We start from the raw sequence: 72,089 nt of genomic DNA, 5'->3' as shown, positions 1-72,089 counted from the left end.
GTAAACCTTCAGACCTGACTTGTAACAGGCAGCGCTAAACCAATTTATCACTGAATTATGCATCATTTAATAAAAACTGGTGTGACTCAATCTGCCATGAATGCTAAAAGCTTGAGGAAATGGCCTCCAAAGTCCCCTCCTCCTTTCAACCAAGCTCATCTTTAACCCTTCGATGACTGATGTTCTGATTAAAGTAAAAGTCTAAATTTTATAAACGATACTAAATAACTTTAGGGTAGTTTGACCTTGTGTTTCCTGGGGTCACTTACTTAAAAATTACTATTTCTGTGACTCAGTGGAGTGTGAATTAAGTGAAAAAAAGGCATTCTCTTTTTTGAACCCCCATTTTGAAATTGCAGTTAAAGTATATTTTCATATGCCAAAAACAAGTGTTGATTTTATTAGTTATTTTTAGAGTAATCATTAAAATATATTTTAATTTACTAGGTATATAGGTTAATAATGCGAATTTTGTAATCAAAGAAAACTCAATAATTTCAAGAGAAACATCAAAAGTGCTTTATTCAAAGTAATGTCCATCGCTAGCTACATATTTCCACCATCTTTCAGGTAATTTGTGGATACCGTCCCAATAGAAGTTTTCTTGTTTTGAGGCAAACCATTCAGAGACCCAATTTTCCACTTCTTCATATGTTTTGAAGTGCTGCTCAGAAAGTGCGTGTGCCATCGATCGGAACAAGTGGTAATCTGAAGGAGCAAGGTCTGGTGAATATGGCGGGTGGGTTAATACTTCCCAGGCAAGATCTTTTAACGTGTCTTTAACTGGTTTTGAAGTGTGTGATGGTGCGTCATCATGAAGCAAAATTACTTTGCCGTGTCTTCTGGCACATTCTGGTTGTTTTATGATCAAAGCGTGTTTGAAATTGATTATTTGTTGTCAGTAGCGATCAGTATTAATGGTTTCAAGCTCATAATACACCACACCTTCCTGATCACACCAAACGCAGAGCATTGTCTTCTTTCCGAAGCGATGTGGCCTTGCAGTCGATGTTGATGGTTGACCTGGGTCAACTCATGATTTTGTGCATTTGGGATTCTCAAAATAAATCCACTTTTAATCGCCAGTCACAATTTGATGCAAAAAAGATTTTCTTTCGTGCCGTTGAAGCAACATTTTACTGATGACTTCGGTTTTCCATTTGTCTTTCGTTCAGTTGATGTTCCTTCCTTTAAAATCTTCCCCATTGCTTGTAAATGATCAGAAATTGTTTGCTGAGCAACGTTTAATCTTTCTGCAAGTTGTTTTTGAGTTTGACACGCATCTTCATCCAATAATGCTTGTAATTGTTGATCTTCAAACTTTTTCAGTTGACCTGGACGTTCTTTGTCTTTCACATTGAAATCATCACTTTTAAAGGGTTTAAACCAGCATTCACAAGATTCTTGAGATGGAGCATGTTCACCATAAGCTTCCCAAATTATTCAGCAGCACTTTTCTTCAAAATAAAGTAATGAATTAAAACTTCCAGCAAATGCTCTTTTTTGGGGCATGAAATTCGACATTTTTAAGTGTAAAAATATCGATGATGTTAACTACCTTCAGAAAAATTGACAAAGTTTTTTGTTTGGGGTTTTTTTGTTTATTTGTTTGTTTGTTTGTTTGTTCATTAGATTCCACACGTAAGTGTGATCATATGGTACTTGTTTTTCTCTGACTGGCTTATATATATATTTTTTAATATATTTTATTGATATTTTACAGAGAGGAAGGGAGAGGGATAGAGAGCTAGAAACATCGATGAGAGAGAAACATCGATCAGCTGCCCCCTGCACACCTCCCACTGGGGATGTGCCCGCAACCAAGGTACAAGCCCTTGACCGGAATGGAACCCGGGACCCTTCAGTCCGCAGGCCGACGCTCTATCCACTGAGCCAAACCGGTTTTGGCTGACTGGCTTATATTTTAAAATTTTTATTTTGTTATTTAAAGTATTACAAATAGTAGTATATATGTCTCCTTTTTTTTCCCCATTGACCTTCCACAGCCTCCCCTACCCCCGGGCACATGCCCTCATCCCCCACCCACCCCCTCTTGCATCCATTGGTTATGCTTATATGCATGCATACAAATCCTTTGGTTGATCTCTTACCTCCCCGCCCTCAACTCTCCCCAGCCTTCCCGCCATAGTTTGACAGTCTGTTCAATGCTTCTCTGCCTCTGTATCTATCTTTTTGTTCATCAGGTTATAATGTTCTTTATTATCCATAAATGAGTGAGATCATGTGGTATTTTTCTTTCACTGACTGGCTTATTTCACTTAGCATAATGCTCTCCAGTTCCACCCATGTTGTTGCAAATCGTAGGAATTCCTTCTTTTTTACAGCAGCATAGTATTCCATTGTGTAGATGTACCATGGTTTTCTAATCCACTCATCTGCTGATGGGCATTTAGGTTGTTTCCAAATCTTAGCTATTGTAAATTGTGCTGCTATGAACATAGTGGTGCATATATCTTTTCTGATTGGTGTTTCTGTTTTCTTGAGATATTCCTAGAAGTGGGATTACTGGGTCAAATGGCAGTTCCATTTTCTAATTTTTGAGGAAATGCCATACTGTTTACCACAATGGCTGCACCAGTCTGCATTCCCACCAGCAGTGAAGGAGGGTTCCTTTTTCTCCACATCCTCTCCAGCACTTGTCGTTTGTTGATTTGTTGATGATAGCCATTCTGACAGGTGTGAGGTGGTACCTCATTGTTATTTTGATTTGCATCTCTCTGATGATTAGTGCCTTTGAGCATGTTTTCATATGTCTCTTGACTTTCTGAATGTCCTCAGTGTCTATTTAGGTCATTTGCCCATTTTTTAATTGGATTGTTTATCTTCCTTTTGTTAAGTTGTATGAGTTCCCTGTAAATGTTGGAGATTAAACCCTTATCAGAGGTAACATTGCAGTGGGCTATCTTGTTTTGTTGCTGGTTTCCTTTGCTGTGCAGAAGCTTTTTATTTTGATGTAGTCCCATTTGTTTATTTTCTCCTTAGTTTCCATTGCCCTAGGAGCTGTATTGTTAAATATATTGCTACAACAAATGTCTGCTATTTTGCTGCCTATGGCTTCTTCTAAGATTTTTATGGTTTCCCATTTTACGTTTAAGTCCTTTATCAATTTTGAATTTATTTTTATGGTGTAACTTTTCCCAACACCATTTATTGAAGAGATGGTGTTGACTCCATTGTATGTTCATGTCTCCTTTGTCAAATATTAATTGAGCATAATGGCTTGTGTCGATTTCTGGGTTCTCTTGTTCTGTTCCACTGGTCTACAAGTCTGTTCGTGTGCCAGTAACAAGCAGTTTTGAGAACAATTGCTTTGTAGTATAGCTTGATATCTGGTATTGTGATCCCTCCCACATTCTTCTTTCTCATGATTGCTGCAGCTATTCGGAGTTTTTTTTTATTCTAGATGAATTTTTGGAGAATTTGTTCTAGGTCTTTGAAGTATGCCGTTGGTATTTTAATGGATATTGCATTGAATTTATAGATTGCTTTGGGTAGTATGGACATTTTAATGATGTTGATTCTACCAATCCATGAACATGGTATATTCTTCCATTTGTTCATGTCTCCCTCTATCTCGTTTTTCAGCATCCTGAAATTTTCTGAGTACAGGTCCTTTATCTGCTTGGTTAAGTTTATTCCTAGGTATCTTAATTTTTTTGTTGCAATGGTAAATGGGATTGCTTTTTTAATTTCTCTTTCTGTGAGTTCATTATTGGTGTACAGAAAAGCCATAGACTTCTGGGTGTTAATTTTGTATCCTGCTACATTGCCGAATTCATTTATTAAGTCTAGTAGTTTTTTGATAGAGTCTTTGGGGTTTTCTATGTACAATATAATGTCATCTTTGAATAAGAACAGTTTTTCTTCTTCTTTTCCAATTTGGATGCCTTTTATTTCTTCTTCTTGTCTGATCACAATGGCTAGTACTTCCAGTACTATATTCTACAGGAGTGGTGAAAGTGGGCATCCCTGTCTTGTTCCTGTTCTTAGGGGAAATGGTTTTAGTTTTTTCCCATTGAGTATGATGTTGGCTGTAGGTTTGTCATATATGGCTTTTATTATGTTGAGGTATGATCCTTCTATTCCTACCTTGCTGAGAGTTTTTATCAAGAAAGGGTGTTGGATTTTGTCAAATGCTTTTATTCTGCATCAATGGATATGATTATATTTTTTTTATCTCTTAATTTGTTTATATGGTATATCACATTTATTGATTTACAGATATTGTAGAATCCTTGCATCCGTGAAATAAATCCCACATGGTCATGGTGTATGATCTTTCTAATGTAATGCTGGATTCGATTTGCTAGAATTTTGTTGAGAATTTTGGCGTCTATGTTCAGGAGGGATATTGGCCTCTAATTTTCTTTCTTTGTTTTGTCTTTATCTGGTTTTGGGATTAAGGTGATGCTGGCTTCACAGAAGGAGCTTGGAAGTGCTCCTTCCTCTTGAATTTTTTTGAAAAAAAATTTCTGAGAAAGATAGGTTTTATTTCTTTTTTGAATGTTTGATAAAACTCCCCTGTGAAGCCGTCTGGTCCAGGGCTTTTGTTTGTTGGAAGTTTTTTTTATTACTCTTCAATTTCCTCCATAGTTATCGGCCTATTCAGATTTTTTTATTCCTCCTGGTTGAGTTTTGGAAGGTCATATTTTTCTAGGAATATGTCCATCTCTTCTAGGTTGACCAGTTTGTTGGAGTAGAGTTGCTCATAGTATTTTTTTTTACGATTCTTCGTATTTTTGTGGGGTCTGTTGTTACTTCACCTCTCTCATTTCTCATTTTGTTTATTTGGGTCCTCTCTGTCTTTTTGTGAGCCTGGCTAGAGGTTCATCAATATTGTTTATTCTTTCAAAGAACCAGCTCTTGGTTTCCTTGATCTTTTGTATTGTTTTTGTTGTTGTTTGTTTGTTTGTTTGTTTGTTGGTCTCTATGTCATTTATTTCCACTCTGATCTTTATTATTTCCTTCCTTATGCTCTCACTGGGCTTTTTTTTTGTTGCTATCTTTCTAATTCTTCAAGTTGCAGAGTTAGATGGTTTATTACCAGTTTTTCTTGTTTTTTGAGGTAGGCCTGTCATGCTATGAACTTCCCTCTCAGGACTGCTTTCACTGTGTCCCTAAGATTTTGGATTGTTGTGTTTTCATTGTCGTTTGTTTCCAGGATGTGTTTTATTTCTTCTTTGACCTCTTCGGTAACCCACTCATTGTTTAATAGTATGCCATTCAGCCTCCTAGTGTTTGAATTTTTGTGTTTTTACTATTGTTGATTTCTAATTTTATTCCATTGTAATCTGAGAAGATGCTTGATATGATTTCAGTCCTCTTGAATTTGGAGAGACTTTGCCTGTGTTCCAATATGTGTTCTATCTTAGAAAATGTCCCAGGTGCACTTGAGAAGAATGTATATTCTGTAGTTTTGGGGTGGAATGTTCTGAAGTTGTCGATTCATTCCATCTGATCTAGTGAGTCATTTAGGATTGAAGTTTCTTTGCTAATTTTTTGTATACAGGATTTATCCAGTGATGTTAATGGGGTATTAAATCTCCTGCTATGATTGTGTTGCTGTTGATCTCTTCCCTGATATCTTCTAGAAGTTTTTTTATGTATTTGGGTGCTCCTGCATTGGGTGTATAAATGTTTACCAGAGTTATATCTTCTTGTTGTATTGATCCCTTTAGAATTATGAAGTGGCCTTCCTTGTCTCTTGTTATGGTCTTCACTTTGAGGTCTATTTTGTCAGATATAAGTATTGCTACCCCAGCTTTTTTTTTTTTCATTTCCATTTGCCTGACAGGTATTTTTCCAACCCTTCACTTTCAGTCTTTGTGAGTCCTTTGTTCTGAGGTGAGTCTCTTGTAGTCAGCATATATATGGGTCATGTTTTCGTATCCATTCAGTCACTCGATGTCTTTTGATTGGAGCATTTAATACATTTACATTTAATGTTATTATTGATAGGTACTTGTTTGTAGCCATTTCTGTACTTTATGCCTGTGTTCCTTCCTCCATTTCTATTTCTTCTTTTTACAGCATTCCCTTTAACATTTCTTACAGTGCTGGCTTGGTAGTGATAAACTCCCTTAGCCTTTTTTGTCTGCGAAGCTCATGATTTCCCCTTCAATTTTGATTGACAGTCTTGCTGGATAGAGTATTCTTGGATTCAGACCTTTGCTTTGCATCACTTTGAAAAAAATCCGCATTATTAACCGGTACACCTAGTAAATAAAAATAAATTCTATAGGCTTTTAAACTCTGCCCATAGTTTTACATTTTCAAGAAAAAAAAAATCCTGCTGACTCCATCATTGTCATAGAAACAGAAAAATCAACACATTCAGGGAAATGTCTCAATAGGAGTGAATTATTCAGGGCTGAGAATAGGGTCATCCACATCAATTTATAGACCACTGGAGATAAATTATTTAGCAAAAATTCAGCTGAAGTCAAGGAAATCCTAGCAATTTCTACCATCAGTTCCATACAACAGCTTTTTAGTAATAGCCAAAAAACACAGTTAGATATGGTCTCGAAAGTTAAGAAATGTCCCAAAATCTATACTTATTTTATTTCTCTTTTCCATACACATCATTTTTTTTTTCTTAAGAGAACAAATTTGTAGCACTGTAGAAACATTTAGGTGCCTTGAAAATTTTTTTCCTTGTCAATACACCAAGGATCATGCTTCTCTTTAACTGAACCAAAAAAGTGCATGAAGCCAAAATCCTTTATAATAAAAGGCTAATATGCAAATTGACTGAACAGCGGAACAACCAGTCGCTATGATGTGCACTGACCAGCAGGAAGGCAGACATTCAATGCAGGAACTGCCCCCTGGTGGTCAGTGTGCTCCCACAGGGGTAGCACCACTCAGCCAGAAGCCCCGAGCTGGGCTCACGGCTGGCGAGCACAGCGGTGGTGATGGGAACCTCTCTCACCTCTGCGGCAGCACTGCGAAAGGGCACAGGACAGGCTGAGGGACTCCCCCGCTCCCCAAGTGCACAAATTCCGTGCACTGGGCCTCTAGTGAATTTATGATTAAGTTCAGCAACAACAGATTACATTAAAGACTGAAGCACTTGTAATGTTTCTTCATCTAGGGCAGGGGTGGGCAAACTTTTTGACTCGAGGGCCACAATGGGTTCTTAAACTGGACCAGAGGGCCAGAACAAAAGCATGGATGGAGTGTTTGTGTGAACTAATATAAATTCAAAGTAAAGGAGAGGAGGGGAGAGCAAGAGAACCCTCCGCTCTTTCGGATCCGCAGGCCGGATAGAACAGCTGAACGGGCCGGATCCGGCCCGCGGGCCATAGTTTGCCCACGGCTGATCTAGGGAGACTATTAAAAATCTGCCCACTGTACTTTTGCATTTCATTCCTTCTTTTTCTTCTACCAAGGTAATGAAAGCATCAAGAGTCTCTGAAATATTGGATAAAGAAAATCAAAAGGAGCATTCACAGCCCAGAAACTGTTACTAATCATTAAGGGTTTGCCACCATCCATTTATTAACCTTTATTTTTCTTGAACTACTTTATTATTTAAGATATTTAAGCCAGGAAAAATATCTGGGATGAAAGACAGAGACTTTTCTAACCACTGTACATGTATTAACTCAATTTGTACCCACAACGACTTTATGATAAATGTCCTAACATTATTTCCATCTTATAGCTGAAGAAATCAAGGCAGGCAGAGGTGAAGTAATTGACCCATGGTCAATAGCTATAAGTGGTAGAGACCAGATTCAAATCAAGGCAGTCATACTCCAAAATCCATGTGCTCACTCATGCCATGCCATCTCCAGAAACAGAAAGGCAGTGAGGAAAACCTGAAGCTTTCATTTTAATAACAAACCAAAGAGAAATTCTTTAGTCTCTGTGCACTCTATTTGGCCCAAAAAGGTAAGATTACACATTTCAGTGAGTTTCTCAGAGTGAAATAATGGGGCTCCTAAATTCATTTTAGAATTTTGTACAAAATATGAAGTATTCTTTTCTAGAGTAAAGGTAGTTTATTCCTATTAAGAAGATAAAAACATAATAATGAGAAGAGCCAGGATGAGAAGCTCAATCTTTCAGCTTCATTATGGCTTTCAAGTACCCATAGAGATCCATTTTATAAAATAGATTATTATTATTTAATTACAAGTGTGTCAGGGTTTTAGTCTCATGTTTCAAAAATACCAAATCAGAAAGCCTCAAAGCAGATGACCCCAAAGCAGCTTTTCATTATCTCCATCCCAATCGTATTTGGGAGGCAAGCAAGATACAAATTTGAAGGAAACCAGAAAATAAAAACAATTTTTTTTTTTTCAAAAATTGAGTGAACCCCAGGCTACTAATTTTAAAATTCAAAACAGTGAAAAAGAAAGCAAAATAAAATCTAGTAGCAACAGGGGTCCTCTCTCTCTACTGCACTCTACTCCATGTGACCCATACCAACTCTTTCCCTCTGTGGCTGACCACCTAGCAGCTGTGATTTCCACTAACCATTATTTGTAAGGACTTACACATCTTTTGAGCATTTTGATTGTTTACATGGAAAATTGGAAATCAATATCTCTAGAGACTCTTAAGAAATCTTGAAGGGGAAAAAGGTCTAAAATTGACTTCTAAAAATAAGTATTTATAGGAAATTCCAGAGTGGAATAACTAAGTCAACTCCACCAAATAGAGAGTTGCTTAGCCTCTGTAGTGAATATTCTTTTCTTTCAACATTTTTCCCTTTTGAAAGGATTTGCCTTAGGCAGAAAAGAGCAAGAATCCCATTGAAGGCTTTGGGTCTTGGGGAAGTTGGTGGGTAACTCCTCTATTGGCTTCCATCTGGTACCTGCAGATGACCAGAAGTGATACTGGAGAGAACAATTTCTCTACAAGGGGCTGGAGACTTGCAGCAGTCTGTTCTTGATTTTACCTTCTTCAGATCAAGTCTGATGCTCCATATCTGGCAGGAAATGGATTGCTGTTGACTGGTTTATATTGTCTGGCAGTGTTAGAGGGAAATTTGAAAGTTAATGAACAATTTAATTCTCTAGAGGATGTTTGAATCATCTGGAGAATTTGGGTAGTATAGACATGACAGCCTTTGAACACAACTGTGATAAAAGTAATTTCAAATAACATTAGGGGTAGCTTAAAGCAGTTTCTTATCACACAAATCATTTTAGAAGGAATCTTAACAATGATCAGCAATGATGCATTATGGGTTGCATGCCAATAGAAGCCCGAATGTGAGATATCAACCATGAGCTAATGTTTCTCTGATAGGCATGATTTAAAGACAGACTATTATGGCCTTCAGGTACCTATAGAGATCCATTTTATAAAATATTATTATTATTTCATTACGAGTGTGGCAGTAGGCTCCAGGTTTTTATGGATGCCCTGGAGCTATCATTAAAATATTTCAGATAATGGAAAAGCATGTACCTATGTAAATAATAATAATAATAATACTGTGGTAGAGCAGAAAGTTAAAAAAAATAAAGTCAAACTGTGCGTGGGGATTCTGGTAATTGGAAGAGTCAATGACTGTATGATTCAAGAAAATAGTCTCCCTCAAGAAGGAGAGTGATTGTCCTGCATTTATATAGCAGCTAACCAACACTAAGCAGACTTTCCTCTGCATATTATTGGTGCCAGCCCAATGAGGCAGAAAATTGTATCGTGTCATTTAATTTCCCAATCTTTGTTTTCATTGTATTAATCTTTTGGCTTTGCTTCACTTTATAATTTGAAGGCTCAGCGAGAAGCAAACCAAATGGAAATTCAGCTTACTTTCATGTTGAGCTGAATGTGTTTGGTGCAGTTTCCAAAAGTTTAATTCTATGTAATACTGCCCATGAATAATAATAGGCTACTTCTGCATACAGACTTATTAGTGTTTGTTAAGGTTGCCTTAAAGTTTCTGGGATATGTGCCCAAAAATCAGGCACCAAAACATGATTAACAAATTGGTTACAGAAGGAGTACAGATAATTTTTTAAAACAGAAGTATATCATCCTGTCAAGAAATAAGAACTAAAACCCTCAAAAACTGATTTAACCTACATAAGCCTTTCTCTCCTTTTTACCTTCTTTCTTTCTTCCTTTTCCTTCCTTATCTTCCTTCCTTCTTTCCTTTCTGTTATTCCAATAAATTAAAAACATTAAATAAATATAACACAATGAAGAAGATTCAGATTCCAATGAGTTACACAAGAAGTTAGTATCCTGGAATATAAATAAAAGGCATTATATTTGGGGGGGAGGGTATGACAATGCAGTGAACAGCTCTGAATTGTTTGGACTTTGTAATCAGTTCAGCCTGGCTTCATATCCTTGCCATCTCTACTTGCCAGCTATGTGTCTTGGTGAGTTATTTAACTCTTTGAGCTTCACTCCCTCATCTGTAAAATAGGAAATATGTAAGGAGTGCCTGGGAGGGTTGTTAGGATGAGTAAATGTAAAATGCATGTCAACACCTAGTGTTGTGCCTGGCACCTTGGACATGCTCAGCAAGAGTCATGTGACATTGCTGTATGGATTGCCACCATCGTCAATGTGTACTCAATAATAAGTAAATGAAGGTGTGTAAAAAAGTCCCTTACCACAGTAACTATGGTGTTTGCATTTGAGATTGAGCTTTGGACATGTAGTTTTCTTTTACTCCTGACTTGTGTTATTTGTATGGCTGTAATGTATAACTGACCGCAAAAATGGAATATACCTACTATGTAACTTCCATTGCTGCAAATGTTATATTAATGTATCCACTTCACCAAAGATATTGAACTATTGATTCCTCTGTATTTGTGGGTCCATATAAAACATGGCTTATAATAAGGCATAAGCAATAAAGAAATACAAGAGAACCAAAGAGGGAGTGTGAAATCACTCCTGGAATGAACAGCAGGGTCAGTTAGCTTCTAGATCTCAAGGTCACTAAGTTAGCTTCTCAGATCTCACAGTCAAGATAACGTTTTAAGAAGTGCAGTGGTTGTTACAAACAAGGGTCAGTGGAAAAGAAATGTAGAGAGAAATTTACTACACTCTTCAAATAAAAATCAAATTCAGTCGGAACTCCCTTTCTGATTAAAATTGTCCAGTTCTTGACTGATCACCTATCTTTTTGAAAGATCTCTACTCATGTGACATCCAAGCCTATGGAATAAGTTGGGCTGCTATTATTTTTTTTATATATTTTATTGATTTTTTACAGAGAGGAAGGGAGAGGGATAGAGAGTTAAAAACATCGATGAGAGAGAAACATCAATCAGCTGCCTCCTGCACACCTCCTACTGGGGATGTGCCCACAACCAAGGTACATGCCCATGACCGGAATCGAACCTGGGACCTTTCAGTCCGCAGGCCGACGCTCTATCCACTGAGCCAAACCGGTTAGGGCTGGGCTGGTATTATTGACTCCATTTTAAATATGAGAAAAACTGAGGATGGAGAATGTTATGTGACATGTCCTAAAGTATATAACTACAAAGTAACAGATTTGAGGCTTGAATGAAGGTCATCTGACTCCAAATCCAGTGTTTTTTGTACCTTCATGTTGGTGTTGAACACTTAGCAACTTATACTCATACCATCTCTATTCAGAGGAAAACACAGTGTTTCAAGAAGCAGCCCTAGTATCCACAGAAATGGACCAGTCAAGGCTACCTTTTAAAGAACATAAACCTTCACTTAATTATTTGTGTTTAGTAATATATGAATCTGAGAAGAAATATGAGAGGAATCTTGCTGTTTACTTTTGTTAACTTTCCTTTAAAAATAATTGCATCATATTTTTTTTTTTAGTTAAAAAGATAGAAAAGAATTTTATCACTTTCCTTAGATTCCTATCATGCCGTTTGTGCCAACCAACCCATTACAAATCGCAGAAATGACATTTCTCCCTCACCTGAGCTCCCCAGGAGTCAGTCCATAAGGAGCAACTGAAAGTCCTTAGGCTTCCTCTGACTTAGACTTCACTTTACCAAGAGTTCCTGGAAACAATGTCAAATAATAAGAATTTGCACTCCTAGTCAGCTCAAAATACCTTCGAAGTTTGTTACTATACATTCTTCTCAAAGTGAGTCATCACTGTTATAAAATGAATCTGTCTTATATAAATGTCAATTCTGGGTTATATTTGTCAAGAAACTCAACCTGTTTCTGATACCTTGTTTGAAATCAGAGGATGGATGAGCTTCTGTCATATGGTATGACATGGTATAAATTTATCAAGCCTATTTTTTGCCCAACAGTAGAGGTGCCTTAGGAAGTTAATTACCAGCACTTTGTGCTGACAAGCAACTTCTTAGTTAGCTCCATGAATGCCATCCCAAATAGTTAATCATGAAGCTAGTACAGATAAGGAGGGGATAGGCATGCATCAACAGGACAAGCAATCATTATGGGTTCCACAGCTAATGTTTAAGGTTGTTATTTAATGCTATGACTAACTGTCTTTTCAAAAAATTTCCCCAAGATTTTTAACTGTTAGGTATCTTTTTATTAGCTCAATTCATTTCCTATTAGTCTTGGAATTTAACAAGACTCATGGCAAAGCAGGCCTGGAAGAGATCTTATTAACTTTCCCTCAGGATAATAAGTCCCATATGGAATAAAGAAAGAAATCCAACTCTCAAAAGACAGAAGTCATTAGAGTCAATGGAGGGTTAATGTGATTTTTAATAGGAGGCCCATTACAGTTCTCAGCACCCATAAAGTTGGTACCACACTGGGCATCTATTTAAATATAATCAGAGTAGTTCTTTTATTATCCTCCTGTAAAGAAAAGGTAACAACTTTCTCCCTATAGTCTCAAATTTTCTCAGGGAATTATATAAAGTCTGTCTCTTTTTTTTTTCTTGTAAATAATGAAGACAATTAATTATGCTTGTCTTCCCTGAAAATTTTTCACTAGTTAAAAAAAAAAGGAAAACTTTCATTCAGTTGCTCAATTAGAAAATGAATTCAAATTTGGAATTAAGATAAGTGGCTCTAGTGTGAACAGTAGTAATGTATAATTGACATTTTATATAATTTTATATCAGGTATGCATGCTTGTGATACATTAAAATATTTTCCACCATATATACTGCTGAATATACATACTACATCTGCAGCCTTCCCTGAAAAACACCAAACCTGGGAAGAAAAAAATTACAACCCAATTCAAACACTTAATTTGGGAAATTAAGAAAGATTTCCAATTTCCATCATTGAAACAGCATGAGAAAATAAAGACGGTCATTTGAAAGGGCTTTTGGAGGGTAAAAATATAGAGAAAAAAAAGTTGCATGGGGAATGATAGGACAATGCTAGTTTAGAATTCAAAAGACCAAGGCTTGGACCTCAGCTCTGTCCCTGACCATAAGAGTGACTTTGGCAAAATCATTTCATTCTTAAGAGCTTTCATTTCCTTGCCTGAGATGCTAAATATGATCAGAGACAGTAAATAGATTTCACCTGAAGTTCCATTAATGGTAATCTGGTAATGGAAGAAAGTGTTTAGATTCTCAGATTACATTCAGGCCCCACAGAAAAGAGGATTGTCCTCAATTAGTAATGTCTACCATTGAAGGAAAATGTGAGGGCCTGTGTAGCACAAATTTACCATCACCAGGTTAAATAATTTTTAAAATTACCTTTCAACTTTAACATTCTATGATTCTATTAATTAAAACATAGAAGAGATTTTTTTTTCTCATCCATGATTTTACTTGCCATAAGTTATTAAATGTCCATCTCAACTCGTAATGAAACAATCCAAGCCACTAACTTTGGAAATACTGAACAGAATGATGTCCATTTTGGCAAGAGAGACTCAAAATAAAAATAAGAATGTATACGAAAAGTTGGGCACAGTAGGCCGAAGACTTCCAATGAGTCTGAGAAGTTTCTAGATGGAAAAGAATGCTGTTACTCCTACTTGCCCTCTCTCACAGACTAACAGGCACCTAATTAATTCTGTAGAACAAGAAAATGGTTTAAGTTGGTGAAGATTTCACTGGAAGTGATTCATTTCCCCCAATTCAATGACATAGCAATATTCATTGCTTATAATGAAGTATAAAGACTGGATAATGCAGATTAAAGTATCACCAACCCTAAGGTTTATCAATAACCTTAGGGTTGGTGATACTTTAATCTGCATTATCCAGTATTTATACTTCATTATCAATAAGCTAATTTGCAAGACAGCAATATTTCATATCAGGTGCTGTAATATTATTTATCAACGTTTAATAAGCACTTCGCAGGTAAAGTTTTGGCAAGCAAATGAGATATAGATTAGCACAGAGAGATGATGAAATATTTATAATGCACAAAAGCTACATTGTAGCTGTCCAAGAAATATTAATAGTGAATTGAATGGAAATATAGTACGTAATGGATGTGGACGTGTTCAATCGGCCATTTGTAATGAAATAGGAAAGTGTTTAAAAAGAGTAAATACATTTGTAATGGTTTTTGATTAGCTATAACTACATATGATTCAACCATCCATTATGGACAATGTGAAGAATTGTGATGGCTTATGATTAAAGTGGCAGCCTTGGAGAAATATTTTGGGAATCCTTACATGTATTACTAACTTTCAATAATTCAATCTGTATCCTTACTTTGAAAAATTTTCTTTCACTTTCCTAAAATATTAATTGCATTTCTTTAATAAGTGGTCCTTATTTGTGATTAGTGGTACTATTTTTCATTTTTTATTCACCATAAATTTGAGCTCTGTTTTTGCTCATGTTAAGATTTTCTATTTATAGCAAATGGATCAAAAACAACAAAGAATTATACACACACACACACCAGGAAAGAAATTATTCTCTAAAATTAAGACAATTATATAGAATCATCAAATGTTCCAGTCTCCCTATCCTGTTTAGTACAATGACCATATTTGTAACTCAAACACCACTTCATTACTTCAACCACTTCATGCCTCAGCTTAACAATCTGCAATGACTTTCCAGTTGCTATAGGAAACAGACAACGGTTGCTACTGGGCTTACACAGCTTGACACTCCTGCCACCCTTGCAGCCCCATACCTCACTTTTCCATTCTGGCTCCCTAAGCTCCAGCTGCACCCACCTCCTTTCAAGGCCTCAACATAAGTCCATCTAGTTCCTGTTTCAGATTCTTCACACACATTCCCTCTGCCTGAAACACCTCTCCTGCCTCTCCTGCCCCACCAGCCCCATTCTTCCTGTAGCTCTCGCTCACCATCACTTTCCACAGGCTGGGTCAGGATCTCCTTCTATAGGCACTCACAGCACCCTCTACTTCTTTAAGCACTTGTCTCAGTCATCTATATATATAAAACCCTAATATGCAAATAGACCGAATGGCAGAACAACAAAACAACCGGTCGCTATGAGGTGCGCTGATCACCTGGGGGCATGCGTGGAACATGGCAGGCATCAGCAGCAGGCTGCAGAGCATGGAATGTGGCGGGTGGCAGCCACGGCAGGATGGTGGAGCAGGTGAGCAGGGGCACCAGACCAAGTCAGGGCTCTGGTCACTGTCATAAGGGCAAGCCTATGGTGGTTACTGAAAATTCTTTGCTTCCATGTGCCACAGTCCCGCCTGGTGCTCACACCTGCTGCCAGCACCTGCCCCAATAGCACTGCATTGTCAGCAGGTGTGAGTGGGGCCTGCACCATCAAAGCATGGGAGCAGCGGCAGTGGGAGCAGGGATCCCGGCAGACAGGGGACCGGGGCCTTGGAGGGAGGGGCTGAGTGGGGGCGCAAAGGATGGGTCAAGGCCTACCACAGCCTCATGGCCCACAGTTCATTTCAAGGTGCACAAATTTGTGCACTGGGCCCCTAGTAACTAAATAATTAATGGTATCTGCAAGTTGTCTCACATCTAACTCATTTACTAGAATGCAAATTCCATAATGGAGGTGCAACCTATCTTTTATGTCCTAATTATTTCCATCCTTGGGACAGAGTTATACACATAACAATGCTCAGTAAATATTAAATTAATGGATAAACAAACAAAAAGCCCACTCACAGACATTGTGTAAGTTACCAAGAAGGATGAACAAGGTAGAGCACAAAATCACTTCATTAAATCTGATTTTGGTTTGATAACGGCCAGCTGTTATAATATAGTCAGAATGTTATTCACAAGTTCAGGTATTTGTTTTAGGTTTGTGAACTGTTCCTTTTAGCAAATTGCCACTCAGAACCTATGACATTTTCACCTAACTCACCCATTTACTAATCCTTCTGCTTTGAACTCTGCTATTGATATGAGAGCCTGGTTCAGGATCTGGTCTATTTTCTCTCCTTGACTCTATTAATAACTAGAATTTCACTCTCTAAAAATAAGCCCTCCTAATACTAGAGAATTATTCTTGAATATTTTACCTCTGCTTTATGCTGGGCAAAGTAATAAAACAAAAAAAACAGAACAACAAAAACTACAGGACTATCAGTCAGGGATTCCAGAGAAATAGAACCAATAGATCCATAGACCTAGAGAGAGAGAGATAAAGGAAGAGAGAGAGAGAGAGATTAAGGAAGAGACGGGGGAGAGAGAAGGGGGGTGAGAGGGAGAGGGAGATTGAAATTCATTTTAAGGAATTGGCTTACTTATCTTAAGAGGTCAGTTGGCCCCTCAACTGTAGGGGTTGGCAGGTCTGAAATTTACAGGGCAGGCTGGCAGGCTGGCAATTCAGACAGGATTTATTCCCTCTTCTCCAGAAGACCTTAAAGCTTAAGGTCTTCAATCGATCGGATACAGCCACTCATATTATTGAGGATAATCTCCTTTACTTAAAGTCAACTGATTGTGAACATAAATCACTTCTAAAAAACACCTTCACAGTAACATCTAGATTAGTGTTTGACCGACAACTGGTAACTCCATGAATTGACAACATGATTTCTTTGGCAAATGGGACACATGCTCATTCTGAGACAAATTATTCGGTGTGCTTTTATGGTTTGATTTAGTTCAGTTTGGCTGTTCCCCACTGTTATGAGAATGAGGTTGTTCCACGTAGGGGCCTCTCGTTTATTTTAGACCCCAGAAGGAAGACAGCATGTGGAGCAGACTAAAATCTAACCACCAACCTGGATAAGAGTGAAGCATGAAGCAAAGCCAAGTCACTGACCCAAAGCCACTATAGCATGAGGAAAAACAAACCCTCTTTCTTTCATAAGCTACTGAGATTTGAAGATTTAAGATCTGTTTATTAAACAGAAAGATTACTAGCAAAAGCTGACTAATACAAGACACTTTTGTGAAGTCTGCCACATTTTTATAGTATATGGCATTGTATCCAATCCATTTATACTACCAATAATTAAAACATATTAGCTGTAGTGAGACTGAGCCTTACCTGGACAGATACACAGCATGGTCTCTGTCACAAAGATTTTATATTTTACCAAACATCGTATCAGCAGAGCTACTTAAAATATATTTAGGACTAGTATGTTTCAGACAATCTTCTGAGCCCAGCATATACAAAGGTGAATGGGACATACCCTCCCCCTTCGGAGGCCAATAGACTAGCAGGCAAAATGTATATGTCAATGTATAGAATAATGGGAGTTGGACATTAAATTCTACCTCGTAAATTCTCGCTAACCAAAGCCTTCTTCCCAGGCCTCAAGACTTGACTTATTACTACTTCCTTCTAGTGGCTCCTGAGAAAGATCCATTCCCTTAAAATCAACATCCATTTGCCCATCTTCTCAACTATAGAGAAAAATGGCTTTGCTAAGGGACATAACTGAATAACTACCATACAATCATGACTTAAGAGTCCCATCTTTCTCTCTAGTGTGAAATTCAAGTCTAAATGGCTCTGTGCACCATTGCATGTTGTCTATTATCTGTACCAGCCAACTGCTGTGGCGTTATCTCCCACCACACAAAACATGAGCATTCCCTCTGATCACATACCTCCCTGCTGCCCAACTGTGAGGCTTATGAAAAAGCTTTTGTCTCTCACCTTCACTCATCCTTCTCAACTTAGCTTTCTGGTGCTGAAACTTGTTCTCTGAAGATCACATTTCTGTTTGCCAGCTGGGTTCTGCCAGTAAGGGGCCTCAGGAGAAAGGACTGGAAAAGGAAAATGATCCTGCTCTTTCCTATTTGCTCCCCAAATCTGTCAGCATCAGGAAGAGTTCTTTGCCCTATAGGAGGCAATCACTTGGTTCTAGTTGCAGTGGCAGTTCTGGTTTGCTGGGTTTGGGATTTTGTTTGTTTGGTTGGTTGGTGGTATTTTTCAGATCCCAGAGTCAGCCTTGTCATGCCCCCTCAGAGATGCCAGCACCAGTCCTCTTTCTGAGGGTTGAGTCCTATTTCCTTGGGAACTCTTCCAAAATTCTAAATTCTAAGAATCCCAACTTCTCTTTGTTCCACCCTAAAGATGATTGCTGCTTTCTGCGGCTACTGACTCTCAACACCTCTTCATCCCCTTGAGCTTTTTCAGTTCACTAATACCTGCTTAGTAATACTTTATATGCAACTCCTCCTGCTAAATAAATGGTACAGTTTCTGTTTCGTGGCTGGATTCCAACTGATACATCCTAGTACAGCATCTTTGCTCAACTTTTTATTTGGTTTTGCTTTTGCTTTTATTCCATGTTTTCCCCTCACACCAAATAAATAGTTACCCCTCCTCTCATCCTCGAGGCTTTGACTCCAGTCATGTATCCTTAATGAAGACTTTGCCCCAACTGTTCTCTTCCTCTGAACTCCAACAACATCATTATCACAAGAAGATACACCAGAAAGACCTCGTCCAGGGTTCAGAAAGCCTTGTTCAAGAACAGCTCTGCTACTCACTGGCCCTGTACATTTGGTCTTTCTGAGATTCAGATTTCTCAACTATAAAAAGGAAAGTTGGATTAATTACTTTCAATGCCTTTATAACTCCACTCTTTCAGAAATCTGTATTCTCCGTTTCTCATTGGTAAATCCTATCTTTCCAATAACAGTATAACTCCCTCAAGGCCAAAAGCTTTGCCTCAAACTACCTCCCATCTTTAGTATGCCTGGCACAGTTCTGTGGGTTGAGCACACAGTAGGGGTTCTCAAATCCTTTCTTACTAAAATCTCAGAATTATATTGAAAATGTGTGTGAACCAGAAGTTGCAAATTGGTAGTCTAAGAACCAAGGTCTGCCCTCAAATATTACTTGTTTGGCCCATAGTAAATTTTTGTTAACTAGTTGTCATAATTTTTAAAACTGGGAGATTCTATATTTAATCTAAATTTGTCCTTCAGATTTCACAGATGAAAAAAATCTATAATGAGGAGGTAAAAGAAATTACCCAATGTCAAGAATTCCATCGGGAGTGAAATGGTCACTCAAATCTGAATCTCTCTTTTCATTTCTGGGGTCCTGAAGTGCCTGGGCCTCTGTAAAATGACACCATGAAGGGGGATGGTGAAAGAGTGCTATAACAAAGGGAAATTTAAATCTTGAACATTACCTTTGTCATTTGCCAAACCCTCTGATTTATCATTGATGTACAGCAGGTTTTAAGGCTGTCCTTAAAACTTTTTCATTGTAATTATATTTTCAAGTAATTATAAATGGTCAACATTTCATTTCATGAGTATTGGCATTCATAATTCACAGGATGCACTGTGATTGATTTTGAGGAAAACTGATACCAAGATATTTGTTCTCTGTAATGTAAAATTCATAGCAGATGCATGAGTGAGGGAAATTCTTTCCTGCTGTTTTCAGTTATCAAAAATCTTGGAATCTACTATGTTTCTATCCTACATACTATGCTGTCTCCCTTATTAATCTAATTCCCTGCAGCACTTAAAAGCAGGGTCTATTCTCTTTTTCTTAAAACTCATCGCTTTCTGCTTTGAAGAAATAACAGCCACTACCATTTACTGAGCACTTACTATATGCCATGTAGCAGATTAAGTGCTTGATAGGTTCTATCTTGATTAATACATGAGAGAGGTTTGAAAGTAATACTACACCCATTTGACAGAGAAAAACAGATGAGATTCAAGACGATAAATAGATTATCATCAATGACACTACTGGTGTCTGGCAGCACCAGTGTTCCTGACAGGACACCTTCCCTCTTGGATTTTTGTCTTCCTCTGTTTCCTCCCTTACAGCCTCCTCTTCCTCTGCAGGACCCCAATATGTTTGTGCTTCCCAGGCTTCCATCTTCTTCCATGTCAACGACCAATACAGGGGTAGGCAAAAGTAGGTTTATAGTTGTTTGTATGGAAAAATATATACTAATACTATCTAATAAAAGAGTAATATGCAAATTAACCATCACTCTGCTATACCCACAAGCAACGCCCACAAGCAACACCCACCAGCCAATCAGGAGTGAATATGCAAATAAACCCAACCAAGATGGCTATGGCCACAGAGAGCAAGAGGGAGGCTTGGGTTTCCCCGGCAATGGAGGAAGCCAAGCTTTCCGCCTGCCCTTGCCGGCCTAGGCCTCCACTCAAGGCTACAAAGTTTCAATGATAGAAGATACATAAACCCTAACAGAAATGGCGGCAGCCACAGAGCTGGAAAGAGCAGGAGGCTAGGGTTGCCCCCGGCGATGGAGGAAGCCAAGCTTTCCGCACACCCTGGCAGACCCAGGCCTCGCTTAAGGCTACAAAGTTTCAATTATAGAGGATAAATAAACCCCAGATACCAGAGCCTCCACTTGGGTCGCCAGGGGGCGTGGCCAGCCTGCAAACCACCACAGGCCCCCCGCCCAGGCTACCCCACACCCCAAGGGAACCCCCACCCTGATCCGGGACATCCTTCAGGGCAAACCAGCTGGCCCCCACCCGTGAACCAGTCCTCTATCCTATCTAATAAAAGAGTAATATGCAGATTGACCATCACTCCAACACACAAGATGGCTGCCCCCATGTGGTCAAAGATCCTGCCCCCATGTGGACACAGATGGCCACCACAAGATGGCTAGCAAGGGAGGGCAGTTGGGAGGGACCAGGCCTGCAAGGGAGGGCAGTTGTGGGCGATCAAGCCTGCAGGGGAGGGCAGTTAGGGGTGACCAAGCCATCAGAGGAGGGAAGTTGGGGGTGACCAGGCCTGCAGGGAAAGGCATTTGGGAGGGACCCAGGCCTGCAGGGGAGAGCAGTTGGGGGGGACCAGGCCTGCAGGGAAAGGCAGTTGGGAGGGACCCAGGCCTGCAGGGGAGAGCAGTTGGGGGGGACCAGGCCTGCAGGGAAAGGCAGTTGGGAGGGACCCAGGCCTGCAGGGGAGAGCAGTTGGGGGGGGACCAGGCTTGCAGGGGAGGGCAGTTAGGAGTGACCAGGCTTGCAGGGGAGGGCAGTTGGGGGCAAACAGGCTGGCAGGGGAGCAGTTAGGCATCAATCAGGCTGGCAGGGGAGTGGTTAGGGGGTGATCAGGCTGGCAGGCAGAAGCGGTTAGGGGCAATCAGGAAGGCAGGCAGGTGAGCAGTTGGGAGCCAGCAGTCCTGGATTGTGAGAGGGATGTCTAAACGGGCCTAAACAGGCAGTCGGACATCCCTCGAGGGGTCCCAGATTGGAGAGGGTGCAGGCTGGGCTGAGGGACACCCGCCCCCGTGCATGAATTTCTTGCACCGGGCCTCTAGTAAGTAATAATACAAGAATATTTTGTGTTTTGTGTACTCACAACTGTAAACCTACTTTTGCCCATCCTTGTATAATATGCCAAATGTACATGTCCAATCCAGACCTTTCTGCTAAGCTCAAGTCAGTGGCCTTAGACAAGGTACTTAATCTTTCCAGGCTTCATTTTCTCATCTAGAAATAGGATAAGAAAGCTATTCAAAGGGTTAAATGCGATAATGCATTTAAAGTAACTGGCACTTAATACATATTCAATAAATATTAACCAGACATTACTTTCTATAGAACTGTGGTAGGCAGTTAGACAGACATGAGCAGAGCAAGGACCATGGGCCAGTTACAGAAGGTCACCAGGGCAGAATGTCCCAGACACCTGGCAATGGAAAAAACTGGTAGAGCAAGTGTTGGAGATAAGTACCGTTAATCAGGACCTCGCCCCTAAGACCCCCACGCTAGAATGCCTCCCGTCACACAGGTGGGATTCTCCTGACCTCTTCTCCTCTGCACGTGGTGAGCCACGTGGTAGACCCCCACCTTAGAGGAGAACAAGGGGCTAGAGGAAAGCCCCATCTATCTTCCATACAAGAACAGAAGCCCCTACGTGTTTGAAGCAGAGAGCCATTAAGCCCCCTCCAAAGGGTTAAAGGAGCCCTGAGCCCACTCCCCAGGGCAGCTCTTTGAAATTTCTCTTCCAGTATACTTTCTCTTGCTTGCCTAATAAATCTTCTCTATTGAGCCCTAGCCAGCTTGGCTCAGTGGATAGAGCGTCAGCCTGCGGACTGAAGGGTCCCAGGTTCGATTCCGGCCAAGGGCACATGCCTGGGTTGCAGGCTCGATCCCCAGTGGGGGGCATGCAGGAGGCAGCCAGTTAATGATTCTCTCTCATCATTGATGTTTCTATCTCTCTCTCCTTCTCCCTTACTCTCTGAAATCTATAAAGAAATACACTAAAAAAATCTTCTCTATTGAATAAATAAATAAATATTAGCCAGTAGTAGTAGTTGTTGTTTAAACTGTCCGGTCATAAGTATTCTAATAGCCCTTCAAACTCAACCTGTTTTCAACAAAGACTTCATTTCTTCTAACAAGCCAGCTCCTCCTCTCCATTCTTTTCTATGGTGAATGGTGGTGCCACTCTTAATCAATTATCTCAAGTCAGAAATCTAAGTAACTTCTAGGAGTTACAATTTTTTAGCGAGCCTCTAGAATCTATGACCCATACTTATATAAGAGGGGTCACTTTCTAAATTTCAAATCTGTTCATATCTGCCCACCTCATTTAAACTCACTCAGTGGATCATGATGATCTTTACAATGACGTCCAAATGTCTCCATAGAGCACACACAGCCCTTCAAATCCAGTGTCTGCTGACTCTTCAGTCTCACCCTCCTCCCCCATTACCCTAAGGAACAACATTACTACTGCTGTCCTGAACAGAAACAAACCTTTCATATTATAGTATGCTAGCAAACACAATTCCCAGGAGCCAAAAGTACCCTCCTGGCTAACTCCTTCCTGTGCTCCCAAATGCTCCTCACACCCCTTTCTTTCCAAGTCTTGAATGGCTCCTGAAATCTGAGTCTGACTCCTCCACTGGGTGGCCCTTGCAGCCTGACCTCACCCCTCCCTTAGTGCTTTCACAAAACCCTCGGTTTGCTGTTCTACCTCACTTCCTGGACTCTAAGAGTTTAAAACGTCTTTAAAATAACCTTGTGTTTCATAATGTCATTTTGTATAATATTATTCAATGAAGTCCCAAAGCCTAAAAAGGGGAAGTTCAGCAAAATTGGGGAATTGGGTAGAGAGCAAAATGATATGGGCAGTATATTCATTTCTCTATACAAAACAAGCTCTGTGCTCCACGAGGGCAAGCAGCCCCTGTGTTGTTCATTGTTGTGTTCCTTTGAACACTGTCTGCCAGAGCAGAGCTCACTGGTCCAAATGTTCAACCAAAAAGCAAATGTCTCAATCTACATAAACAGTGCATTCCCCCGTCAGTCAAGTGAGAAAGGTAAAATGTGAAAAGTTACAGCTTTTCAAGGCAGAACCAGGTTACTGACTGGAACCCCAGCAAACATCAGTTCCAGGCTCTACATTGGTATGCAAAGAATTTGAACAACAGTTTCAGAAGAAACATTTCAAGTTTGCAGTTAATACTAAATTGGAAGAGACAGCAAATAATGAGAAACAAAGCAGCCAGATAAAAGGGTTTTAGATATTTCAAGTACCTACCCAGCTAATAAATGCAAATTAAGTTCAGTGCAGATAAGCATAGAATTATGAGTCTGGAAGCAAAGAAGAAAAAGGAGGACTATCTGCTAATGGAAATGAGCTGCACGGTGCTGACCAGGAATGAGATCTGGGAATTATTGCAGGAGAAATCCCTCAAGCTTTCAACCCACTTTGCTGCAATGGAAAAGCAGTACAATGATGAGCTGTATTAAACCACAATACACAACTATCAAGTCATGCTTTACATTGAGGGAAAATTAAGCCAAAGCAAAGAAAGAATAAGATTTTTTTTAAAAAAATTTAAACCATCGTTCTGTTCAGGGCAAGATCCTCAATTTTTTTAAAAAAAACCTCAACCTTAAGCAATCGCCTTCTACAGATATTTTGGAATCTGTTTTCTTATAATTTGCTTTTATTCTTTGTCATTTTCCATGCAGTCCCACAATTATTTGAGGATCCCTAGAATATGGTCATCACATCTGATAGCAGGAGACATCACTGTAGAAATCAGAAGACACTTGAATTGCAAATATTGTGTGCTCTTTCTGTCAAAGCCTACATTTTCTTTTTCTTTTTCGTCGGTCAAGAAAAAAAAGAATCACACATTTATTGCTTTTAAAACTAGAAGTACACCTCTATGAGCCTCCTAACTAAAGCAGCTAATATTAGGACCATGTTACAGTTGAATTTCTCAGACTCAAAGGGCCAGTAATGTCATAGCATAATCTACTCTACAACTATTTGAGTCTAACAGTTGAAGGATTGAGGTGTGGTGGAAAGAGAACCTAAAGGCTTCCCTGGACAGTTCTCCCTATTCCTGCTTTGGTTCCTGAAATTCCATATTTAGTCATTCAACAAATATTTCTTAAGTACCTACTATGGACTAAGATATGTTCTAAGCATCAATGATATAACAATAAACAAAAGAGATAATATCCATGCCTTTCTTCAGCTTAAATTCTAGTGAGAGGGGAGAGTCAATAAATACAGAAATGAGGTGAACATGCTCAAATAATGGGAAGTGCTAGGAAGGTAACAAACTGAATGGTGTGGAGAATTAAAAACAGAGAAGCGTATGGGACTATTTAAGGAGGATGGTGGAGAAAGACCATTCTGAGGAAGTGACATTTAAGGGCTTGAAGACTTGAAGAATGAGAAGTCTACAGGGAATTTCCATGACAAAATACAATTATGACCTAGATAAGTGAAGGCATTTAAAAAGCATCATTTACTAAAATATCATTCTGAATTAATTTCTCAGATTTTAAAAATCCAATTACCTTATAGAATTATGTAAAAAAAAAAACAACCAAAAATGAGATTATAAATTATACTTAATATGGGGAAGGATACGATAGGTTAAAAACATAGGATTCAGACTAACAAGTAGGTCCTCGACCTCAGTGAAGGAAAAATGTTTACTGAAAGTGTTACAACACTGAAGAAATAGGAAGTTCAAACACAATTGCAGAGCATGCACCACTAGGTTTGGCCACATTTCCCCCAGTAATAACCTTACTTCAGACCTGTCCTTCACCTACTCAGTGACTTCTACACAGATAACAACTTACATAAATGATAGTGACTCATTTTTTCTTTGAAATAGGAAAAGCCCCAATGTAAAGTGTACGCAGCCTCTAAGATGACCTTCAATGACTCCAGCTCCTGGTATTCATGCCCTTGTGTAATCCTCCCTCCTGAGTATGGTTTGGACCTAGAAGCTTGCTTCTGTGAATGGAATACAGAAAAAGTGATAAGATGTCACTTCTGAGGTTAATTCGTAAGGAGACTGTGGCTTTCGTCTTGCATGCCCTCTCTTACTCACTTGCTCACTCTGATAGAAGTCAGATGCCATGCTGTGGGCTGCTTTATAGAAAGACCCACGGGGCAGGACACTGAAGTAGGACTGAATCCTGCCAACAACCACACACGTGAGTTTGGAAACAGATCCTTTCCCAGTTGAGCCCTCAGATGAGACTGCATTCCCAGCCAGCACTTAAATTGCAGTCTAATGAGAGAAACTGAGGAGGTGACTCCCATGTCTGGATTCCTGACCCATAGAAACTGTGAGATAATAGATGGTGGTTGTTTTAAGCTGCTAAATTTTGGAGTAATACATAACTCACATAGACCAATAATTTTCAATCATTTTCATCTCATGGCACACATAAATGAATTACTAAAATTCTGCGGCACACCAAAAAATATGTTATATTTTTTTTGCCGATCTGACAAAAAATAGGTATAATATGATTAATTCGCAACAGGTGGCTACTGCTGCATTGGCTGCTGTTATTTTTTTATTTGACAATCTCAGGGAAAAGAGGTCAGTGTCTCTGACTAAATAGTCAGGTACTGCATGTTTTAAAAATTATCGTGGCACACACACTGGTTAAAAATCGCTGATATAGCCACCAAGAAAGTTCTTTCAAATTTTGACCAGCCTCCTTTTGACATTTTCTGCTTCCAGTCAGTCCTACTTATATAATAACTAGAGGCCCGGTGCATGGATTCGTGCACCAGTGGGGTCCCTCAGGTTGGCCTGCGCCCTCTCGTAATCCGGGACCCCACAAGGGATGCTGGCCCAATCCCCGCAGGCCACATAGGCAGTCCAACATCCCCCAAGGGATGTAATAGTGCACTAAGCAGCAGGCGGCCAGGGAGGAGCCTGAGCCTGGGTCCTGCTCATCCCGGCCCCACTGCTCCTGCTGCTGCCTGCTTGGTAGTGCTGCCACGGAGGCAGAAGAGGCTCGTGCCACTGCAGCTGTGCTCACCAGCCGTGAGCCCGGTGTCTGGCACCTGTCGGTCAGCTGAACCATGCTCCTGCTATGGGAGCACACTGACCACCAGAGGGCAGCTCCTGCATTGAGTGTCTGCCCCCTGGTGGTCAGTGTGCATCATAGCGACCAGTTGTTCGGTCATTCAGTCATTCAGTCATTTGGTCGCTTAGGCTTTTATATATATAGATATGCTGTCTCCCCGTGAGCCTCTGCTGAAGGGACTGGGATGAGACTGCATGCAAAGGTAGCAAGCTAGAGGACAATAATAACAGTTGGCCATTAAATTACATTTTATTCTTAATATAATCTCATAATAGCAACACAGGGGATATTAACAAACCCTAGGTAAGTGTCTGTTGCCTATAATTTTAATTATTTGCTCAACTGCTCAAAACGTGATGGGGTTAGTTTGAAGCATCCCCAAGCTCAGGGATACTGCATCCACTCCATCTAAAGAACAGAAGCACATCACCAGCCACCCACCAATTGGGGGTACTAAAGCCAATCTCTCCTTTAGCAGCTCTTTTCCCTGGTAGCCCCCTGAAGTTCCCAGCTGGACTCCACAACTCACAGAGGTAAATAAAACGTGATAAACTACCAACTAATACCAGCAAAGAAAATTATATCAATTAAGGTTTGTGATTCAAACTGAACTACTCTTGGATTAATCACCATTGTTTCTCTAACATAAACTCAAGCCTACTTAGGTGAGCCAAAAAGGAGCTCCCATATCAAAATGAATAACACCTCATTGCTTGTCTTTGAAAAGCTAAGGAATTTCTCGGGAACATTGTACAAGGTTGCTTCTATAATCCCAAAGTAAGTAGAATACTAATCAAAAGAGACAGCCCCTATATAACACTGCCACTGGCTATTAGTACAAGGCACTACACAGTAGGTCTTCTTGACCACGGCAACCACAATGATATCAAGCTTTGCAAATTCAAAGAGGCAGTTCTGGACTACGGAGAACTTCCAAATATAAAGACAAGAAACATATTTAAACGACCTTGGAAAGCATCCCTCCCTTGCCCCGTGGCCTCACCATGAGAGGGACCAGTTCAACAGAACCAACCCAAAAGAAAGAAGCCTCAGAGAACTCCCCTACCTCCAGCTCTTTGTTTTAATCTCTCCACAACACTGGCCTACATAAAAATCAATAGGGATGCCAACCTTTCATCACCAACAGTTCTTTTAAATAGGCTTCCTTTTGGGAATAGCCATAGATTTAAGGCCAAACTCCCTGCTCTGGCACCACTGAATGCCAAGTAAGGAGACTTAAATTGGAATTTGGCCCGAACAACACTGATCCTCCCGCCACCACTGAAAATTTACCTTCCAAACGGAATTGTATGGGAAGCAATGGGAAAACATGCTTTTCCTGTAAACCTCTCCTTGATATACACAGTGGGGCAACAGTAGGTTTATAGTTGTGAGTATGGAAAATAATACAAGAATAAATAATAATACCAGAATAAACTATTTATCATACTCACAACTGTAGCCTACTTTTGCCCTACCCTGTATTTCATCTACAAAAGAAGAAATGTAATTCCAATTTTAAGGTTTCCCTTGCCAGATTCAATAAAAGCTCAGGCCCAGATATTCCAATCTATGCCCCTAACATTCACACTGATTACCCTCACTTTCAACTTCCTGAGTATCCTTTCCAGCATTTACCTTTTAAAGCTCTTATTGAAAATCACAACATATCTCCTAGGGTTAAAGTTTGGGAAGTATTTTATATTCGTATGTACTTAAACTTCACTTTATATTGACATTGTTAGATAGTATTTGCTTTGTTGAGAAAAGATGAGAGGAAAGCCTCAATCCTATTAAAGCCCCAGAGAGGATTCCTTCTCTGACTCTCTAGCACATTAAGTCATCAGGAGCTTTTTAAAGTTAGAAATTCATTTATCCTTTGATATTCTGTTGAGCCTAGTGCTCAGGTATTTATGAAAACAACGCATCTGAAAAGCCAGCAATCCAAGGTATCATGCCTGTTACCAAGCACAAGTAGCACAAAAATGGCAAAGTGGGACCAAGGCAATGGTCCTCTAAAATGTATTAATGTTGCTAAGCTACCAAATAAATTGAAAAAATAGGATTGATGTAAAATCTTTTTATAAAGAAAATTAATTACACTATTTCCCCATACACCTTTGTAATTATCTTTTTATTCATCAGGTTGCTAGTTGTGCTTTTTATGTACTCTTTATAAACAAAACTTATTCTATCTTTCAAGAAAACTGGAAGTAATTTCCACAATATGCAAAATTCAATATGTTACAAGGGAAAATCTTGTGAGTCACTGATTTTAAAGATTACAGGATGAAAAGATTGTTATAGAAATTTCCTTACAGCCTCACTCCTGACTTGTCAGAAAAGTGAAACTACATTCATTTGAAAGAAATATCCATATAATTAATGCTATATTCATTAGACAGAATAATGAATATATTGGTCAGAATAAGAAAAAAAATAAGATATTGAATGTTTTAATGTTTTCATCTTTTAAAATTATTTAACATTATTCATTAACTTTCCCTGAAAAGCTCCCAGTTATGCATATGTCTACATTAGACTGACAAATTTCTTAAAGGTATAATTCTATTGTTTTTAAATAAAATAATTCTGTACTCTAAATAAAAATGATTTAAGAATTTGTCCTTCACAAGAGAAAAGCCTTGCAAAATCCAAATAAAGTCTATAGTTTAATAGTACTGATGTTAATTTCTTGGTTTGATACGTGTGCCATGGTTATGTAAGGTGTTACCATTAGACGATGCAGGGTTACAGATATACAGAAACTCTGTATCAACTTTACAAGTCTTCTATAAATTTAAAATTACTTCAAAATAAAATGTTTTCTTTTAAAAATTGCCCTTTGAATTTCAATTTAAAATAGAGAGTTGGAGAAAAACTTCTAACATTTTATTTGGAGTCTATTCATAAACATGCAATTAACAGAGAACATATGTTCTCAATTGACTTCTGACATTAAGCTTATTTTATAGTTCTAGAGACCACACTAAGGCAAAGAGGTTATAGCTCTAACATGGGCACAACATATTTGTATTCTCACTCAGATCACAGCCTTTCAAAGTCTCTGTAAATCAAAATCTATTTTCAATCTCAGAAAAGTAGAGGAAGTAGTTATTTCTAGAATAAATTTCTCCAAACTAGTAAAGCATCTTAAAATGCACATATTATCAAAAATCTGTATTCATGGGTGAAGCAGAATATTGAACTTACCTGTCTATGTTCATTATCTACATGGAGATACTACACACAGAACTAATATCTATCTTGACTCATGAGAATTTTGAAGCTTTTGTGACTGGAGACATGTTATACAAACCCTTAATAAACAGTAAAACCCCATTATAACAAAGTGTAATGGTGTCTACATGTCCACCAGATGAACCATTACCAACTCAAACCCAATGTGGAAATTGCTCTTCATAGCAAGAAATCAAAAGAACCCAAGACCACCTCTCCACTTTAGCACAAAGGTAAACAAGACTTAGATGCAAATAGAAAAAATATATAACTGGGAAAATAGGCAGAAAAGTAATATTCAAATAATAATGGATACAAACATTTTGCAGTAACTCAGAGCAAGCAACCCACAAAAGTAATATGGATAATAGAGGCACAAGAAATCAAATCTTTTCTTTGGGTAACTACAGATAGTAAATTAGTAAAAAGAGCTCTGATAGCAGGAGGGTTTTGATTCCAGCACACATGAATGGCACAGAAGAGCACAGAGAGAAGAGAATGTGGAGAACCTGAACCACTGACAGGGGACATGGGAACCAGGCCAGAACAGAAGCAGTTTCCATGGTGATTAGAGATACAAAATTATGAATCATCAGTTCCCAGTCAGGAGGGGCCAGAAATGAATAGCTGAGGTCCCTGGTATACCATCTGATATTTTTGTTTAATATAACTGCAAGTAAACCAATGGTATAATAAAGTACAGGGTATATGCAACTCACATTCCACAGTATGGGGTCAGTAATTCTCAATACTTTTATTGTCTTAAACATGAGTTAAAGAAACTCTCCAGGTCTTCTAATCTTGCCTGGTTACCTGATGGAGTGACCACACTGACATTGGTGCTCTCTCTATGCCTGGGGGGGGGGGGGGGGGGAGGAGAGGTCAGAAGAACAAGGCAGCAATACCCAACCTGCCACTCATCCTCCAATGCAGAATGCTACTCTACCAAGCTTTGTTTCTGGATGCTGCAAACGAAACATCATTCATTTGGCTGTTTTACATTTCAAATGAAGTCCCAATTGCTACCTGGCTCATAAGAACATAATAAAATGTTTATTAAAAAAAATTTTTTTTGCAATTTATCCATGTTAAGGACTATCTGTTTATTGCTATGCTTAATAGTATTGAATATGTGTTACAGATATTATTTAGTATAGATATTTCATAACCCAAAAAGGACTCTGCTGAAAAAAATGTATACACATATTAACATATATGTGTGCCTATATGCATATATAACAGCACAAAACGTATATATTAGCCTTTATATTTGTTTTTCCAAAACCACTTTCCAGAATGTTTTTCATTTTGCTCTGCAGTTCTTCAAAAATGCAGTTGAAAGTGCTGCATATTCTCTTAGTTTTAAACACTCAAATATAAAAATCACAAAGCTCTCTGCCGAATCACATACTGAATCAGTGAAAGACAGAACAAGGAACAACTTTCAAAGCATTACAGTAATTCCACAGTTCATAAAAGTTGTATACTTTATTAAAATTTCTACATAAATAATTTAATATTAATAAAGATTACTTTTAAATCCATTAAACCAAAGCTGTGCTCCATTAATAGACTATATAGCCCATTACACAGGTCCTTGTAAGTTCTGAGCATGAACTGACTCAAATGAACATTTGCATCACTTCCTTCTCACTTTCATGACTTGAGGTTAATTGTGAGCTTCTAAAAACAATCCAGGCTCCACTGGAACTAGCTTCAAATGAGAGGTCAGCAATGAAACATGCAAGTGCTTTTAGCCAGAGGTCTGGTTTCAATGAACAAGTATAAAAACACTCAAATCTTTCATTCCTTGGGGCATTTTTTTTTAACCAAATGATTTAGTAAAGGCATTTGGCCTGATTTCCTAAAGGGAATATAGGTGTTAAAAAAATTAGACTATAATAAAACTGGGGGATATTTTAGGGAGATGTAAAATCACCAGACTGCTCCAGACTAAAATTCATACTTGCCCAACATATCTCCACATCTTTAAGTCTGTGGGAGGACAGCCCCAACCAGAAGGAGGAAATAGAACAAGAGACTGGAGCAGTGGACTATGAGCTTCCTGAGGAACTCCTCACTGTGCCTCAGCAAATACTAGCTGAGTGCCTAGAAGGTTCTTGGCACTGGGCTGCAAGGAAACAGTGATGAATTAAAAGATATAGGACCTTCCTCCTGGAGTTAACAACACACCAAATATTGATTCACCCTTCTGATAATGGCTAAGGAGAAGAATTTGAGAAGGAGCAGCCAGCCCAGACAGATGATTCAAATCTGTTTTAGATGAGGCAAGTAAGGAGAGGAATCTCCATCTCCTTAAATAACAACAACAAAAACAAAACCAGCTTCTATTTGAAGAGATCATTCTGTGTTAGAAAGTATTTCACTTAATTTTCAGAGTTGGGGGGAGTGGGGGTATAGGCTTTAAATTCCAGTTATTCAGAATAGAAAACTGAGGCTCAGAGCGTAAAGGGATTCACTTAAACTGCCTTCTGTGGGTGGTCTCCGCAGTGGTGAACCCAATGAGGTTCATACTCTCTCACCACAAATCAGGGAGTGGCTGGGCTGCCTGCACTGACAGGGGTGCAGCTAGCCCATTCCCAGGAAACCTCCCAGGCTAGGATGTTCCTCCTTCATAACCTGGAAAGTGTGAAATTAGGCATCTCTTCCCTCCGGGGTCCCAGCCCACAGTCCCAAAGACCCTGGCAAAGCAGAAGAATCACTTATGAATATATTTTTTCAAAAAGACATCAGGTAAAATTATTTCAAAGTATGGTATTAGCTCATAATAAAATAAAAAGGAGAGAGAGAGAGAGAGCACAGAGTACTAGCACATTCGCACTCTTTTATTAAATATTTTCTTCAAGAAAAATTAAGCAAATTATTCAAGTTGAAACAGCTTCCTGGATCTACCATCACATATTGAAATGAGAACTTTCCTTTTTCCCACCACCCCTCCCAAAATTGCAGCATTGGATAAGACTGTAGGTAACTGAATAACCTTTAGGTTTTTCTTTCATTCTCACAAAACTGTCATGCTGCACACATCTCTGCAATGTGTGTGTCTTCTCTTTATCGAAAGCAGCTCTATAAAATCAAAATACAATGTAAAAGAGGACCTCAAGCGAGGCTCTGTGGTTTGGCTATAAAGGAGGTGGTGGTGCAGCTCCTCCCCGCCCCGTGGGCTCCCTGGGAGCTCTGCGGGACTGCAATGCAGCGAAGGGTATCAGTAAGTGAGAGGAGGCGGGAGAGGGAGAGAGCCAGGTTGCAATTTCCTTGTGTGTATTCAGCCTGAGCATTTTCTATTTCAAGTGAATATGAAGAATCATGGCCTTGTTTTCAGGATTTAAGAAAAAGAAGACAATTTAAAACCAAATGCCTGCTGTCTGCTATGGCAGTTCTAGTGGCAGGCTGTAATTTGTCGAGGAGAGATAATGGAAATGCGGTTATGTTTGTATAATCCATGGGCTGTTTATCAGCTGGTAAAGCCCAAAGATACAGGTAGCAGCAAATCTTTCTGTCTGGGAAAAAAAGCTTTCTACTCTGAAAAAATAAAGAAAGAAAAAGAAGTTTCCACCATTTTAATATCAAATGCAGTTTCATGTTATTTCATTATAAGTAATTATGAAGCCAAGGGAAGAGATTAATGAAGGAAAAGAAAGAATTAAAAAACAAGACTCTGTGGCCCAAAAGGCATGTTTCATATCATATATGGAACGTGAATGTGCTTCTCTCGAAAAGAGATATTTCCATTCACATCCTGACATATTTTTAGCCCATAATTTGGAGGCAAATACCACCAAGTGACAGCTCTGAACAGATCATTCCTGATACTAATGCAGGCAATAATTTGTCACATTTTTTCTTGTTATTCTTATCTTTTCTGGAAGAATCTAGTCCTCAGTAAAACCTCATCCTTATCTGAAAGTATTAAACAAGCATTCACTAGTTTTGTACAATTGTGAGAAATAACATACACAGATATAAAGGTAATAGGCTCCTTAAGAACCATGTAAAGCAAACCCTGGAAATTGCTTCTTTATTCACAGATATCAGTATTTACTTCTGAGTTTCCATTTTCGGGGCTGCATGTTTTACTCTGAGATGTAATCTTGCTTCATCTTTCCAATGTCAGTATGTCACTCTTCGATGGAATCAACAATGATGAATGTTGAGCTTATTCAGTAATAAGCAGAAGGTACATGCAGAGACTACAAAAATACCATGTAAATACATCTCAGAATACAGTAGCACTAAATTTCCATTTCAGCATATCTTGCAACCACACTGCGGAACACTAAAGAGACTGAAATGAAATGACATTTCAGACCAGGGTTTCCCTGCGTGGTTTCCATCCTGATCAGTGTCTGCACTGTTTAAATGGAAAAAGGAAAACACATAAATCATGAGCTTTTTCTCCCTCTTGAACATCTCTTACTGGTATTTCGTTCTCTGTAACCTCAAGTGAGCTTCGAAAATTAATTCAGCCATCAGCATCCAGCCACACAAATAGCAGACTGTTCTAGCTTTTTATCTTCTGATTCTTTGGGGGAATACTTGCTCCCTGGACTCACACAGTCCAATTTTATGAAGCTCCTAAAGGCATTGGTGTGCTTCTGTTTTGCAAGGTCCTTGTCAGGATTCAATGCAGCAATCCCCATGAAGAACATCATAGAGCAACTCACATATATGGTGCTCATTAAAAATATGAGTTATTTTTGGTGACATATCTTAATGAGTAATTTTCTAGTTATTTTCTATAGACCAGAAAATTTATTATTCAATATGTTGTGACACACCCAGAGAAGGATTGCAACAAAAGAAACTGCATTGTTTTTAGGGGACCAACATTCCAATTTTGGGTTCACCACTTAACACGTTTGTGACCTTGGGTAAATTAACTCACTGAGCTTTGGTTTACTTATCTGTACAATGGAAATGGTAACACTTAGTTCATAAATTCAGTGTCAGGACTCCTCACCTCAAGAGGTCATATGACAGACAAGTATAAAGCATGAAAACTGGGAGCAAATGCCCATTACTGTGTAACCTTGGGCATTCTTTCTCTCTCCCCATCTCAGTTTCCTCATCTGTAAAATGGGCATAACATTTGTGAATCTGTCTCATATGGCTGTTGTGAGGATTGAATGAGCCATAAATAACTCGCAGAAGAGTGTCTGAAAGCTGCAAGTGTTGGTTATGATGATAGTTGCCATGTTTCTGTTTAGTAATGAGATATTTATTGAGCAACAACTGTGTGTTTGCCACTGCACTAGTCACTGAGGCTACAAAACTGCACTCATGAAATGTAGAGTCTAATGGGGAGAAGAATGAATGTTAATCCAATAATCACATAGGTAAGTGTATCCTTACAAACTGAGCTATGTGCTTTGAAGAAAGGGAACAGTTTTATGAAAGCATAGTCAATCAATGGAATCTTCCCTGGAGAACGAACATTTGAGCTGACAGCTGAATGATGGGCTCTCTAGTCCAACCCCAGCCCAGCCAAAGGAGAGAGCCACCCTGTGACCCAAATGTTCTGGGGACCCAAGGCAAAAAAGGCAAAAAAGACTGGGGAGATGGATCTAGGGGAAAGGAGCTGTATGTGCCAGGGCCTTGTAGTGAGGGAGCATGTTGCATCAGACAGAATGACTGGACACTGGAGCATAGTAGGAGCTGAGGCTGGCAAGGTATGCAAGTGCCATGCCATGCAGGGCATGGGACCAGGGTGAGGCTTCAGAATTTATCCTGAGAGAGTGGGAATTTTTCAGGAAGTTAAGCATTGGAAGTCAAGGGGTGTTAGTAATAAGAATCAAATTTGCATCTTGAGATCTTCCTGACTGATACGATTTGGATATAGGCCTAAGTATTCAGGAGACCAATTAGGAGGCTAAGGTAGATGGGAACTAAAGCTGGTCGTAGAGATGGAATCAAATGGAAAAAATTAGTGAATGTAGCTTTGGTCTGTTAAGAGTGCACAGTAATAGTTCCCTTTCCTTTGTCTCTCATTGCCCAGCACAAGTGTTCTATACCTAAACTATGGACACAGCTAGAGACAGACATGTATGATCACACCACAGAGTAGGATGTGACCCAAGAATAGTCTGGATCCCAAAAACATACTCTGTGGAATGACAGCTGAGGCAAGCATTCCTGAGAGTTTTCACATGGGCTCTCTAGCCCAACCCCAACCCAGCTAAAGGAAAGAGTCACCCTGTCACCCAAAAGTTCTGGGGACCCAAGGAACTCTGATATGTGACAAGGCCACAGCAGCTTCTGCTCTCATTGCTTCCTCTTTGCTACCTGCAAAGGAAATCAGCCCTGAATCACCTGAGATCCACTCCTAGGTCTGTATCAGTGATCAACTAAAACAACATCTGTCAATCTTTTATTCTATTTATGTCTACTTTTCACTAAAAACATAACTTGTGGACATTAGGTGCTTGGTATTCTTCTCTTTGTAGAGAAAATCCCAAGTGTTGGTTTTGGCCCTGGTCATTCTGACATATCCCGTGAAATACTGTTTCTAAACCTGACTCTCTATTATGAGGTTCATTTTCTTTCTTTCTTTTTTTTTCTTTTAATATATTTTTATTGACTTCAGAGAGGAAAGGAGAGGGAGAGAGAGATAGAAACATGAATGATAAGAGGGAATTATTGATTGGCTGCCTTTTCCATGCTCCACACTGGGGATCAAGCCAATAACCCGGACATGTGCCCTGACCTGGAATCAAACCGTGACCTCCTGGTTTATAGGTCAATGCTCAAACATTGAACCATGCAGGCCGGGCCATTTTCTTTTAAGCTACACTAACTGGTGGCAATCATCTACTTTACACTGACTTTTATAAACACTGATTTCACTCAACAAGAATCAAGCATTTGTTGAGCACATGCTACCGTGTTTCCCTGAAAATAAAACATCCTCCGAAAATAAGACCTACTTACAGGTTTCCTTCTGAGTGAAATATAAGGCATCCCCCGAAAATAAGGCCCCCAGGCTCTGTCTCAGAATGAAAATTAATTTACCGTAAACTGGTCGCTAGGGCCGCCCCAACTGGCGTCTAGCAACCAGTGATGTTACGCGGAGTCCTGACGTCACTGCTGTGTGGAGGCGGAGCGGAGGTCGGAGTGAGCGCGGGGCGGGAGAGAGGAGGAGACTTTCGCAGATGCGTGTAGAAGAACAGGAGGATTAGAGCAGACGGGACGCGGCGAAGGTGGTGAGTGCTGGTCTGTCTCTGGTGACACTACCTGATGCTCGCGGCCGCCTTCATGATGACTGAAGGTTCTCAGTCAGTGGCAGACCCTGCTCCAGCCCAGATCCAGGCCCCAGCAAGCCCAGTGACAGTCCCCAGGCAGGCCCCAGAGGGTAAATGTCTGATAAAGGGGTAGGGGGGATGTCTGGTGAAGGTGTTCAGTGGTACAGGGGTGAGGGGAGGGGGATCACTTAAAATGACACAGGAGGATCAAAAGGGGTTACTAAAATGGTAATCCCCCCTCTGATTCTCCTGTGCCATTTTGATTCCCCCCTCTGATCCCCCCTGTGTCATTTTGAGTGATCCCCCTCACCCCACCTTGATACCCCAATTCTTTTTACCCCTAGAAATGAGCGCAAAAAGAAAAAGCTACTCCGTGGAGTACAAGAAAGGAATCGTGGAAGACTCTTGGGGCCAAAATCTTACTGCTTTCTGCAAAGAGAAGATGTTGAGTATCTGATTGGTCCGAAAATGGCGAGCAGGGTATGGTAACCTCATTGAACAAGTGATCCACACTAAAAAGCGCAAGTGTGGATCAGGTCGGCAACCATTATTTTCCGAGCTGGAAGACCTGATCTGTGAATGGGTTGTTGACAGGAGAGCAAAGGCTTTGGTTGTGAATAGGGCTCAGATTCAAGAATTTGCCCTTGCAATGGCACCACAGTTTGACATAGCCCCCGAAGACTTCAAAGCATCACAACACTGGCTGGATAATTTCCTTCAGCGAAGTGAACTGTCTTTAAGAAGATCTACAACATTGTTTAGGTTGGAAGATACTCAAGTTATGAAGCGAGCACTTGCATTCAAGTCCTTTATTGATGATGCTGACTTCTCTAAATACAATCTTTCCAACATGATTGCTATGGATGAAACTGCAGTGTTTATGGGCCAACCATCTCAAACAACAATTGAACAGCAGGGTGCCTCCTTAGCGTACATTCCCTCCACTGCTTACGAAAGTGCACGTGTTTCCTGTATTTTGGCAATTCGTCTGGATGGCACTAAAATCCCACCTTTAATCATTTCTAAGGGCAAGAAAAGATTGAACGTGTTTTGGGCGTTTTTATTCTTGAAACTGAAAAAGCCTGGGCCACACAAGCAGTTATAAGGAAGTGGGTCGATTTAATGCTGCCGCTTGTTATGCGAGGGAGCCAAAGAGGTCTGCTAGTCTGGGATGCAGCCAGCAATCACCGCGCTAAAGACATGAAGACATTTCTGCACGAAAGAAAAATAGATCAGATAATGATTCCTGCAGGAATGACGGCCTATCTCCAGACTCTTGATATTGCAATAAACAAGCCATTCAAAGACAATTTGCGCATGGAAATTAATGACTACATTGAAAATAGAATGGAGAGAAATCAGCGTGGAAACTTTGTGAAACCTAAACTGCAAGAAGTTGTGACTTGGGTGAAGAATTCATGGGAGAAAATCACTGACAGTTGCATTGCAAATGCACTGTGAGCAGGCTACCTTGACAAGAAGCACTCATTTAAAGACAGTGCTATTGCTAAACATGAGAGATTTGGTCCACTGATTCTGAAAGAAATGGAGTCACAAGAAATTCACCAGGAAATTCAGGAATTGGCTTGTTATGATGATGTTCCAGAAGATGATGACATGATTGTCATTGAATAAATGAGTAAATTCTTGATACTGTAGGATTCACAGTTTGTCTGGTTTGTGTTGACAACTACTGTACTACCGTACCGTATACAGGTAATAAATTTCCTTTATTTTCATTTAACAATAAATGTGTACCGTATTCTTCTTCATGGAAAAATAAGACATCCCCTGAAAATAAGACCTAGCATGTCTTTGGGGGCAAAAATTAATATAAGACACTGTCTTATTTTCGGGGAAACAGGGTACATACCATGCCTATGTCAGGTGCAGGGGACTAGAAGATAAGTGGCCCACCCTCAACGTGAAGGATCGGCCATCTAGTGGGGAAGGTGGGTATAAAACAATCACAACACGATATGGAAGTGCTAAAATAGGGCATGAATAAATTGTGGAAATACAGATCTGGATATTATTAATTTCTGTCTTGGTTAATACATAAAATCTCCATATAATTTGTGGCAAAACATAATAAAAATTAGACTTTAGCTTAACAATTTCCTTCTGGCATTTTGTTCTTACCCTTAAACTTCATTAAAATTGCCTAGAAGTTCCTGCACTCTATTATTAATGAAACTGTTTCCCCTCATTAGCCATCAACTCTATTACATAGACAATTCTGTTCTAGAAGATGTCTGAGAACCTCTTTAGCTGATAAAAGAGTTAACCTTTTAGACTAAGGCAGCTACTTACCGCTGGGCACAGCTCTCAAGGATTCTGATTACTTGGGAAATACAAAGCATCTGTTTTACATGTGTATGCAGTATAGCCTAGCAAGTAACTATTCAAAACAGTAAAATTTTATTATCACTAAGAGACTACAAAACAATATTCCTCATAATTATGCTTTTAAAATAGTCAAATCTCAATGGTAATAGAATGTCACAAAAATAAATCTTCATAGCCCGGCCCAACATTTTAGAAACAGAAGAGGTAGCCATGTGCATATGAAGACTTGAGGATTGTGGAAAAACTATGTGCCCAAAAATTATCTTCCTCAGTGACTAGGCTTCTTGGCTGTTAGTGGGAATGTGTTACATTCTCTAAGAATGAATTAAATTTAAGAACACAAGAACTGATGGACTTGTGGTATAAACAGATTGGTAACTCATACTCTGCGTCCTTGGAAAGATGTCTTACTTTCATCCTATCATTCTCTATAATCTAAAGAACAGAATCCAGTGGCTTTACCCAAGCATTCAAGGCCCTCAATAATCTAGTACCAACCTACATTTGCCAACTTATATCCCACATTTCCATTACCAAACTAGCATAATCATTGACCTCAGTTCATGCTTTTCTTTTTCCCTCCAAGTGGAGCTTGAGCAGAATGTGCTAGAAGTAGCTACACAATCAGCTCCATTACTTGACAGATATCTCAACCCCATTTAGTGAGTTCCAATGTCCCAAATTATTTTATTGATAATCAAATTAACAAATGAACCAAACAGTTATCTCAGAAATAAACATCTAAAAATAGACACCTGACACTAGGTAATGAACTAAAACAACAGGTAGCCTTCCTGAGGGATATAGATTCTGTGCCCTCAAAGGCGTTATGGAATTTATCAGGCTTTAATCTGAAAATGGCATGTTAACCAAAGATCTAGTTAACAAAACCTTTGTTACCAAATGAAATAGAAGGACATGATAATAACAGTAATAATAGCTGGCATTTATTCAGCACTGGCAGTGTACCAGATACCATTCTAAATGTTTTATATGTGTGATTCATTAATCTTCACAGGAGCCCTCGAGGTAAGTAATGTTTATTATGCCCACATTGTAGGTGAGAAAAATGAGGTCGGAGGTTGAGTTGAGCAACTTATTCAAATTCGTAAAGTGCCTAAGAAGTAGAATCAGACTTTGACCTCGGGTTATCTAATTCTAGAAACTATGTTCTTAACTCAGCCAGGTAAGGAAATGTCGGATTATAGGTAGAAATGTATATGTGAAATGGATCCTGATGCTTCAGGTTTCCTGGGTTAAAATATTTACTGATTAACAGTCAAGAAAGGGGATATGCTTGCTATTTTCTATAATCACTAGTTATTTGCTTTATCTAACCAAAATGCAAAGAATAAAAAAGCCTTTCTACCAAATATATCTTCAGATGCAAGAAATATGAGAATGCCTTATCCCAAATTACAGTAAAGTTTAAGAACTGGATCAAAATTTTCTTCAAAGTTATAGATAAAATATACACAGCCTGACCTATGAAGTTTACTATCAATTATCTCATTTTTCAAATGTCTTAATATAAAACAATTTAATTATTTTTTAGAAAAGTTTTCACTGAAAGAAAATGTTTAATCTTATTGCACTTTATATTTCCCTTAATAGTTCTAAACATGAGTCATAATAATTGATTTATAAAATGAATATTTCACTTGCTTGTTTCTAGATTACACAATGGAATAATATGAATAGTTTTAAGAGATAGAAAGTCTTATCCTATAATGGTAAGTGAAAATGACACAAAATTTTATATTTATTATGAACACATCACTAGAAATATATAGTCATAGGAAGCATGCTAGCAGGAAATGTTGGCATTAATAAAATGGTTGTCTTTAGGTAGTGTCATGTTGGGAGTTTTTATTTTATGCTCTTATGTATTTCTATTTTTATAAAATAAACATCTTTACATCTGTAATGAAAGAAAGTAAAACTTTAAAGTAAATATGAACAAAAAAGTCATTAGCAATCCAAGTTCTGTTTCTACACTCAGCTCTTTTAAGGAACATTTTACCATCTAGTTAAGAAAATTCTCTTTGAACCACACACCAGACGTAAATTTGCCTTTATGAGGCCTTTCAACATTTTATAGACAACCACTAATCCAGAATAATAAAGAAAATCAGCTTTCTTTCTCTTGGGGAAAACACTTTCTCTTTAATTTAGAAGAAATAAAATGGGTTTTGAACTGTGTTTCAATCCTGGTTCAAATACTTCAGCAAATTAGTTAAGCTCTCTGAGCCTTAGTTTTCCCACTGATAAAAAAGTTGCTATTAGCATTAAACTCAACAGCAAAAACCCAGTGGTTAGCTCAGCTGACTGCACCCCAGCTAACATCTGACTACAACTGCGATGTTACTTTGCTCACTCTTGGCCCTTAGATCTGGTACAGCATCCATAACTGGGAGGAAACAAAAGTAAATTTCACATAAGAACACTATTTTAGGTTCACCTAAAATACCAGTGGCTCCAAATTGAGGGACTAAAAAAAATCAATACTATTTTTCTTGTCAATATATTATGATTCCAGTTCATAATTAGCATTCAACATTTCTGAAAAATTGTATTACTTGATTTTAGACACATTTTTCACAAAATAACTTGTGTCAAATTTACCCACCTTGTTTATTTGCTTTCTGTCTGATTTTCCTTCTTTCTGTCTTTATTTCTGTCTTATATTATTTTGGACACATCGAGAACGCAACAGTTCCTTTGTTAAACACCCAAAATGCTAATATAGCAAGTAAAATTTTAGCTATAATGATAAAGTATGTTATAAGCCACATATGTCAAGAAATATAGCATAGAAAATTTTTCTTCTGTTTAGTGTAAATGGTTATTAGAATGTGTTAGAACCCTCATGTGATGTTTATAACAGGCATTTTCTCCTTGGGAACATTTACAATCTCTGTCTCCCCTCCTGACCTTCACAGTTTCTTTAACAGCATTCTTGTTCTTCATAATAGTTATTTTAACCAGGAATTAGAGATCATACAATCCTTCTCCCCTGATACCAGTGACAGGATAAATATAAAATAGGATTAGGTGAATATAATTGATTATTCATTATTCTTATATTTGTGGAATTGGCAATTCCTTTCTTTGTCTTAATTCTCACTCTTTTTCTCAGATCTTATCCTATACTAGAGGTCCAATGCACGAAATTCATGCAAGAGTAGGCCTTCCTTCCCCCGGCAGCCAGCACTGGCTTCCCTCGCAACCCCAGCTTCCCTTGCAACCCCAGCTTCCCTCGCAACCCCAGCATATTACACTTTTATTATTATCCTATCTAATAAATCAGTAATATGCGAATTGACCATCACTACAACACACAAGATGGCTGCCCCCATGTGGACACAAGATGGCTGCCACAAGATGGCCACCAGGGGAGGGCAGTTGTGGGCAATCAGGTCAGCAGGGGAGGGAACCTGGGAGGGACCAGGCCTGCAAGGGAGGGCAGTTGGGGGCTATCAGGCCTGCAGAGGAGCACAGTTAGGGGTGACCAGGCTGGCAAAGGAGGGCAGTTGGGGCGAGCAGGCCTGCAGGGGAGGAAAGTTGGGGGTGACCAGGACGGCAAAGAAGGGCAGTTGGGGGCGACCCGGCCTTCAGGGGAGGATAGTTGGGGGCAACCAGGCTGGCAGGGGAGGGCAGTTAGGGGCAATCAGGCCAGCAGGGGAGCAGTTAGGCGTTGATCAGGCTGGCAGGGGAGTGGTTAGGGGCAATCAGGCAGGCAGGCTGACAAGCGGTTGGGAGCCAGCAGTCTTGGATTGTGAGAGGGATGTCCAACTGCCCGTTTAGGCCCGATCCCTAAACGGGCAGTCGACATCCCTCAAGTGGTCCCAGATTGGAAAGCATGCATGCTGGGCTGAGGGACACCCCCCGTGCATGAATTTCATGCACCGGGCCTCTAGTAGATAATAAAAGCCTAATATAGAAAGTGCCCAGTCAACCGGTCAGCTGTTCAACCAATCAAAGCATAATATGCTAATGATATGCTAAGGCCGCTCAACCACTTGCTATAACATGCACTGACCACCAGGGGGAAGACAGTCGACTGGTCCACCAGTCGCTATGATGTGCACTGACCACCAAGGGGCAGACACTCCAACTGGTAGCTTAGCTTGCTTCTGGGGTCCAGCCAATCGTGACTGAGTGAGATGGGCCGGACACACCCTGGAGCCCTCCCGTGGTCCCTCCCCAGCTGGCCAACCTCCCATGTCCCTTCCCAGCCCCGATCTTGCACCGGTGGGGTCCTTCAGCCTGGCCTGCGCCCTTTTGCTATCCAGGACCCCTCAGGGATGTCAGAGAGCCAGTTTCAGCCCGATCCCACAGACCAGCCCAAGGGACCCCACTGGTGCACAAATTCATGCACTGGGCCTCTAGTATTAAATAATACCCATGCTGGGAAGCCTTTTCTGACCCACTTCCTACTCCTCTCCCTAATTCATCACCTCAGATGAGGTTGGGGTTCTAATTATATTATCTCACTATACACTAGATATTTACTTTATACCACTATTACAATAATAACTAAATTATTACTAGTATATGCTTAATATCTGTCTATATGAATAAACTGTGACTTGCATGGGACAAAGATATACCTATTTTGTTCATCTTTGTACCCCAGTCCCTCCTGTGGTATCTGATTTATAAAAACATTCAATAAATAATTATTGAGCCTTTTACTTGCTGCCAGTAGAAATGTCCGGGTTTGTGCTTTCAGCTCAGGGTAAAACAGCCTGAATCTCAATGGTCTATTTAGAATCAAAGTGTGTTCATTGTGTAGTTTAGTAAAATGTGTGAAGGAACCATTTTCAGCTTCCTGTAACTATCTGTGCCAAAATAAGCAAGGTTTGGCTGTCTTTTACACAAGGTATTTGGGCTTCCAAACAATATTTACAACTACAGAGTTAAAAGCAAAAGATGCTTTCTAAATCCAAATACGCACAGGTTATTGCTTTATCAAGTTTTTTTTTCCTTGAAGATTCACTATGAGAATTGATGGAATGTCAGATATATAGTTATCAGAAAGAATAGATCCAATTAAGACAGAGTATATTATAAGGCTTGGACAAAATTAAAATCAGAAGAATTTAAGTTAGTGTGTGCTTGTAAAGAATATAAACTAGAAGTGTCTAGTGAACCAGGGTCAGATCCTCACTGTTGCCCTAAAACCCATAACCATAAACAAGCCCAGAGAGCCAATAAGATCAGTTTTATGGAGCACAGTGAGTTTTTTAAGCTGATAGAATGTTCACGGTGGAATCGCCTCAAGGTTTATACATTACTTTAATCACTGGATAATTCAGGTTAGTCTACTTGCCTTGTGAAGTCATGATAAACAGCTCCTTTCTGGGACAGAAACCAGGCATGGTGTCAAGTGGGCAGCTTAAGCTCCCGCTGTGTGCTAAAAAGGAAATAATGAGAACAGAAGAGTGCAAAGCAAAGCTTCAGACCCTCATTATAACGTGCACCGAACAATGAACAAAAAGCAACACCAAAGGTTTTGAAACAATAACATAGGCTTTTTCCTAACATTGTTCGACAAATAATTATAGGAGAGGCACTGAACATGATTTTAGTGATGAAGATAGGTGCGGTACATGCCTTCACTGAATTCACAAAATTAAATACCAAATAGCAGCACTAGTTTCTAAAAAGTATTGGTAAATGTCCTTTACTTATCATTCATGAAATGCTATAAATGACATGTCATGTGCACCAGTCACTTAGAAACCTTTCCAAGAGTTGAACTAGACTTTGTGGTCCCAAAGGACTATAACACAATGATGAATGGGTAACCCAAATGATAAAGGCTATAAAAAGGAAGGCACTCAGGTTGCCAAAGTGGAGAGGTTCTCAGGTCAGAGGTGGGACTTGAGCCGGCTTTGAAAGAATGCATACCTAAGAAGAGGGAAGAGCACCTTAAGGACATGAAGAAAAGTGCAGAGAAGATGTAGAAGCAGGAATGCTGATGGCATCCAAAAGTTAGTAGGTGAGTTTGAAACAGAGGGAAGCAGTAATGAAGCAAAGAGAGATGCAGTTGGAAAGGTAGGCAGACTTCTCAATACCTTATACTTCATACTGTGAAGTCCTGAGCATTCAGAAGAGAAGGTTGAAGAAATCCTTGCATTAGAAAGACTAATCTGGTAGTAGTTCCTAAATCTGGTTTGAAAAATGGTGCCAGATTAAATAAAATCATCTGCAGCACTTTATGAATAATACAGATCTCAGGTCCCTCATTCCTAGAAAGTTGGAGTATATCTAAGTATATCCCAGAAATTTAGAGTATATGTATTACCTATACATCCATTATATATAGTACAGACACATATATACATTTTTTTAACTCAAGTGATTTCCTATGTGATTCTGAGGCATAGCCAGGTTTGGGAAACAGTACTATAGTAGATGGAAAAAATAGCCTCTGACTTCGTTGGCTTAGGGAAAGAAACAAGGGGCAGGCCCAGGGAGAGTTTGGCCTGACCTGAAAGACAGGCAGATTGCTCAGTCTAATCAGGACTATAAGGTCTAACTGACAGCTGGAAATATTTGTTGGAACTTTTGACCCCCAAAAGTACATCACTTGCATATTGCTGTGCTCAATGTTTGGAATAAATGGTTTACTATGCAAGGACTCTAAATTAATCAAAAAACTACGTCTGCACATCTTGACTCCATCTGTTTTCTCCTAGCCCCATCCATCCCCTGAGAAGAGGCAAGTTCCTCAAAGGCAGAGAATTACTCCCTGCTCTATCGCAGCCCAGGCAATGGAGTTAGCACAGAGTAGACAAGCAATAGTTTTTTTTCATTTTTTTAAATAAATGCATAAATGAATGAAGAAAAAACAGTCTTTTTTGATCACTGGAAAAAGCACCTGATATTCAAATATCTTTGGGAACCATGTCTAAAATACCCATTATTCAGGTGAAAACAAGAAATATTCAATGATGTCCACCATGGATATTCAATGCTTTAGTATACTTTAGATTAGAGCAATGATTTTCAATTGGTGTGCCACAAGAATGTTTAAAACCTGCAATACCTGACTATTTAGTCAGGGGCACTGACCTCTTTTCCCTCAGATTATCAATTTTTTTAAATGACAGCCAACACAACAATAGACATCCAGTGTGAATGACTGAAAATTATACCTACTTTTTTGTTAAATCAGCAAAAATTATCTTTTTTGGTATGCCACAGAATTTTAGTAATCAGTTTGTGTGTGCCATGAAATGAAATGGTTGAAAATCACTGCTCTAGAGGCTTCCAAGATAGAAAAGAGATCTGGGAGAACTTTAACTAAAACAGTGAGACAAGGCACAGAGGCAGTAAAAGTAATGCAATCTTCATAGTAGACTAATTTCAGCCTGATTTTAAAGCATCTGCTATCTGTAGACATCGGGACTTTCGTGGGGGGCAGGAGGGGACTCCTAAAGTATGCAAGAGAGTTATTTCTGGGTCATGAAGGAATTCCTTCTCTTCCCATTAAAGAGTTCTAGAAATTTGAGAGATAATCTTTAAATGCCCAGAGTTTAGTACTTTAGAGTCGGTAGAACTTACATATTTGTTTGTTTGTTTCTGAAAATGAGCAAGGCTGTGATGGCTATATAATTAATGCGTATTCCTTGAATCCAGACATCATCTTACTAGTAATTTGGCATAATTAGTCAAAATGACTATATTGCAAAATAATCTGCCTAGTTCCTTCATTCATCTTTTTAAAATAGGGAAATTGAGCGCCAGAACGTTGATGCCATGAGGGCTCAATGGTTCATCAGTTTCAGAGCCACCACTACAACTGAGGTCTTTGTGTCAGGATAAATTCTACAATATGACACTGCCTCTCTTAAAACAAAACAAAACCTAGGATATACTGTATTTTATACCTAGTTCTTTTTTATTGCGTCGGTATTTTTTCTTCAGTAGAGTAAGCAAGATGAAGCAACTCAATGAGAAACTGGTTTTAGATTTTTGTGCATAAGGTTCCTAATTTGAAATAATTCACTTTTACCAAATAAGAGAAGTTTAATTGTCCTTGAGACGGGTAGGAGGGGGAAGCATAAAATATAAAAATATAGGATGCTTAGTTTCTCCAACACAAGTTTTTAATAGCAAGTCATTGGTGGGGAGTGGCATCTGCTCCTACAGATAGGAGTATTCTTATTACTGGCATTGTTTAAAAGTGATGGAGCATGATAACAATAGAAAGCAGACAACCTGATGTTATTATTGTTTTCCAGTTCTTTACAGACGATACTCCCTCTGGCTGACTGCACCTGAGGCAGCTGGCTGCCTGCCACCACTGCTCTTGGTAGGTTACTGAGAGCGCTTAGAGGCAGCCCAATGACACAAATTACGGCCACAAATATCTCCACCAGGAGCAGAAACAACATTGGAGAAACATCAGAAAACATTTAATGTATTGCTAAAGGGTATACAAAATGGGTAGTAATGAACTCAAAGCAGTTCAAAGTGTATCTAGGTGGTATGTTGGATGAGAGAGCTCTGAGTATATGGTGCATAAAAGGTCCACAGACGGAGTGAAAGATCATTCTGGAGCTGCTCTTCAACTTCCACAGACCAAAGGAATTGGCCAGCAGCTTCTCCATTAAGATCAGACCCTGGTTTGCCCTCACCATCTATTCAGTGATGTTTTAATCATTACTTGATAGGTTAATGTAAAAAAAAAAAAAGAAAAGTAGTGAATGTAAATACTACAGAATAAATTCTGTGAAGCTGGGAAAACAGTCAAAATGTGACATGGAGGAAAGGTCCCATGCACCTCAGCAGCCACTAGCATTCCTGACTTTGTGCTGTCTGGGATACCTGCCCAGGCCATCCACTCCTTCAAGAGCCCATCCTGTGTGGCAGGGAAAGCCCCTTGGACTCCTGGGTATTGGTTCCATGACCTGGTATATCAGATAGGTATCAGCTCCTCACTCACGGTTCAGATTCTGTCCCTCATCTGAGGTATACAATGATCTCAACAAATAAGGAAAGTGGTTTTAGGCTACATATTCTGCCCTCCTACAGTCAAGGATTCTGCAGGCTAGATTTCATGGTCAAAACATTTAGGTCAGTATTAAGTACTACAGCCTCCTCTTAGTGTCAGAATGCACTTAGGCTCTAAGAAGTCATATGCTGAAGAAACATGTTTAACTTTGTTTTACCAGGTATTTCTGCAAAATCAGGAGGGCTCAGAATCCCTTTTCTGAAGAGCACATATTAGTCTAAATGTATCCACGGACCAGCACTGTGTACTCAGAACCAAGTGGAATTGGGGAATTTAACCTTCCCCTTAAACATAATTTCTTAAACAGAACAGCCCCCACAAAGCAAGCGCTTACATTTGGTTGTATAAATAAAGGAATCACTTAAATTACAGATTTCCAAACTGTGAAGAACAGGCTAAGTGATAGCCAAATTGGAAATAGAAACCCTTTGTTGCATTACTGGCATTCAGGCACATGTTAATTTAATAATAGAATAATGTTGTATATTTCATTGATTGTCTGTACTTCCACATGCATGTGGATACATATGAGCATTCAACTGTTCACCTCAACTCCTTTCCTCCCCCAAGAATTCTCTTTCTTTTTCAGGTTATGAAGTATCAAAAGGTTAAAAAGTAACTTTACTATTATTTTTGTTCTTCATTTATGTCAATGCGAGTTTTTTATTATAACTGGATTTAGAGTATTTCCATTTTCCAGAAAGAATGCTACACATTTCTTCAAATGTACACAATCACTTAAGAGGAAGCTTTAAAGTTTTGAAAATGCAGGAGTATCAATTTAATTAAACATATTTAACACATTTCTAACTACCTGTTAATCTGGTGCTGCATTTAGCAAATGTTATCTCCAAGGCCAATTAGGTATTTTCATCTCAGAAGGGTGTGAGAGGTGATAGATTATTATTGCCATGTAAAAAGAAAACTTCACCTTCATTACTATACATTTACAGCCTATTTTTTCTGGCACCTCTAATTTTTCTGTCATATTCTTTCCTTTACCCTTTATAACAACCTTCATTAGTGAACTTTCTTTCCTTGGGGGCAATTAGTTACAAGATCCCCTGAATCAGACGTCATTGACTGATAAAACATTCATCTTCTGTCAGGACTTGAAAAATCACCAAATAATGATTAGAGACAGAGGGTTTTTAAATATCCTAACCATACATCTCAATTCCATATTGATTTAAGTGATAAATTTTTCTATAATGATACAGAATCCTGACCAATCAAATATAATGTTTATAAGGTGCATTAATCATAGTTTGCTGTTCTCTTACAGGCATGATGGATAGTGAACATTTTATGAATGAATAAACTGGCAAAAAAAAGTATTCAAGGCTAGAAAAAAAGAAGACATAAAACCTGCTCAATTTTTGTATGTTTTTAATTTCCAACAGTCTCTTAATTATCAATTTTATTTTCGTTTACATTTAAGGGTTTCTTTTACTGGCTTGTTTTTTCATTATGGAGCAACAGAAAACAAGTTCAAAACATGGAGCCATGTCTGCACTTTAACGTAATATCAAACCACAAATAATAGCTAAGAGTGTGATTTATCTGGAGAAAACAGTATTTCAAGTAGAACTGTACAAAATGATCTGTATACTTTCATTTCCTTGGAGAACAGTCAAGATTTAAAGATTAAATCTAAAGTATGGCTGAAAAAAAAAGTGTCACAATTTTGCTAAGTAAAACAGAGAGACTGTGACGATAAAGGTTTCTTCTCGCAATTCTGAATTATAATATTTCTTTCTGTTGTTTTTATTCTTCAGCCTAATTCATACATTCATACCATTATCTTATGGATAATTGATTTTTATGTAATTTTCTTGTTATTGCTTTCATTTTGTATACCTTAGTTCCATTTTTTAAAGTCTTTTTCTTGTTGGGACCCAGGAAATACATACATTCAGTTTGAGAGGAGCTTGCAGACTCTCTGCTCACCCCTGTTTCTAACATGGAAATTGCCTGCCTTGTTGTAGTGGCTCCTCCTTCCCTGGAGCGTTTTTCCGAAGGCAGAGTTCTGAGCAGCAGTCCTTTCATCTTGCATGTGCCGACATGGACCTTCTCCATATGCAGAGCTGGACAGGGGTCTAAAGGTAACCATAGGATCATATCCTTTGTTTTCCTGCACCCCCTGGACAGCTACAAATGAGCATAAGTATGTGAGAGCAAATATCAAGACAAAAGGTGACACAGGCCCTAACCGGTTTGGCTCAGTGGATAGAGCGTTGGCCTGCAGACTGAAAGGTCCCAGGTTCGATTCCGGTCAAGGGCATGTACCTTGGTTGCGGGCACATCCCCAGTAGGAGGTGTGCAGGAGGCAGTTGACTGATGTTTCTCTCTCATCGATGTTTCTAACTCTCTATCCCTCTTCATTCCTCTCTGTAAAAAATCAATAAAATATATTTATAAAAAAAAAAGTTGACACAGGACCAGCCTCACACTCATGATACACGTAGCTGCTGAGTTCGCAGAGCCCAGGCTGATCTGCCCAGTGGGCAAGTTGAGAAATAGTGTCCACTGCCTGTCCACGGCACCCACCCATAGACAGTGTGCTTGACCTTGGGATATAGACTATTGAAAATTTATCTGAATTCAAAATGTTACTTCTCTAAGTTTTGCAATTCATTGGTTTCAGAAAAAGCCCAGTGCTTGAGAAAGAAGAAGCTGAAAATTCTCTGATGCCCCCAATGATATCTCAAATACGGATTCCTTTATAAAAGCATACTTTTGTAATATTAGAGAAGGCAGCTTGAAAACACTATTTTATGACACTGGCTTTTCATGGAGATCTGCTATGTGACAGTCATTTTCTTATTCTAAGCACTGGGGAAAAAAAGGATTAAGACACAGTCCCTGCTCTCAAGGAGCCCAGAGAATAGTGGGGGAAAATAAATAAGAAAGCAACTACTTTGGGATAGAAGCAGCCATGACATAAACAAAGAACTGTAAAAGTTTAAGGTCTGAGCAACTATTCTACCAGCAAAAGTCAGGGCAGACCCCAAAGAGGAAGCAAATTTGAACTAAGTGTTAAAGAATTAGTGAAAGCTTTCCATGAGAGGAGGAAATCTGTTCCCAAAAGGAAGAGCATGTACAAAAGCACAGTCGTGCAGGAATTGGGCATATCCTAGGAATAACAAAAAGGTCCCTGAAACACTAGTGTGGGGGTTTTGAGGAATAAAACACTAGCATGAGATGAAAGTAGAGCTAACAGCTGTGAAACTCCTTACAGTAAACATATGTTGTCTGTCTATTGCTGGGTCTTTTGAGTGAGTGCTCCTAGTTGGAGAGGCTGACAACACTACTTTTAGCCCCAGCTGTGGACAAGTGAGCCAGGTCTAGCCAATCAGAGTGTTCCATATACTAGCCCAGGTAATAGGTTCATGAGTAGATGAACAACCCAAGCTGGGCCAATAAGAATCCTTGTCAGGACTATCAGCAGACCCAATCAAAATACTCCTCAGGGCTAACAGCGGGTCCAATCAGAATGCCTATCAGGGCTAACAATAGGTCCAATCAGAATGCTCCTCGGGGCTATCAGCAGGTCCAGCTTTATGTGTGTGACTTATTCAGTCACAAAAGCCCCTGTGCTCAAAATGAGATAATAAGGCATGCACATAATCAAAGAAATACATACTCTATTTGTGATACAGCACTCATGATATCCTATGATCACAACATTCCATGGGCCTACTATGTAAGGCAGTTCTGTGAGATTCAAAGAGAGTACAAGGTAAGCATTAAAACTGAATAAATGGGGGTGCTGACAGCCAGAGAAAGCCATGCTATCCACCTGTACCAGAGCTTGCTTCCAATACAGAAAGAAATCAATGGCATTTTAAGAAACAGGACCAAATAACTTCATCATATCCTTTCTTTTTTTTTTAAATTTCTTTATTGATTAAGGTATTACATATGTGTCCTCATCCCTCCATTAACCCTCCAACGCCCCCCCACACTCATGCCCTCACCCCCCTGGTGTTCGTGTCCATTGGTTAGGCTTATATTCATGCATACAAGTCCTTTGGTTGATCTCTCCTCCTTTCCCCCACCCTCCCCTATCTTCCCTCTGAGGTTTGGTAGTCTGATCGATGCTTCTCTGTCTCTGGATCTGTCCCAGTTCATCAGTTTATGTTGTTCATTATATTCCACAAATGAGTGAGATCATGTGATATTTATCTTTCTCTGACTGGCTTATTTCACTTAGCATAATGCTCTCCAGTTCCATTCATGCTGTTGCAAATGGTAAGAACTCCTTTTTTATTGCAGCGTAGTATTCATTGTGTAGATGTACCATGGTTTTTTAATCCACTCAACTGCTGATGGGCACTTAGGCTGTTTCCAAATCTTAGCTATGGTAAATTGTGCTGCTATGAACATAGGGGTGCATATATCTTTTCTGATTGGTGTTTCTAGTTTCTTGGGATATATTCCTAGAAGTGGGATAATTGGGTCAAATGGGAGTTCCATTTTTAGTTTTTTGAGGAAACTCCATACTGTTCTCCACAGTGGCTGCACCAGTCTGCATTCCCACCAGCAGTCCAAAGGAGTTCCTTTTTCTCCACATCCTCGCCAACACTTGTCGTTTGTTGATTTGTTGATGATAGCCATTCTGACAGTTGTGAGGTGGTACCTCATTGTTGTTTTGATTTGCATCTCTCGGATAATTAGTGACTTTGAGCATGTTTTCAGATGTCTCTTGGCCTTCCTTCTGTCCTCCTTTGAAAAGTGTCTATTAGGTCCTTTGCTCATTTTTTATTGCATTGTTTATCTTCCTTTTGTTAAGTTGTATGAGTTCCCTGTAAATGTTGGAGATTAAACCCTTATTGGTGATGACATTGGCAAATATGTTCTCCCATACAGTGGGCTTGCTTGTTGTTTTGTTGATGGTTTCTTTTGCTGTGCAAAAGCTTTTTATTTTGATGTAGTCCCATTTGTTTATTTTCTCTTTAGTTTCCATTGCCTTAGGAGCAGTATCAGTAAAGAAGTTCCTTCAGCATATGTCTGAGATTTCGCTGCCTGTGGATTCCTCTAGTATTTTTATGGTTTCCCATCTTATGTTTAAGTCCTTTATCCATTTTGAGTTTATTTTTGTGTATGGTGAAAGTTGGTGGTCTAGTTTTGAAAGGTAAAGAATTTTGTTTACTTTATCTTATCTGGGCAAATCCTGAACTTCTTAACTCCAGAGATTAAAAAGCAACAATAGAAAATGGAGCTTCAGGAAAAAAAAACAAACCCTAACTGAAAGAGTAAAGTTTTTTTTACAGCTGTCCGTTTTATCTTAAATCTCCAAGGTCTTCCCCCTTCGCCAGTGATGGGAACAAGACCCTTAAACCTGTCCCAGGAAACAGCACCAGAGCAGACAGAGCAAATAGTGCTCTGACAGATAAGAAAAGCAGGACATGAGATTAGCGGATGGGACTGTTGACTGAAAACTTAGGCCCTGTCATTAAACATGTTATTAAAGAGCCCTGTTGGAATTTCCTGGTGACTTTGTCCTCTCTTCCCCCCTCACATGTGTAACCCCCCGATGTATGGTTTTTGCCTATATATACTTGTAAGACTTTCTGCTCGGCGTTCGACTTCTTGCTCGTGTGAGTTACGAGTTGAGCCCCAGCGCGCTGGAATAAAGCCTCTTGCTGTTTGCATCAAGTGACGCCTCATGCGGATGATTGGGGTTACCGTCGATCCGTGAGATAGAGTAAGGGTCTCCCTCTGGGGGCCTTACATTTTGGGGGGCTCGTCCGGGATCTGACGGCCCCCCCTCATCTGCGGAGTCGACCTTGGGGGTAAGAAGGGGTACCCCGAGGTTGTCTGTCTTTGTCTTGTGTTTTGCTAGTGAGTCTGGTCCTGTGTGCGCGCTTTCGGTTTTGCAGCCGTTCGGCGACTCGTGAGAGTGGCCGAACAGTGGTCGGTAGACGTGCCTGGAGGGCCACAGGTTGCAGCCCTGGGGGACGCCCCAAGGGTGGAGGAGAGCCAGGGACGCCTGGTAGTCTCCTACTGTAAGGGCACTGATCGGGTTTTACTGTTGGATCAGAGATTGTCAAAATCGCGCCCATCTGATTCTGTTGCGTGTTTGTGGCGGACAAGGTGGAGTAAGTGGGTCCTCGTGTCTGTAATATTTTTGTTATTTGTATTTCTGACGACGTACGAATTGACGATGGGACAGACTGTGACAACCTCTCTTAGTCTGACATTAGACCATTGGACTGAAGTTAAGGGAAGAGGTCGCGACCTATCAGTTGAGATCAAGAAAAGTCCATGGCGGACCTTCTGCTCCTCAGAATGGCCTGCTTTTAATATAGGATGGCCAACAGAAGGAACCTTTGACCTATCTGTTATTTTTGCTGTTAAGGAGATTGTTTTTCAGAAAGAACCTGGAGCCCATCCGGATCAGCAGCCCTACATCGTGGTCTGGCAGGACCTGGTGCAAAACCCACCCCCCTGGGTTCGACCTTGGGTTGTAAAACCCAAGCCCCGGCCAGCCACTCAAGTTCTAGCCGTCCAATCTCCCAGTTCTGGGGAGAAATCCAGTCACTCGGACCACCCCCCCCAAGAAGATTTATCCAGAAATCCAGTCTGACCTCCTTCTCCTTGACTCACCTCCCCCGTATCCTCCTGCCCCGGTTCCCGTAGGGGGTCGGGAAGAGCCAGAAGCACCGCCGGCTTTTGCAGCTGCCCCCTCTGCTCCCCCTAACGAGTCTCTGCCGGGGCCTGCGCAGGGCACCAGGAGCCGCCGCAGAATGACTCCCGACACCACCGTCGCCCTCCCCCTGAGGGCTTACGGGCCCCCACCGGCGGCGACGGATGGTGGACCAGCTCCTCTTCAGCCCCTCCAGTACTGGCCTTTTTCCTCCGCAGACTTGTATAACTGGAAGACTAATCACCCTCCCTTTTCAGAGGACCCCCAGCGCTTAACCGGGCTGGTGGAGTCTTTGATGTTCTCTCATTAGCCCACCTGGGATGACTGCCAGCAGCTACTACAGACCCTTTTCACAACTGAGGAGCGGGAGAGGATTTTATTGGAGGCAAGGAAGAATGTACCAGGAGCAGATGGACGACCCACCCAGCTCCCCAACATCATCGAGATTGCCTTCCCCCTCTCCAGACCTGACTGGGATTTCAACACGGCAGAAGGTAGGGAGCGACAGACAGTCTATCGCCAGACTCTAGTGGCCGGCCTCCGTGGGGCAGCGAGACGCCCCACTAATTTGGCTAAGGAAAGAGAGGAAAGAGAAAGCAAAAGGGATCGCAGGCAGGAGAAGAACCTGACACGGATTTTGGCCGCAGTAGTAGGTGAGAGAGGCCAGGAACAAACCCAGGGCAGGGCTAAAAAGTCAGGTAACCTGGGCAACCGCACCCCATTAGACAAAGACCAGTGTGCCTACTGCAAAGAAAAAGGTCACTGGGCTAGAGAGTGCCCTAAGAAGAAGAAGAACGGGTCCTCCAAGAAAGTGTTAGCTCTGGAGGAAGAAGAAGACTAGCGGGGACGGGGCTCGGAACCCCTCCCCGAGCCTAGGGTAACACTAAAGGTGGAGGGGAAGCCAGTTGAGTTCCTAGTAGACACTGGGGCTCAACACTCGGTCCTACTCGAACCGTCTGGACCCATCTCCCACAAGAAATCGTGGGTCATAGGAGCCACAGGGCACCAACAGTACTCATGGACTACCCGAAGAATGGTAGACTTAGGAACGGGACAGGTAACCCACTCGTTTCTAGTCATCCCCGAGTGCCCTGCACCCCTACTTGGGAGAGATCTCCTAACCAAAATGGGAGCCCAGATTACCTTCACCCCTGATGGCCCGGAGGTGACCCAAAGCAAGAGAATGACTACCACCCTGACCATACGCCTAGATGATGAACACAGACTTTTTGAGGAACAGGGAGCAGAGAAAAGTCACATAAATGACTGGTTGAACAGGTATCCGGGAGCGTGGGCCGAGACAGCTGGAACAGGACTAGCTGCAGAAAGGCCGCCCGTAGTCATAGAGCTGAAGGCCACTTCAACTCCTGTGGCTGTACGCCAATACCCCATGACTAAGGAGGCCCGGGAAGGAATTAGGCCCCATATCCAGCGCCTCCTTCAGCAGGGCATCCTAGTGAAGTGTCAGTCGCCATGGAACACTCCCCTGTTACCTGTTAAGAAGCCTGGCACAGGAGACTATCACCCAGTACAGGACTTAAGGGAAGTGAACAAGCGGGTACAGGACATCCACCCCACTGTACCTAACCCTTACAGCTTGTTGAGCTCTCTCCCCCCGGATCATATTTGGTATACTGTCTTGGATTTAAAGGACGCTTTCTTCTGCCTACGACTACACCCTTCCAGCCAGAACATCTTTGCATTCGAGTGGAGGGACCCTGACTCTGGGACTACAGGACAACTGACTTGGACCCGGTTACCCCAGGGGTTCAAGAATTCTCCGACCCTCTTCGATGAAGCTCTTCACCAAGATTTAGCCCACTTCCGTGCCAGCCATCCCCAGGTAACACTTCTGCAGTATGTAGATGACTTACTACTGGCCGGGGCCACTGAGGAAGAGTGCCAACGAGGCACGGGACTACTGCTAGAAGAACTCGCCCGCTTAGGATATCGGGCCTCCGCCAAGAAGGCCCAGATCTGCCAAAAGGAGGTAACGTACCTGGGGTACGCCCTCAAAGGGGGGCAGAGATGGCTAACGGAGGCCAGAAAACAAACTGTGACTCAGATACCCATTCCTCGCTCACCCCGCCAGGTGCGAGAATTTTTAGGGACTGCGGGGTTTTGCCGCTTGTGGATCCCCGGGTTCGCTACCCTGGCAGCTCCCCTCTATCCTCTGACTAGAGAGGGTGCCCCGTTTGAGTGGGGTAACGGCCAACAGCAAGCCTTTGATGACATCAAGAAGGCATTACTGTCAGCCCCAGCCCTGGCATTGCTGGACGTAGCAAAGCCCTTCGTCCTATTTGTGGACGAGAGAAGGGGAGTAGCCCAAGGGGTGCTGACCCAGCCTCTAGGGCCATGGAAGAGGCCGGTAGCCTACCTCTCCAAGAAGCTAGATCCCGTTGCTAGTGGTTGGCCTGCCTGTCTGAGGTCCGTGGTGGCAGTGGCAGTATTAGTGAAAGATGCTGACAAATTAACTATGGGACAGAAGCTAACGGTCATTGCCCCCCACTCCTTGGAGAGCATCATCAGACAGCCCCCTGATCGGTGGCTGTCCAACGCCCGCATGACACACTACCAGAGTCTCCTACTGAATGAAGACAGGATCCAGTTCGGGCCGCCTGCCATCCTCAACCCAGCTACCCTACTACCTGACACGTCCACCCAGGAGGGTGTGCTGCATACCTGTCAAGAGATACTGGCAGAAGAAACGGGGACCCGAAGGGACCTCAGAGACAAGCCCTTGCCAGACGCTCAGCTGACCTGGTTCACTGATGGAAGCAGCTACATAATAGAAGGTAAAAGGGTGGCCGGGGCGGCGGTAGTGGATGATGAGCAAATTATCTGGGCAAGCAGCCTACCCGAAGGGACGTCGGCTCAGAAGGCCGAGTTACTAGCTCTGACTCAGGCTCTGCGATTGGCAGAAGGGAAGAAGATTAACATCTACACTGATAGCAGGTATGCCTTCGCTACTGCCCATGTCCACGGGGCCATCTACCAGAGGCGGGGGCTACTAACCTCGGCAGGGAAGGAAATCAAAAATAAAGAAGAAATTCTAAGCCTGTTAGAGGCCGTTCACCTTCCTAAAAAAGTGGCCATTATTCACTGTCCTGGACATCAGAAAAGAGGGTCCAGGGTTGCCGGAGGGAACCAAAGGGCTGACAGAGAAGCCAAGCGGGTGGCTCAGGGACTCAACATCCTATCTTTGTCTGGGGAAAAACCGGGGTCTCACCCTGAGGATGCGGTATATCCCTCTATCAGGAACTTTGAATATTCAGAATCAGACCTTGAGAGAATGGACAGATTAGGATTTCGCCTGGAGACTCCAGAGGGGATCCGGGAAACTACAGAAGGAAAAAGAATCCTCCCTGAAAAGCAGGCTATCATTTTTCTTAGACACCTTCATAAGCTAACTCATCTGGGCCCAAAACATTTAAAAACTTTAGTCCAGTCTTCACCGTATTATATCATGAAACTAGGGGAGCTCGCAGATACAACTGTAAAAGAATGCAAGCCTTGCCAGATGGTGAACGCCCAGCCCAGCAAGCTATCTCAGGGCAAGCGGCTCCGAGGAGACCGCCCTGGGAGTTACTGGGAGGTAGACTTCACTGAGGTAAAGCCAGCCAGGTATGGATACAGATACTTATTGGTATTCATAGATACATTTTCAGGATGGGTTGAAGCCTTCCCTACCAAGAGGGCGACTGCTCAGGTGGTGGCCAAGAAAATACTAAGAAGACATCTTCCCGAGATTCGGGGTGCCCAAGGTAATCGGGTCAGACAACGGCCCTGCGTTTGTTGCCCAGGTAAGTCAGGGACTGGCCAAAATCCTGGGGCTTGATTGGAAATTACATTGTGCTTATAGGCCCCAAAGCTCAGGACAGGTAGAGAGAATGAATAGAACTTTAAAAGAGGTCATGACTAAATTATCCTTAGAGACTGGCATAACAGACTGGACAGTCCTCCTTCCCTTTGCTTTGTTTCGGGTACGCAATACCCCTGGCTCCCTCAAGCTAACTCCTTTTGAAATTCTTTATGGGACTCACCCCCCACTCATTACCATCCAGCACCTCCCTTCCCCAGAATCTTACTCCTCTCAATCTCTGTACGCCAGATTGAGAGCCCTTGAGACTGTGCAGAGGGAGGTGTGGAGTCGGTTGGCCGAGGCCTACAAGCCAGGAGACCTGCAAGTACCTCATCAGTTCCAGGTCGGAGACTCGGTGTACATTCGGCGCCACCGTGCGGCCAACTTGGAACCGAGGTGGAAAGGACCATACATAGTGCTGCTCACAACACCGACTGCAGTGAAGGTCAATGGCTTCGCCGCCTGGATCCACGCTTCACATGTCAAGCCCGCGCCACCACCAGACCCAGCGTGGAAAGTGGAGAAAATGGACAACCCCCTCAAGCTCCGCATTCACCGTGTTCCTGCTCCTGTTGACACACCTCCTGCCGATAAGTAGTCCTAACCCTCATGCCCCTAACAACTAACATGGCAGGTCCTCTCCCAGACTGGAGATATAATATGGAGCACCACCAAGGAGGACCCCCTTTGGACCTGGTGGCCGTCCCTAGCCCCAGACATTTGCGCCTTAATAGCTGGGTTAGACAATTGGGATATCCCCAGTATAACCTATGAAGAGGTTCCATCAGACTCTGATCACTACTTGGCAAAGCGCTCACTTACCCAAGGCTCCACATCCCGAGGCCAGCATATTGCAGACACCCCTGGCTGTGGTAATTCGCCTGCCCAACGCCCGATGCGGCTAACACAGTTTTACGTCTGTCCCTGGATGGGAGATCGAGGAGCGAGGCCAAGAGATGCGGGGGGGTAGAAAATTTCTACTGTAAGCAATGGGCATGTGAGACTACTGGAGAGGCCTACTGGCATCCCACCTCCTCCTGGGACTTGATAACCGTAAAAAGGAGCAGTACTGGGGCGGGGTCAAACCCCCTAAATATTTCCTTCACAGAGAAAGGGAAACAAGCTCGAGTTTGGATAAAAGGGAGAACATGGGGATTCCGTTTCTATATGTCAGGGTGGGACAATGGATTTACCTTCTCTATCAAGCTTAAGGTTGAAACCCCGACCGCCGTCCAGGTAGGGCCTAACCTAGTACTATCTGAACGACGATCACCAACCGCCCATATCAGACCGCCCGTTCCCCGAGTCACAACAAATAGGCCCGATAATACAGCTCGGCTCAACCCAGTTACTGGCCTCCCCAGTCCCCGGACTGCAAGCTGCAGCCGCCGCCCACCGTGGCCTCCTGCTGCCTCAGTCCCCGGCCTAGTAAATACACCCGAGATACCGAGCACAGGGCAGAGACTCCTTAATCTGATATAGGGAGCTATCAGCGCTCTCAATGCTTCCAACCCTAACCTGACTGAGTCTTGCTGGTTATGTCTAGTGTCAAGCCCTCCCTATTACGAGGGGATTGCTTTCTCAGGGACCTTTAACAATACCACCTCCCATGACTCCTGTAGCTGGGGGTCGAACAGTAAACTTACCCTTACAGAAGTCTCTGGGCATGGCACTTGCTTAGGTACAGTTCCTACAAACCGTAAGCATCTGTGCAATCGGACCATAGGAAGCCCCCAAACAACTACCAACTACTATCTGACCCCCCCCCGTAGGCGGATGGTGGGCCTGCAGTACAGGGCTGACCCCATGTGTTTCCTCATCGGTGTTCAACACCGCCAAAGACTACTGTGTCCTCGTACAGCTGGTGCCCAGAGTTATCTACCATGAGGCAGGCTCTTTCGAGGCTGAGTTCGACCTACGACCCCGTAGACAGAAGAGGGAACCGGTCTCGCTCACTTTAGCCGTCCTGCTAGGTCTGGGGGTAGCGGCCGGAGTAGGAACAGGGACGGCCGCGCTCGTTCAGACTCCTCAGTATATCGAGGGGTTACGGGCAGCTGTAAATGAAGATCTAAGAGCAGTAGAGCAATCAATCACAAAATTGGAAGAGTCGCTGACCTCTTTATCCGAGGTGGTACTACAAAATAGGCAGGGCTTAGATCTCCTATTCCTCAAGGATGGTGGATTATGTGCTGCACTAAAAGAAGAATGTTGTTTTTACATAGATCACTCCGGTGTAATAAAGGATTCCATGTCCAAACTTAGAGAAAGATTAGAAACAAGACAACGAGATGGGGAGGCACATCAAGGGTGGTTTGAAAGTTGGTACAGCCGGTCCCCTTGGTTCACCACCCTCATATCCTCCCTGATGGGTCCCCTTATTATACTACTTTTAATTCTCACTTTTGGACCCTGCATCTTAAATCGCCTAGTCACCTTCATCAGGGAGAGAATAAGTGCTGTACAGGTACTAATGCTCAGGCAGCACTACCAGTCACTCCGACAGGGAGACAGCCTTGGGGAAGAGTATGTAAAGACAGAAGTTCCATGATTAGAACTTACCAAAAAGCAAATGGGGGAATGAAAGGTAAAGAATTTTGTTTACTTTATCTTATCTGGGCAAATCCTGAACTTCTTAACTCCAGAGATTAAAAAGCAACAATAGAAAATGGAGCTTCAGGAAAAAAAGCAAACCCTAACTGAAAGAGTAAAGTTTTTTTTACAGCTGTTCGTTTTATCTTAAATCTCCAAGGTCTTCCCCCTTCGCCAGTGATGGGAACAAGACCCTTAAACCTGTCCCAGGAAACAGCACCGAGCTAAGAGCAGACAGAGCAAATAGTGCTCTGACAGATAAGAAAAGCAGGACATGAGATTAGCAGATGGGACTGTTGACTGAAAACTTAGGCCCTGTCATTAAACATGTTATTAACGAGCCCTGTTGGAATTTCCTGGTGACTTTGTCCTCTCTTCCCCCCTCACATGTGTAACCCCCCGATGTATGGTTTTTGCCTATATATACTTGTAAGACTTTCTGCTCGGGGTTCGACTCCTCGCTCGTGTGAGTTACGAGTTGAGCCCCAGCGCGCTGGAATAAAGCCTCTTGCTGTTTGCATCAAGTGACGCCTCCTGCGGATGATTGGGGTTGCCGTCGATCCGTGAGATAGAGTAAGGGTCTCCCTCTGGGGGTCTTACAGTTTCATTTTTTTTGCATGTATCTGTCCAATTTTCCCAACACCATTTGTTGAAGAGACTGTCTTGACTCCATTTTATGTTCATGCCTCCTTTGTCAAATATTAATTGGGCATAGTGGTTTGGGTCGATTTCTGGGTTCTCTATTCTATTCCATTGATCTATATGTCTGTTCTTGTGCCAGTACCAGGCAGTTTGGAGAACAGTGGCTTTGTAATTACAGCTTGATATCTGCTATTGAGATCCCCCCTACTTTGTTCTTCTTTCTCAGAATTGCTGTGGCTATTCAGGGTCTTTTTTTATTCCAGATGAATTTTTGGAAAGTTTGTTGTAGGTCTGTGAAATATGCTGTTGGTATTTTAATGGGGATTGCATTAAATCTGTAGATTGCTTTGGGTAGTATGGACATTTTAATGATGTTGATTCTACCAATCCATGAACACGGTATGTTCTTCCATCTGTTTATGTCTTCCTCTATCTCTTTTTTCAGTGTCCTGTAGTTCTTCACATATAGGTCTTTTACCTCCTTAGTTAAGTTTATTCCTAGGTATCTTAATTTTTTTGGTGCGATGGTAAATGGGATTGCTTTTTTAGTCTCTCTTTCTATAAGTTCACTATTGGTGTAAAAAATGCCATAGATTTCTTGGCATTAATTTTGTATCCTGCTACATTGCCAAATTCATTTAATAATTTTTTGATGGAGTCTTTAGGGTTTTCTATGTTCATCTGCGAATAATGAGAGTTTTATATCTTCTTTTCCAATTTGGATGCCTTTTATTTCTTCTTCTTGTCTGATTGCAATGGCTAGTACTTCCAGTACTATGTTGAGCAGGAGTGGTGAGAGTGGGCATCCCTGTCTTGTTCCTGTTCTTAGGGAAAATGGTTTTAGTTTTTGTCCATTGAGTATGTTGGCTGTGGGTTTTTCATATATGGCTTTTATTATGTTGAGGTATGATCCTTCTATTCCCACCTTTCTGAGAGTTTTTATCAAGAAGGGGTGTTGGATTTTGTCAAATGCTTTTTCTGCGTCAATTGAAATGATTATGTGATTTTTATCTCTCAATTTGTTTATGTGATGTATTACGTTTATTGCTTTGCGGATATTGTACCATCTTTGCATCCCCGGGATAAATCCTACTTGGTCATGGTGTATGATCTTCCTGATGTACTGCTGTATCTGATTTTCTAGAATTTTGTTGAGGATTTTGGCATCTATGTTCATGAGGGATATTGGCCTGTAATCCTCTTTCATTGTGTTGTCTTTATCTGGTTTCAGTATTAGGGTGATGCTGGCCTCATAGAATGTGCTTGGAAGTGTTCCTTCCTCTTGAATTTTTTGGAATAGTCTGAGAAGGATAGGTTTTATTTCTTCCTTGAATGTTTGGTATAACTCTCCTGTGAAGCCATCTGGCCCCGGGCTTTTGTTTGCTGGGAGCTTTTTGATGACTGCTTCCATTTCTTCCATAGTTATCGGCCTATTGAGATTACTAGAATCTTCCTGATTGAGTTTTGGAAGGTTGTATTTTTCTTGGAATGTGTCCATTTCCTCCAGGTTGTCCAGTTTGTTGGAGTAGATTTGTTCATAGTATTTTTTAACGATCCTTTGTATTTTTGTGGGATCTGTTGTTATTTCGCCTTTCTCATTTCTGATTTTGTTTATTCGAGTCCTCTCTCTTTGCTTCTTGGTGAGCCTGGCTAGAGGTTCATCAATCTTGTTTATCCTTTCAAAGAACCAGCTCTTGGTTTCACTGGTTTTTTTTTTTTTTGGTCTTTATGTCATTTATTTCTGCTCTGATCTTTATTATCTCCTTCCTTCTGCTCACTCTGGGCTTTTCTTCTTGCTCTCTAATTCTTTGAGTTGTAGAGTTAGATGATTTACTACCATTTTTTCTTGCTTTTTGAGGTAGGCCTGTAGAGCTATGAACTTCCCTCTCAGGACTGCTTTCATTGTGTCCCATAGATTTTGGATTGTTGTGTTTTTGTTGTCATTTAGTTTCCAGGATGCTTTTAATTTCTTCTTTGATCTCATTGGTAACCCAGTCATTATTTAATAGCATGCTATTCAGCTTCCAAGTGTTTGAATTTTTTGGAATGTTTTTATTGTAGTTTATTTCTAATTTTATGGCATTGTGGTCTGAGAAGATGCTTGGTATGATTTCAATCTTCTTGAATTTTGGGAGACTTTGCTTGTGACCCAATATGTAGTCTATTTTTGAAAATGTCCCATGTGCACTTGAGAAGAACGTATATTCTGTGGCTTTGGGATGCAATGCTCTGAAGATGTCAGTTAAGTCCATCTGATCTAGTGAGTCATTTAAGATTGCTGTGTCTTTGCTGATTTTTTGTCTAGAGGATTTATCCAGTGATGTCAGTGGTGTATTAAAGTCCCCTACTATGATTGTATTGTTGTCAATCTCTTCCTTGATATCTTCCAGTAGTTTTGTTATGTATTTGGGTGCTCCTGCGTTGGGTGCATATATGTTTATCAGGGTTATATCCTGTTGTTGTATTGATCCCTTTAGTATTATGAAGTGGCCTTCCTTATCTCTTATTATGGCCTTCACTTTGAGGTCTATTTTGTCAGATATAAGTCTTGCTACCTCAGCTTTTTTTTCATTTCCATTTGCCTGAAAGATATTTTTCCATCCCTTCACTTTCAATCTGTGTGAGTCCCTTGTTCTGAGGTGGGTCTCTTGTAGACAGCATATAATGGGTTGTGTTTTCTTATCCATTCAGCCACTCGATTGGAGCATTTAGTCCGTTTATGTTTAAAGTTATTACTGAAAGGTACTTGTTTGTAGTCATATCTATTTTTGTGTCTGTGTTCCTTCTTACCTGTTTATTTCTTCTTTTTACAGTATTTTCTTTAGCATTTCTTGCATTGCTGGTTTGGTGGTGATAAACTCCCTAGCCTTTTTTTGTCTGCGAAGCTCCTGATTTCCCCTCCAATTTTGATTTATAGTCTTGCTGGATAGAGTATTCTTGGATTCACTCCTTTGCTTTGCAATACTTTGTATACCTCCCTCCATTCCCTTCTAGCTTGATATGTTTCTGTTGAGAAATCATTTGATAATCTAATGGGGGTTCCTTTGTAGGTACCTCTGTCTCTCTCTTGCTGCCTTTAAGATTCTCTCTTTGTCGTTAATATTTGCCATTGAAATTATGACATGTCTTGGTGTGGGTCTTTTGGGGTTGATCCTGCTTGGGATTCTTTGTACTTGTGGAACTTTTTTCTTCACCATATCCGGGAAGTTTTCTGTCATTATTTCTTCAAATAGATTTTCTAATCCTTGCTGCTCTTCTTGTCCTTCTGACAGCCCTATTATATGTTACTTCGTTTCATGTTGTCCCAAAGCTCCCTTAGGCTTTCCTCCTGCTTTTTAATTTTTTTCTCCAGTTGCTGCTCAGATTGGGCTTGTTTCTGTACCTGATCTTCTAACTCACTAATTCGGTCCTCTGCTTCTTCTAGTCTCCTGTTAAAACTTTCCATGGTGTTTTTGATTGTAGCTATATCACTTTTCATTTCTTCCTGATTCTTGCATAGGTTGTTGATTTTCTCGTCCATCCGATGTATGAATTCCATGACCATTACTCTGAAATCTTTTTCAGTCATGTTGCATGCTTCAATTTCACTAATTTCCTTTCTTGGCGATTCCTCATTTTCTTTCCTCTGGGGATTGTGTCGTCTCCCCATTCTATCACCAGAAGGTTCAAACTTCGAGTTGCGTGGACCTGGGCCGTGTGCCGTGGGAGCTTCGCACCACCCGAGTGTCACTGAAGTGCTCCGACACTAGGACATGTGGCTGCCATGGGTTGGTGGGAACCAGGCTTGCCCAGGGTCAGTGTTCCCAGCGTTCAGTGTGGTCTCGTGTGCGCACCTAGAATCATGGACCCTGCCTGCACTGCACTGTTGGCATGTGCCAAAAAATGAGTCCCCTAGCGCATGCCAGGAGTCAGAGTTTCCCTGTGTCTGCACCAAGAATCGAGTATCAGAGTCTCTGTTGCCTCGTGCGGCTTCTCGCTGAGAATCAAGGTCCCCGTGTGCGCATGCACCAAGAATTGGAGTCACTGGCTCTTAGTGTGAATGCGCTGTGAGTCAGGGATCCCAGGCGCACACAGTAAGAAACAGAATCAAGTCAGTGGTGCTCAGTGCTGCCTCTTGCTGGGAGAATCTGGGTCCCGGTCACCAAGGGGGACTGGGTTGCACAGTAGCACTGTAGTGTGCCTGCGCTGTGGAAAACAGACTTTTGTGTGCACTTGCCCAGAATTGAAGTCAGGTGGCACTGCCGTCCTGCGTGGGCTTCAGGTTTGGTCGCCCGATTGCGTTGTGGGGAGCAGATTCCAGTCTCTGTGCGTGCGCAGGCTCAAATTCCCGTAGCAGCGCTGTGGTCTGTGCACGCGCTCCCAAGCTCAAATTCCCGTAGGGGCGCTGTGGCCCAGCGAGGGGCGGGTCTATCAGTTACTATGGCGCTATCAGCGATCCTGCAGGGAGGGGGATAGGCTCTTTGTCTCACAGAAATCTGCAGTCGGGAAGTCTGGATTCTTGTTGTCTGTTGGTCTGAAGCTGTGGTTGCAGTTCTCTGTCCCCAGTGGCTGCAGGGTCCTGGTTTGCATCTGAGACGCAACTGGGTGGTGCTGAGGCCAGGATCCTAGTCTCAAGCAGCTCTGTTTCTCAAGATGGCGTGGTCTCTGTGCCCGCACTGGCCGCCCAGAAGTGTCTGCTTTGTGCGCGGGGCTCCGCCGTCTAAGACTGCCCGGTTTGGCAGCCCCTTGGAGGACCTGCAGAATCTAACTGTCCCTAGCTCATACACACACACACCACACATGTCTACACTCTCCTCTATGGTTCCCTCACTCTCCATCATATCCTTTCTTAATTGTGTTACTTCCCTTTATTAACAAACCCACTGAAAATGATTAACATGAAGGAAAGAAAAAATAGGGCAACCCATAGTTCCTTTTCCTTTCAGTCCTTTGTTACTTATCAGTAAGCTGAAGAGCACTGGTAGAATGTGAGTATACCAAGGGGTGAAATAAAAACAGTTGAGTTTGGCCCTGGCTGGGTAGGTCGGTTGGTTGGAGTGTCGTCCTGTATACCAAAAGGTTGCTGGTTTGATTCCCTGTCAGGGCACATATCTAAGTTGTGAGTTTGATCCCCAGTCTGGGCGAGTACAAGAGGCAACCAGTTGATGTTTCTCTCTCTCCTCTCTCTCTCTCTCTCTCTCTTTCTCTCTCTCAAAACAATAAAAAAAAAATCCTCAAGTAAGGATTTTTAAAAACAACAGTTGAGTTTGTTTTGTTTTGTACATTTGCATGAATCTAGTAAGAGCAAAATACAAATGCATGTATAAAATGTGTGCAATTTCAGTGCTTTCATGATGAGTAATATGATCTTAGATTTGCACTGAAAACTGGTATTGCACAATACAAACAGTAAGATTCATGCTCATAATTTAAAAATTTAGTCTTCCTTCACTTAGAAAGCTATTAAATACTCTTTTAAAACACCATGACAAGTTGAAAAAGAGAATAGAGAAGAAAGGAAATCACTTTATATTTTAGTACTTTAATGACATTCTTTCCTGGTTTTTTAACAAAAAGCCCCACAAATTATGTAGCCAGCCCACGCTATCAGAAAAGATGCGTATTTATTCTAGGATCCTGAGTTAGAAGGACAGTGTGATCTGGAGTTGCATGTGACTATGTTACCTAGCCAGGTAGACGAAGTCATGTGTGGTAAGAGAAACTGAATCTAAAAAGCGAAGAGAAACATAGCTGAGACAGAAATAGAAATAAGAGAATATACACTCCCCTTTGAGCTCCTGGGTGTGGCCAGACCCAAAGTTAAGGGCATACATGCCCTTTGTTATGTAAATTAACAGATCCTTTTGCTCTTTTTAGGGAATGGAGGCCTTAAGTAATTGAATTGGAATATTGAATAATATAGCCTTGTATGCTAAGCATATATGGAGTTCTGATAAACAAAGGCTTCAGAGGGCCAAGAAGAAAGCTAATCTGGATTACTTTTTAATTAGTTTTATAATTTCAAATGATAAAATACCTATTAAAGGTATAAATAATACCTGTGAAAGGCAGAAAAATACTAATGAATATGCATGTATTTGCCACCCCATCTGAAAATGCCAGTGGCTTTGATGATGCAATGAGACCTTCCCTAATTCTACCACTGACAGTTCTTACCCACCTACCCCAAGGTAACCACTATGAACTTTATAATTAGCCTTCTCTTGCTATTCATATTTCATATGATTTGGTAGCTTTCTCTGGTGAAATGTAGAAGGGGAACTGAAGAAGGCTATTCTTGGGGCCAGGAGACTGAGTAGGAGACAGCATAAATCTGAGCGCGGCTGATCATCATTCATAAGTACTTTGTGTAGCCACTACACTCGTGTACTGTCAAATAAAATTTTGACAACAAATATATTTATAAAATTACATTTTTTCACAAGTAAGCAATTTCACCTTCTTTTTTTTAATATTATGGGCAACTACTCAATCAGGGCAAGAGTATAATCCCCACTATGCTGTAACCCAGTTACCAAGCACAGAAAGGAGCTTTGGTCTTAGGCTAGGGCAGTGGTCGGCAAACTCATTAGTCAACAGAGCCAAATATCAATAGTACAATTGAAATTTCTTTTGAGAGCCAAATTTTTTAAACTTAAACTTCTTCTAACGCCACTTCTTCAAAATAGACTCGCCCAGGCCGTGGTATTTTGTGGAAGAGCCACACTCAAGGGGCCAAAGAGCCCGCATGTGTCTCGCGAGCCGCAGTTTGCCAACCACTGGGCTAAGGGCACAGAGGATAGTGGATTTTCTACCTGCCTCACTAGTGATGGGGGGAAGGAAGAGAAGAAAGGGACAAACAATTCCACGTCTCATGCTGTTATACTCTCCCAAAATGTAAACAAGCTACCTGATACACAGTATGGTGCTTTTCATGGCTTTATATAAGACTATCTCCTCCCTCTATCAAATTCATTTTAAACGAGTCACAGGAATAAAAGAAGTAATAGTTAGCACAGGAAAATAATCCCTAATTTGCACAGTATGGTACTAAGCAGGAATTGAATTTTCTGGTGTAAGTAGAACCTGCCTTTCACATCCTCATATTCTTGCTGGCTCACATAACAAGAATTTCTGCTCTAGCTGTAGGCACTGTAGCTATTTGGTTCTTACTCATTGGCTTCCAGTAGGAGGAGCAATTTTTCTGTTTTGTGCTGAGACCCTGATGTCCATTGGTCCTCTTTTCACTGTTGGGTGAATCATTGGGTTCAAGGTTGCTATACAGGAGTGGCCTTTCACTCAGGTTCTCTGAGCCCAAAGGATGCGAGTGGGCCATACTGCTTCAAGAAGATGGCAGATGTCACTCTGCAGGCCCAACCCATCCCCCATGAAGGTCCTGCCAGCTAAACTTGTAGGGGAAGGAAGAAGTCCATTTGACCCTATATCCAAGCCACATTCTCCAGTTTTATCCATCATAAAATCCCTATGTCCTTTTCTGTTTTATTCTCAGTATCCACTTCCTGTGTGTTCCCCAAGTCAGTTCAGACCTCAGAGGGGAGATGGACTGACTGGCCCCTTCAACCCCCAATACCCAACATCCTTCAAATTACATAATTTAGTTAACTATTTATGAACTACCTTGTAAATTACTGAAATTTTTCCCTTTTTATGAAGAAAATTAAATGGTACAGTTATGTAACACGATTCTGAATAGGAAAAAGACAGAGATGTATACTCTTACTATGAAAATTCATTTTCCCCTCATTCATAAAGTCTTAAATAAAGCAATATAATTTTTTACCCTCCTCTATAAGCCATCGCCTCCTCAAATACAGACGCAGAATTTGTCATGCTCTCCAGACTCCATGCAACAATCTCCAAATACTTAAATCAGCAAAACAAATTTACCCATGAGCAACCTAGGAGCTGCCAGCATCAACTAAAAATGAATGGTGTAAAACAAATTGATGGAAGATAACTTTGATGCAACACCATTTCAGCTTATATAATGCCTTCCATCCCTAAAAATAAGCAGACCTGAATAACAAAAAAAAATTTCCCTAAGAAACAAACAAACAAACATTTGTTCCATTCAATAAAAACAAATTGCTTTTGTTATCTGAAAGGGTTCAGTCAAACAGAAATATTGGCATTAAACCACAACATTTGAATATTTTGGCAGAAGGGCTTTTAAACCATTTCTTTACATGATTGAATAAAAATGGCACTACCACTGGAAAATAATGGAGCAGAAAACTTTTCAACATACAATCGAGTTTCCATAAAATGTAAACATAAAACTAGTTATTTTATTATACTGCCAATAGTTTATATGGGACTTATGCCTTGAAATTATATATTTTTAAAAGATGGGTTTTAAAATAACGTAAAACTGCAAAAGCTACAAAATATGATTTTCTATCAAATAGAAACTGTTGTCTCCAAATAAATGAGGAAAAGCTGTTTCTAAATAAATCACCAGAAATCCTTTTATATTTAGCAGTACTTTTTAGGACCAGATTCCCAAACCCCACACCCAGTTCAAGTTTCTTTTCATTAGTTCCTATTATGATTGCTTCCAATCTTCTGGTATTACTCAGACCCAGTACTGTGTTCTCCACCTAACTCACAGTGAAGAACTTGTAATGCTGAGACCAATAGGCTCCCATCACCCTTCTCTCCTCCCCCAAACCTCTATTGTCATGCATCCTCCTTCCCTCCCCACTTTTGGGTTCTTCCTATTCCAGACCAACCCCAAGAAGTGGTTCCTTTACTCCACCTTCCTCCTACCTTTCCAATTCCCTGAGCCCCCATGACAGCCTCACACAGAATTCTCCCTGCTCCCCTACAATGGTGCTCAAGGCTCCTCTTTTCTCTCTCTCTCTAAGAAACCACTCAACCGACATTTAGATCAAATCCAAGCCCCAAATTCACTTGCCTAAGAGGCCAGGAATGTCATGCAAATGAGAGACTTGAGCTATGTGGAAAGGATATCCATTGGGATGGGGACTGAGGGGTGAGTCAGGGGAAAGTGTTATTTCTAAGGTGGGTAACCAATTATTGCCAACAAGTTGAAGGTCCAGTGTTGTCAGATCTTTCAGTTTTTTCAAGAGAAACCAAACTATGCTTTATATGAAACCTCCCTAAATTTATATGTTAAAAATTATTTTTTTAAATATCTGAACACTATAGACGATACAATGAATAGGTCAATCAGAGCACATTTGTGAGACACATGCACAGTCTGTTGCTTCTGTCCACACTGCTACACTGAGTCTTCAGTGTCCCACTCCTTACTTGTTTTGCCATCCGGCTTCCCACCACACCACTACACTGGAACTCAGTGGGACACACTCTCTGGCTTCTCTTCAGTCTTTGCCACCCCTAAACTGTGACAGCATTTGACACCAGTGACTGATATTGATGACTAATTCACGCTCCTGGAAGTCCCCTCTCTCAATGTCCATGACCTGGTGTTTTCCTGGTTCTTTTCTTCCCCATCTGATTATTTCCCCCTCCAGTCCCTCCTCCTCCTCTTCACCTCCTGCATCCTTCTGTAATATAGTATGGGAGGTTCATGTGGAGACAATGCCTAGACAAACTTTACAAGGGCAGTTCCCTAAAGGACAATATCATGTTAAGGTAAACATCAACTGTGCTTTCCATACAAATGGGGATATTTGGCAGTGTTTCTGATCTTTGGATATACATTAAAATCAACTGGGAGTGGGGGGATTTAATTGATCTTGGTTGTAACCTGGCCTCAGAATTTTTTAAAAGCTCCCTAGGTGATTCTAAAGTGCAGCAAAGCTGAATCACCACATGGTGACTAAGTAAG

This window comes from Plecotus auritus, assembly GCF_963455305.1.
Source record: "Plecotus auritus genome assembly, chromosome: 4".
In the NCBI taxonomy this organism is placed as follows: Eukaryota; Metazoa; Chordata; class Mammalia; order Chiroptera; family Vespertilionidae; genus Plecotus; species Plecotus auritus.
The sequence above is the reverse complement of the archived record's forward strand: the minus strand, read 5'-3'. Positions refer to the sequence as shown.